The sequence below is a fragment of the Cupressus sempervirens genome, chromosome 8, assembly GCF_028749045.1.
Source record: "Cupressus sempervirens isolate cs-2001-9-10 chromosome 8, ASM2874904v1, whole genome shotgun sequence".
Lineage (NCBI taxonomy): Eukaryota > Viridiplantae > Streptophyta > Pinopsida > Cupressales > Cupressaceae > Cupressus > Cupressus sempervirens.
The window spans coordinates 124,735,187-124,807,275 of record NC_143125.1 but is presented as its reverse complement, the minus strand read 5'-3'; positions in this window follow the sequence as shown (position 1 = coordinate 124,807,275).

The window sequence follows — 72,089 nt, the reverse complement described above, 5'->3', positions numbered from 1 at the left end:
GTTTTTCCTGAGAGTAGTGCTCTATTTTCAGCTTGGATTTTGTGGCCTCTAATGTTTTTTCTTAAGGTTTTTGAGTTATTTCTATGTGTTCAAGTGTGGTCACAGAGGGTGTGTGTTGAGTGGCTCCTCTCCTCTCCCTTCATATTGCTCATTTTTTATCTTCGTATTTGGCCTTCAATGGTGTGTGAGGTTTTCTCTGGTCTTGCTATTTCTTTTGAGGTGGAGTTTTCTCTTCTTACCTCAATAAGGGTTGAAGTTAGTTTTGCTCTATTTTCATCATTCCTATTTCTTGTTGAGGTGGAAGCCCTTTTGACATGTAGGGTCAACTTTTAGAGGTGGTTGTGTTGGTTTGAAGTCATTGTCACTTGCAGGATGTCCTCTTCTTCTTTTGGTGGTAGGTTGGGAGGATAGACTAAGTCTCTCTTCTCTTGGGCTATTATGTTTTGACTTTGTTAGTTGGCTCACTTTTGTTATGTAGGGTTTGGTGTGTTTGGTTCCATCTTTCTTGATGTTGGAAGTTGTAGTGCTCACTCTACAAACTATGGTGTTGGTGTCATATTGGTTCCTCTATCTTCTCCCCAATACTTCGGCCTTTCATGTCTGGTGGATATGGTGCTAACTTTTTTGGCTTCTTTTTTCCTTCTTCTGCTTGGCTTTTGGTATGGCATTCATAGTTCCTTCATCTATTGTGCTATGTCTTTCTGTGCTTGGGGTTTTAGGGACTCTATTGTAGTTCTTTTGATTATTGTTTTTCAGCCATGTTGGTTCTCTGGTTCCTTCCCTTACTTGGTGTGAGGGTTTTTCTAGTACTATTTCTTTGTCTTCTTTAGTACTTCTAGCCTCTCATATTTTGTGGTGGTAAGTTCTTAGGTTGTTTGTGTTCTAGCTTGAGGTAGTTGGGTGCCTTCTCTCCCCAAGCATTGATTTTGTGGTTTGTATTGGTTCCTTCTTCCAATGCACCCACATCTTGGTGTTTGGTAGTTTTTAGTCTATTTTCTCCTTTTTTTTGTATCATATAGGTTGTGGCTCCATTCAAAATTCTTTTGAATTCACTTCTTGTGAATTCGTTCTTGCTTGTCATTTTCAATTGATATTACTTTTCTGCCCTAGTTCATTCTTTTTTTGTGGGTTCAAACTATTTCCCACTTTATCTTTTCATAAAAAGTGCCATATTAATGAAATCACAAGAAATTTAATGTCACCTTAAACTATACTAAAACAAGCTTCAAATATGTGATAATTGAGGAAGCAGATGGCCCCATCTTGAAAATATGGAGAATAATTGTAACATTCTTCATAAAAAATTCAAAAGTATTAATAGCCTAAAGTTATGCTTTGGTTAATGATCCTTTTATCTATAGACTAAATTGAAATATTCTTAATGAATCCATTAGAGTTATGGTCTAGATTTGGTTATGTAGTTCAATGTTTCTCTCTTGCATAATGTTTATTAAAAAAGTTAAAAATAACAGAACCACTGTTAATGATTTTTAATTTAATTAGTGAATGTTAAATAAACATAATCTCAAGTGGTATATAAGCCATGCTACTTGCCTAATATAAGACATGAATGTTGATGGAGTAATTTCTCTCACCTACTCCTCATTCTCAACCTATCAAAAGCAGAAGATAGTGCATCATTCATGAGCTACCCAACACTGTTCACAATTGTAGATAAACAACCACACATAGTTGTCCATAGCCGCTCCATACATTTACCATTTATTCACATATAACTTTGATCTATGAGATTTTTAGCATTTAATATGCATTTTCTTATAAATAGAAAAAGTTGGGTTTGTGATTAGTAGAGCCCATTTTGGGTTTCTCATATCTCTTATGGTTTCTTCTTCTCTTTCCACTGCTTTTTTAGTGTTTTGTTATATTTTTCATCATGGTATTAGAGCCAATGGCTAAACGATCTTGAAATTTTTTGAATAGATTGGTCAGAATGAAAAGTGCTAGCCATTAAGTATTTTTTTGTTAAGGCTAATGCAATGTAGCCTAGTAGGAAATAGAATTTGAAGCTATCCTTTGCATCATTAGATTTGCAAAGACAAAAGCTAGAAAGAGAGAAAGCACTACAAAAATTCATGCTAGTCATTGCATGGAGGATCTCAATTATGTGAAGATAGATCATTTCCAAGATAGAAAAAAGAGAAGACATTAAAAATGGATGATAAAGGTAAAGATGAAAGTTTATTTTACTATGATGAGAAGTTGTGTGTTATGTGAGTGTGTGTTTGTAGTGTTTAATGAAGATTGAAGTTTCTTTTTTATTTGTTAATGAAATGTGTAGAGGTTAGTATTGCTTTTTTTTAATTGAGGTTGAACTTTGTTTGGAAGATGTATAATGCTAGTCATGCTAGTGTAAATTGTCAAAGAAGGTGTTTTATAAGAAGATGTGTATGAGGAAGATCAAAGTTGGTGGTAGATTGAAATTGTGACAATTTTCTATCCTCAAGGACAATGTATTTTGGACAAAGTTGTGTGTGAGTTTCATTTGTTAAAAGAAAATTTAGACATTGAATTGTACCTAAGTTGTTGTAAGGGGTATATTATCAGTTGTATCTAACATCCTAGATTTTGGTTTGACATATTAATGAACCATGTATTTGAAAAGAATTCCTCTAGGACTAGTGAGTATAGTGGCTAGGTGCCCATGTATCTCGGTAGATGGATACCTTTCTATATGGAATCAATAATTAGTTTGATGTAGGTGAAGAAGGAGAAAAGCCAAAGTGATGACAGTTTTCCCATCATGTGAACTTTTGGTAATCTGATAACCATTTGTGGTGTTTCCACATCATGTGAGTTTGTGGTAATCTAAAACCATTAGTGATGTTTGGTGGTCTATTGTAACCACTATTATGTGAGGTGTGTGGTTAGCTAAAACCATTCAAATGCAAAGTTTTTGGTCAGCTAGAAACCATTTGTATTACATTTGTTAGGGGTATGTTGTAAAACCTAAAGTGATTATGATGAGGGAAAACAATATAAATTTAGTAGCATTACTAGAAGAAATTAAGGGGTAGTGTCAGTGGAGTAATTTCTCTCACCGACTTCTCATTCTCAACCTGCCAAAAGCAGAAGACAACATGTCATTCATGAGCCACCCAACACTATTCATAGTCGCAGATAAACAAAGACACATAGCCATCCATATCTGCTACATCCATTCACAATTTATTCACATCTAACTTTGGTCTGTGAGATTTTTTGCATTTAATATGCATTTTCTTATAAATAGAAAAAGTTGGGCCTATGTTTAGCAGAGCACATTTTGCCACCCAACACTATTCATAGCCATAGACAAAGAACCACACATAGCCATCCATAGGTGCTCCATCCATTCACCATTTATTCACCTCTAACTTTGGTCTGTGAGATTTGTAGCATTTAATATGCATTTTCTTATAAATAGAAAATTTTGGGCCTATGTTTAGCAAAGCCCATTTTGTGTTTCTCATATCTCTTATGGTTTCTCCTTCTCTTTTCTCTGCTTGTTCAATGTTTTTTTATATTTTTCATCAATATTAACGTAAAGAATACTTGCCTAATATAAGACTCCAACATTAAACTAAAGAATAAGACAGTAAGACTAAGATGGTGCCACAAGAAAATTTGGCAAAATGTAGATACTGCTTAACTCTAAACTACAAAAAGTTCAACTTAAAACTTACTCCCTTTTTATGAATGACTTAACCCAAAAAAGGTTAACTTTCTTGGTCAAGAGTTCTTTTTTTTAACAATGAGTGATTGACCGTTAAGGAATAAAATTATTCAATCTTGAAAAGGCGACTGAGAGAAATAGAACACTGCGCAAACATGGACTCATCAACCTAAATAAGATAGGTTTTGAAGGCATTAAGATGAAATATAAATCAATTGCACCACATATCCTCTTAATTTCATTGACTTTGACTCCAAAGCCAGCATATGTTGCAGGATGTATTCATTGGCAAGAGCAAGTCCATCTTCTACTTCATAACAATTGGGAAGATTCATTTCAATTCTATGGTTCCAATAAACACTCTATTGAGTTTACTAGTATTTGATGTTACTATCTCCACTGGTGCTAATGCTCCTGAAATTTTAGCTTTAATTAGTAACCTTCTTTCATAAGGAGGTTAAGAATCTATACCAATCCTATTATTCAATTGTGCATATTCTTTTGATAAATAAAAAATCAACTTAAACATCACACACTTGATTTCTATACTAGAAATAATAAATTATCAAAATTGGCTTGTTGATTTCAATCTTAGTTTTTTCCAAAAATTATGTATTGTTTAAGGATGACACTAGAAATGCACCAAGATGTTTTCTTTCCACATCTACTAATTGTAATGAAGGCATGAATGCCACAACAGCCATAGAAGCCTACTTTAAGTTGAAGAAATGTAAGTTAATTAATAATGCAAAAGAAAAGTATAGAACAACAAGATGCATAAACACAAATGTCTATCGTGGTTCACCATAAATCGTGGCTACGTCCACACCAAGAATAGAGAAATTATATTGATGAAAATACAATAACTTTACAATAGATGCCATCAACATTTATAGATCACAAATGATCACTTGAAGAGACACAATACAAGAGGAGGGAAAACAATCATGTGCTACTGGCCTTCAATATTCAACAATCTCCCACCTAAAGACAATAGATGTATCAGTTGATCACCCATTCCCCTACTCTACATGCTAGCCTACTTCTTTTTAACAAGGCCAAGAGAAGTCTTGGCACATTTGAACTTCTCGTTCACAACAACCTTCATCAACATGTCTGCCAAATTGATCTTTGTATCAATTTTGTCAACCTTTAGTTTCCCTTCTTCTACCACATAGTGAGCATTCTTGTTAATATGTTTGGAGCAATGCTAAGAGGAATGATTGTGAGCCATAAAAAATGCACTCTGACTATCAAAAAATAAAACATAATCATCTTGTTTCCAATGTAGATCGTTGAACAAGTGTTACATCCAAATCATCTCTCTAGCTCCTTCAGAAAGAGCCAAGTATTCGGCTTTAGTAGAAGAAAGTGAAACAAAATGTTGTAGCCTTGCGGCCCAACTAATGGCAATGCCAAAAAATATGAAAGCATAACCAATAGTAGACCTAAATTTTTCTCAATCTTTGGCAAGATTTGAATCACTGAATCCTTGCAGCTGATCATGATTTCTACCAAAACACAATGGATAACCATAAGTGCCCTTGAGATACCGTAATATCCACTGCACTACTTCCCAATGAGGCTTCTTGAGATTGCTCATGAATCTACTAACTACTCCCACCACATGAGTAATATTGGGATGTGTAGAAACCATAGCATACATTATTGTCATATCCCCATTTTAAGATATAATTTTAATAATTATTAGATAATACAATGTTATTAAATAAATAATAAAGTTATATTAAAACTAATAGTAAAATATAAAATAATATTTATTTAATCTGTATTATTAATAAAATAATATTTAGTATGATATGTTAAATAATTAAAAAATAATAAAATTTCAATGAGTAAAGAAATAAATAAAAATAAATATATAAGAGACAATATTGTAGAAAGTATGTTAACTTCTAATAATAAATAAAATAAATACAAATAAATAAGTAAATAAATAATATAACATAGAATAATATAAATTAATTAAATCTAATAAAAAGTCAAGAGATGTTTAGCAAATAGACATGACTCCTTAAAATTAAGATATAAAAGGGAGGACGGTTTATTTTAGAGAGTAGAAAAAGGAAGAGGAATGGAGCGGAGTTCAAAGAGGAAAAATGGAAGAGGAAAGTAATATGAAGAAAATAAGGAAGTGAATTTCTAAAGGGGTATAAATAGTATTGGAAGGATGTGAACATTTGAAAGGGTCATAATTTTTTTTTTGATGAATAGTCCTTTTCAATTAATAAAATTTACTAAGATTAAAATTCACAAAAAAGGAGCTGAGGGATACAGGATCACCCTGCAAATGAGTTCAAATGGTCAAAGCTGGAATAAACAACATGGCCTTAGCCAAAAACTATAAACTATTCATAAAAAAAAAAAACTTTTAACAACCTCAGGCTGCCAAGGCAGTACCAGCAGAGGGAGGAGGATCATCTTTATTAGGAAATTCCCACGCATCAGTGGGATTGTGAGGCGGACTGGGAATAGTCTAGCCGTTAGCAGCATCAGTAGGATCTGGGGTAGTCGTAGTCTTCACATCCTTCTTGTCTGGCCGCGAAGGAGAAATTGCCAAGGCCAGCTAAGGAAATTTTCTAGAGTGCGCTCGTCCAAGGGGAGGAGCCGGAGACTGGCCAGAAGCTCGCCCATGGGGGGAGCCGGGGACCAGCTAGAACCACCACACGGTGGGGAAGCAAAGCAGCACCTCCAGCTGCCATGACCACCACTTGGAGAGTGGTGGCGGGGACCATGGGAGCACAACATGTGTGAATAGTGGCCAGAGGATGAGGAGGCATCGGCCAAGGCATCCGGAGCCACTCTAGGAAGGGTGTAAGGAGCATTGCCCCAATGATTTAACAACTCCTATAAGTGTGCAACCTCCAAGGAAACTTTATTAGCTTGCACCTGTATGTGCATAATGACATTGTTACAAATGCATGCCTTAGTGTACATTGCAATGTTAACATCCAAAAAACTGTGAGTGAATAAAACTGCATTCCTATCTTTCCATAGAGAAAAAAAAAATTTCCATCCTTAAAGTATGCCAAATCTGGGAGAACTTCTAAGGAAATCTGGGGGAATCACCCAGCAGGATCATGTGCCATGAAAAAGGTTCGGGCCTAAAAGGCTTGAAAAAATCATGAATCCAGTGCCAATAATTTTGAGCACGCTTGCAAAACTAAAAAATATGCAAAAAGGACTTAGGTTGGCCATAGAATGGGCATCTGGGATCAAGAACCCCAATGTGCTTGAGCTGAGGCCCCAGGGGAAGACCTTGGAAGGCAAGGCACCAAGAGAAGTGTGTAATCTTAGGTTCTATAATGGCACTCCAAATGGTGTTGAACCATTTTCTCCATTGAGAAAGTGAAGAATGCAAATGCCACCATTGATTAAGCGTGTCCACCATTGGAAGGTGGGGTGAAAGCCATCTGTATCCCATATTGGGCTTATATTTGGTAAATGGAGTGGCAGGAAACCACTTCCAATCATACCACCAAGGACAAACAGACTGAATCCCCACTTTATGAAGTAAGTGCACAGGGATGGAAGACAACAGTGTTAGAGTAATTATTTGTTCTAACTTATTAATTAAATCACTTTGATTTAATTAATTAAGTTCCCTATTACTCTAGTTTTCTTAAGCTATCTTGTAGGTGCATATAATTAATATTTTATTAATTATATTGTGCAACCCTAGCTTTCTTAGGCTTTAGTTTCCCTTTTTGGGTTTTGTGATTCCTTTATAAGGATTCACCTCTTTGTATTTTATTCATTCACTTATTGGATTATATGAGATATTTCTCTTTGCATGTCCATAAGATGGATCTGGCTTTTTGGCCTCCTTGATTTTTCCTTGCCTTTGTTCTTTGCTTCATCCATGTGACAGGTTTATGCATCCAGGTGTTCTTGGGAGATTAGTTTTTCACCTAATCTCACATGGTATCAGAGCTTTTCTATGTGCAAGAGTAGATTTTAGTTTCTTTATTTGAGAGATTGGGGGGGGGGGGCAAATAAATTTTATTGTAATTTTTTGAAAAACGAAGTATGCTCTTCTCTTGCATCTTTGGATGATCCTGAGAATCAGAAAAGTTTTGACAAAAAACACTTTCTGGGTTTTGTTCGCAGCCCCGAAAAACCATCTGGGTATCTTTTAGATTTTGCATGCAAGCTGTATATTTTTGAGCATGCAAAGCTACGTCCATACCCCTCTCCGTTGGCGGTCGCAGATTTGAATACAATTTTTTTTCAAATCAAGGGATCAGCAAATTTTTAGAGCACTTTGGGCCCGAACGAACATCACCATTGGATTCGGAAGGCCGTTTGTAGTCAGGATTCATATAAAGCTTGTCGTTTTTGGACACAGGGCAATTTTGGGGATTTTTTGAAGCCTCCAAGGTCTGCTATACGGATCGTACGGACGAAGAAAAAATAAAAATAAATAAAAAATCGAAGCGCTGCCGCCGCGCCACCCACGCACAACCCGCAGCAGCCGCAGCAGGCAGCGCCGCCTGGTCTCCGCCGCCTCCCGACCGCCGCTCGACTGCCACATCCACCGGTGGTTCAACCTCCTTTCGCCGCCCTGCGACCACCTCCACTCAGCTCTAGCTCTTCCTATGATAGCTCAGCGCCCGCTGCTTCGCCGGGCATAGTAAGTAGGAGCCACGTCAGCGCCAGTCTTTGCGTGAGACGTGGCAAGTGTGCCACGTGATCTTCCATACCTGCCACGACATCTTCCCGCCATGTGGCGTCCATGTGGCACTGCCACGTTGCTGCCACGTGGCCTCTTTTTTGTTGCGACGGCTGACGGGCCATCAAATTTTTTCCCGTCAAATGCTGACGTCAACGGTGTGTCATCATCCTTGCTTGCACTCTCCTTCTATTTGGTTTTGGACCTACTTGTGGTTTTTTGGCCATAACTTTTGCATACGGAGGTATTTTTTCGATCTGAAAGAAGCGTCAAAAAGCTGGTTCCGAGATGGAGATGCTGGTATAAGTTTTTTTGAGTTTTGATTTAGTTTGGTTTCCTATTATGGTAGTTGAAGCTGGATGTTCTATTTTGCACTCCGGGAGGCGTATCTTGAGCTTTCGATCTCCAATTTTGGACTTCTTTATATCATTGGAAAGCTCTTTCTGTGCTTTCTAGTGATGCTGGTTATTTTTCTAGATTCTATTCCAGACACATCCTATTCAGTCTTTTGCATTTTAGCATTCTGGTGGATATTCTGTTTGTTTCAGCTCCGGAGATCGATTTTGTTGCTTCAGTTGCTTCGTTTTGGGCTTTACCTTCTGTTGTTTCAGCCTTATGTTTTTTTTGATCATTTTTGATATTCACTATAAGCATCTTTAAGCAACGCACTGAGATAAAGTGCCACTCTTGCGTTTCGGGATCCTTTTCATCATTGTGATTCATTGTACTCGCACTATTATATAAAGTGCCATGGGGAGATAGTTGTTTGCCGCTTATAGGCCCTCTTTCTCTAATTCCTCATGCAGTGTCGATGACACGTGCCTTTATTTGTGTTTGTACCTCACTCTCGATGTGTTTGGCTCCTGTGTTGTAGGAGATTTTTGGCCCATCTTTTCAGCTGCCTGTCACCTCACCTGCCTTAAGGGGAGGTTATATTGTTGTTCTATGCTTCTTTGGTTGATGGTTCGTGCCTTCTATTTCCATGGAGGTTCCTTTGGTTGATGGTTCATGCCTTCTATTTCCATGGAGGTTCTACAGATCAGCATTTTGACAGAGTTTTGCGGTTCTTCATGCTTCAATGATTCTCTTCTGATCTCTTTGTTCCTTCTTCTGGAACATTCTTTGCTATCTCTTTTTGGAGTAGGGTTTTTCCCATGTGGTTTTCTCTATTTCTCCTCTTTATAAAGATTTTGTTGTGATTGGGTACCTGATCTGGCCTTGTTGCCGGGACCCAATTCTCTTTCATAGCTGTGCTAGGTTAGCTTCCTCCCAAGCTTCGCTTAAGGGGGGGTGTTAGAGTAATTATTTGTTCTAAATTATTAATTAAATCAATTTGATTTAATTAATTAAGTTCCCTATTACTCTAGTTTTCTTAAGCTATCTTGTAGGTGCATATAATTAATATTTTATTAATTATATTGTGCAACCCTAGCTTTCTTAGGCTTTAGTTTCCCTTTTCGGGTTTTGTGATTCCTTTATAAGGATTCACCTCTTTGTATTTTATTCTAACAAACAGAAGGTCATAAGTCTGGCGATTGGCATGAACAAGGTGGTATTGAACTTGCATATCCTCCCATGACTTGAAATTCATGGTGACTCTTGAAAAAATGTCCTTGGTAGTGCGGATGCCACGTTTAAAGAAGCGTAGAGCAATGGCACCTTGAGTCTTGGCAAGAGGAGTACCCTGGAAGGCAAACAAGGGAGACCACCAAATGTTCTGTTGATTAAAGGACAACCCATTGTGAAACTCATCACCAGCCCAACGAAGCCAAGGTTTAACAACTTCCTAGGCTTTCCAGATGCTCTTTATAACAAAAGAGCCATGTATGACAACTAGTTCACGCATAGTGAGAAAGGTCTGAAAACCAATCCCCTTCCACGTCGGTCTGTTAGAAGGGAAGCCTGAAGAGATGCAATGCCTAACAAGAATTTTCCAGGCTTCATCTCTAGAAATAGCTCTGATAATCCATTTAGCACAAAGGGCAAGGCCCTACTTTCCAGTGGAAAGCAAGCCGAGACCCCCAGATTCCCTTGGGAGACAACAAAAATCCTAAGCAACTCTGTGAAAACCATGATGGTCAGAACTAGAGGCCCAAAGAAAATCTCTGAGAAAACGTTCTAATTTGAGATAGGAAGCTTTGGAGGAAGCCCAACAAGAAGAATAATAAACATGGGTGGCAGCCAAAATCTTAGAACAAATCTGGAATTTACCAGCAAGAGAAAACAGCTTAGTGATCCAATAATCAAGCTTTTTGTTAGTCTTTGTAAGCATAACATTCCAAAGTTCCATAGGGGAAGCCTACAAAGCAAAGGGAATGCTAAGAAATTGGAAGATTTCTCCATGAGTAACCCATTTCCATTGGAATTGGCTGAGCCAAGGTGGAGCTAGCAAAAAAGACTATCGGTAGCAGAGCGTTTTATGCCATTGAATGGCAGAGCCAGAGGCTTGACAAAAAGTGTCCAAACAATTTAAAGCATTTTTTATGTTTTCTTCATCTTCAAGAAGAGTAAGAAAAGAATCATCAGCAAAATGACCATTGACTAACTGGGAAGAAGAATCAGGCAAGGAAATGCCATGGACCAGTCCTGAAGACACAGAGTGAGCAAGTAAATAACCAAAACCTTCGACAGCAAGGACATAAAGCGCTAGAGCTAGCGGACAACATTTTCTAATGGAACAAAAAAGTCCAAAAGCTTTAGATTGTGAATTATTGATGGTGATGCAAGCATTAGCATCAACAAAGAGCATCTCCATGGACTGAAGGAAATTGGGACCAAAACCCAAAGCCTAAAGCATGGCCAAAATGAAAAGCCATTCAATGTGATAATAGGCTTTAGCAAAATCTATCTTTAAAAAGATAGCCTGCTAGTTGGACTTATGGGCCCATTCTATACCTTCCCAAATAGCAATGATGTTGTCAAGAATATACTTGGATTTGATGAAGCCAATTTGTTCAGGCCGCACAATTAGAGGAAGCATATGACAGATTTTGAGAGAAAGCGCCTTAGCAATGATCTTATAAGACACATTTAGGAGGGTGATGGGCCTCCAGTTGCACATGTCCTCAAGATCACCAGCTTTAGGTATGAATTTAATATTGCCTTTATTTATGATTGCTCCTAAGCTTTTAGAATGGTATGCTTTAAGATAGACTTTGTGTAGATCAAGACCAATTTGCTCCCAAAGATGTTTGTAAAATTCACAGGGAAATCCATCACACCCAAGGGATTTGTCATCCGCCATGGAGTAAATTGCCTCTTTAAGGTCTCAGAGGGAAAGAAGTTGCTTACAGAAAGCACATTGCTCAACTGTGAGGTGGTTTGGAGTAACAGTAATACACCTTCTAAGAGCCTCCTCCTGAGCAACCGAATGGCCCTACGAAGCAAAGACGTTCTCATAGTGAAGAACAAAAGCTTGCAAGATGTTAGGCAGACTGGAAAGAATATTAGTTCCCTATTTTATCTTTTTATGACGGGCTCGAAGAGCCTGGAAGAACTCCTTTGAGGCTTTGTCGCCAACCTCCAACTAGTGGAGATGGGCTTTGATTTGAGCTCCTCGTGCAACATAGTTATCAGCAATTTTCTTTTCATGGCGAAGCTTGGCAAGCTGAATTTGTAGATCCACATCAAAGGGGCTGAAGGTGAGTGCTTCAGAGGCTTTTTTGAGGGCAAGGGTGTTGGCTTCATAAGACCATTTTTTGAAAATTGCCAACTGACGCCAATAGATGCTCAAAAATTGAGCCATTTTGGTAATGGCATCATTCCACCATTGAATCCAACCTTGATGGGAATGTGGACATGATTCCAAATTCTAGACACGTTGTATGTGGAAGATGGTGGAAGCATGCAACAACACAGACCTATTGAGGAAGAATTGAGACTTGGCCACTTTGGGGATAGTTGTTTGCCAAAAAATGCCAAAATAAATGGGATAGTGGTCTAACAACATCACATCTATTAGGGGAATGACAGGTAGATCACGATCTTCAGAAAAGGAAAAAAACGGTTGTGCCGAGATCATAGCACGATCAAGACATTTCAATATGCGATCAGGACTGGCTCAAAAATTGGACCAAGTGTGCTAGGCCCCACTATCATGACGGTGACTAGCATTGGGATAAAAAAGGCCCAATTTATGATGCATGTAAACCCAGGCTTCTCTTTCCCCAGCTGTCCAACGAAAAGGCAGAATGCCATCTTTGTCAGAGGCCACTTCAACCATATTGAAGTTCCCACACAGGAACCAAATAGCTGGCGGCAAGTTGTCAGCAAGCCAAACCCACATTTGTGCCCTTTCCACAGCATCATTGGAGGCATAAACATTAATAGCTCCAAAAGAATGATTGTTAATGGAAAGAAAAAGCCAAATAATATGGTGTGTGGGGTCAGAACCGTGCAAGATAATAGCAGAATGAAGGCAAGGTTACAGGAGAGTAACTACACCACCTTGGCCAGCTTCATGCTGAGAAGAAAACATGATGCTATCCTGCCAAATGACGCGGCATGCAGCAAAAAGTATGAAACCATAAATCTTAACTTCTTGTAGGCAAAGAAAATCTAAATTCCAAAGTCTATGACGGGTATCCTGGACATAGAATTTTCTGGGGAGGTTTGTAAGACCTTGAACATTCCAAAAGAGTAAGTTCATGAGAACTCTTCCATATCATCCTCATCCTCCAAAGAGGAGTAACTATTCTACAAAAAGGTAGAAACTGGGTGAAAGTCAGATGGGAAATCCTTTGGACTTACAGCCTTCCATTTTACCTCTGATATCTCTACACATCCAGGAGGACTACGAGAATGCCTTGTTGCTGGTGGTACTATGGAAGAGACTGCAAGAGGAGAATGAGCCCTAGCCAAGGACGAGGCCCTGGTGGCTGCCTTAATCCCCTGTGAACCAGCAAGGTTTGAAACCTGTGAAACTAGAACAAGTGCAATGAAAGCCGATGGCGTCTCCATGGTAGCAGGCACTGACACTTTGGTGGAAGCAGGAGGAATCATGGTAACTACCAGATAGGATGGCTTGGGGGCCAAAGGATTCAAGGCAGGCTTGCCCTTGTGCCCAACAATAACCCATTTTTCTTTTTTTCCTTCGACCTATTTGGCAAGTGTCACTTTAGGTTGGGGTTTGACCCTAGGCGTAGCTAAAGGGCAATCCCTGATCTTGTGTTCCATAGTATGGCACCTATAATAGGTGTTAGGTAGGTTCAAGTAAACCACCTTTTGTGAGAAGGTTTGAGCACCAATTTGGATTTCCACATAATCCTTGAGATCATTAGAAAGATCAACTTCAATGCAAACACGCTGTTGAGGGTGAGCATTAAAAAATTTCTCTGGCTCCTTGGTAACAACTTTGCCAAGGGCTTGGGTAATAGACTCAATAAAAGGCCAACAGGGCAAGGGTAGACCTGGGAATTTGACCCAAATAGGAACCCTAAGCTTTTTATCATTCGAGACATAGAAGTCTCAGGACCATTTCTGAAAAACAAGCAGAGAGGAATGCACAGACCAAGGGTCATTGGTAAAAACTGCATCTTCTTGCGACGGGTTAGCAAAGAGAAATTTAAAAAAACCTTTGGTAAGGTTTTTCACAGTGTCAAGGAAGACTCCATGAGGAGTCAAGCTTTTTTTGACCCATTCTTTGAGCATAGCTTTAGGGGGAGTCCTACCATCAAAATATCCTATCAAGGTATGTTGTTCTAACCAGTCACATGCAGCATCAAATTCTTGCAAAGGAAGGACAATATCAGGATTACCTCATGGAAAACCTTCGGGGCAAACTTGCATGGGCATTTGTTTGGTGGTGGTGCCATGGCAGTCTGAAGCAACAGTGTGAACACCAGAAACAACTGGTTCACCGCTGGCCAGAGCCATTATAACTTAACCTAAAGCTCCTGCAGTAAATGTGGTATGACAAGTGTTGACAAAAGGGGAGTGCAGGTGAAGGGTTGTACGCAAAAAAAATTGAAAGTTTGCATGAAGCAAGAAAACCCTAGCAGAAGGGGTCATAATTATGAATAGTTGTGACTCTTCAAACATATTTTGATTATAAAGTATTCAGACTTTTCCAAAAGAATTTAATTATGAAGTATCGTGACTTTTCAAAAGGATTATAATTATAAAGTGTTGTGACTTTTAAAAGGATTTGTATTATGAAAAGCTATGACTCTTGGGAAAAGAGAAACAAAATAGTATATTTTGTCCTTTCCTTATAATTAGAAAATGAAGAATTTTGGAAAGTAAATATAGAGTTGAGATAATCTAGAAGGAATAATTCATTGAAGGGCCAACTAAGGATAGAGCCACATTGACCAAGAAAGGAAGAAGATAAGAAAGATATGTTGATGAATTATATTTGTTTAGTTATATTTATTAATTTATTTATATTACTAAATCATACTTGTGGATAATATTGCGTTAACCTATGACGTTAATATCATGGATAACAATGTTACTCATAACATGGAGCATGCAAGATATTTAAGATCTCCATCATCTGTAATGGTCGAGTGTCGATATCATAGCATGGAGCATGTGAGATATTTAAGATATCCATAGTCTACCATGGGCAATAATCAACATACCAAAATATTTTGAAGTTGTCAACATATGCATATGTGAGAATCCTTGGATAGAGGATGCCCATCCAAGAAGAATCTTAAGGGGTGTGCTCCTAGGAAGATGGCAAGGTAGCTATAAACTAGGAAGCCTAACTTGGAGAAATCCTTAAGTTTGGGGTTAAATTAGAGGGTAGAGTAATATAGTAAGTTTTGTTATTATTGTGATTCTAACATTTATTTTGCAGGTATTACTTGTCCCTAACTAACCCTATTAGTGGGGACATTACAGTGGTATTAGAACATGATCCCACCATCCTGTAGGGTTAAAGAGGATCTAGAAAAATAATTAATATGAAAGACTAATGTAGAAAGTTAATAACTATTAGCAATGCTTCAAACATATCCATGATAGCAACCTAATAATTTGGACTAAAAGAAATATATATTTTAACTCAACAAAAGAAATTATCTAATTTCTTAAAGACAAGCAATTTGAGGAAGAAGGGACTATCATATCCCCATTTTAAGATAGAATTTTAATAATTATTAGATAATAAATTGTTATTAAATAAATAATAAAGTTATATTAAAACTAATACTAAAATATAAAATAAGAAAATAATATTTATTTAATCTATATTATTACAAAAATAGTATTTAGTATGATATTTTAAATAATTAAAAAATAATAAAATTTCAACGTGTAAAGAAATAAATAAAATTAAATATAAGAGACAATATTGTAGAAAGTACGACAACTTTCTAAATAAAATTTACTAATAAAAAATAAAAATAATAATAAGTAAGTAAATAAATAATATAACATAGAATAATATAAATTAACTAAATCTAATAAAAAGTCAAGAGATGTTTAGCAAATAGACATGACTCGTTAAAATTAAGATATAAAAGGGAGGAGAGTTTATTTTAGAGAGTAGAAAAAAGGAAGAGAAGAGCAGAGGAGTTCAAAGAGGAAAAATGGAAGAGGAAAGTAATATGAAGAAAATAAGAAAGTGAATTTCTCAAGAGGTATCAATAGTATTGAAAGGATGTGAACCTTTGAAAGAGTCATAATTATGAATAGTTATGATGCTTAAAAAATATTTTGATTATAAAGAATTTGGAATTTTCCAAAGGATTTTAGTTAAGAAGTGTCATGACTTTTCAAAAGGATTATAATTATGAAGTGTTATGACTTTTCAAAGGTTTTTTATTATGAAAGGTTCTGACTCTTGGAAAAAGAGAAACAAAATAGTATATTTTGTCCTTTCTTTATAATTAGAAAATGAAGAATTTTGGAAAGTAAATATAGAGTTGAGATAATCTTGAAGGAATAATTCATTAAAGGGCCAATTAAGGATAGAGCCACATGGACCAAGAAAAGAAGAAGGTAAGAAAGGTATGTTTATGGATTACATTTGTTTAATTATATTGATGAATTTATTTATATTAATGAATCATACTTGTGGATAATATTGTGTTAACTTATGAGGTTAATATCATGGATACTAATGTTACTCATAGCATGGAGCATGTGAGATATTTAAGATCTCCATTGTTTGTCATGGCCAAGTGTCAATATTGAAGAATGGATCATATGAGATATTTAAGATCTCCATAGTCTGCCATAGCCAATAATTGACCTACCAAAATATTTTGAAGTTGTCAACATATGCATATGTGAGTAGCCTTGGATAGAGGATGTCTATCCAAGAATAATCTTAAGGAGTGCACTCTTGGGAATATAACAAGGTAGCTATAAGCTAGGAAGCCTAACTTGGAGACATCTTTAAGATTGGGGTTAAATTAGAGGGTACAATAATATAGTTAGTTTTGTTATTATTGTGATTCTAACATTTATTTTGTATGTATTACTTGTCCCTAACTAACCCTATTAGTGGGGAAATTACAATTATGCTACCAACCACTTATTTATAAGGAACATTGTGCATAAAATCCTTCTCTTCTTGTGTTTTGGGACACAAATAAGAACTTAGGTAGAAGTGGGGAGCAAGAGTAATAGGAACATTTTTAGCTTCAACCATACCAAATTACTCTACAACTTTGTCAATGTATGATTTTTGTGACAAAGTAAGCATCTTTTTCGTCTATCTCTAGTGATAGTCATTCCAAGAATCTTTTTGGCCAACTTTATATCTTTCATGGAAAATCAAGAAGCTAATTCTTTCTTTAGCTTGCTAACTATTTGAGGAGAAGTAACAACAACTAATGTGTCAACTACATAGAGTAGAAGAATAACAAACTCACCACAAAGAAGTCTTTTATAGTAGACTCACGAATCTAATTTGCATCAGGTGAAGTTGTGTTCAACCATGAACCAATCAAACTTAATGTACCACTGTCTTGGAGCTTGCTTAAGCCCATACAAAATTCACTTTTTCTAGCAATAGAGATGTTCTTTCCCCTTTTGAACAAAGCCTTCAGGGTGTTCCATGTACAATTCCTCATTGATTTCACTAGGTAGGAAAGTCATCTTGACATCAAGCTATTCGAGCTCAAGATCCCGAATGGCTACCAATCCCAAAAGTGCCCAAATTGTAGTCATCTATACAATTGGTGAGAAAATCTCTACAAAATCTAGTCCCTTTTTCTGAGCATACCCTTTGACAACTAGCCAGGCATGGTACCTCTTTCTACTACCATCTTCCTCTTTCACCTTATATACCCAATAGTTTTTTAGAGCTTTACAGTTGGGTGGAAGTAGAACTAAATCCCAAGTTTTATTGGTTTAAAGATAATTCATCTCTTCCTCTATCACAATCATCCACTAATTTTAATCAATACTTCTACAAGCATCTCTAAAATTAACTGGTTCTGCTTGATTAGAGATTAAAATCTAAGGCTCTACCTCCTTAGAGTAAAGTAACTCATAGTCTGAATACTTGGTAGGCATCCTCATCTACCTTGTAGATTGCCTTAAGTCTAGAATGTGTTCCTCATTCTGATGTTGGATTCGATGAGTAGAGATATCCATCAAACTAATGACATAATTTTGTGGGACCTATGATGAAATATTTGGATGTATATCTCAAATTGAAAAACCAATGTCATTATTCCTCCCATGCTCTTGAGTAGTCCATGTGCCATGTTCTTCACTGGCAGCATCACGATTGTAGGAATGTAGACAACATTCTAAGGCATGCATGTGCTTTTTTGCTACTTGGTGAGGAATGGTGTGAGGAAATTTAAAAACTAAATCTTGGAAAGGAGAAGCCCATGTTCTTTGTTGACCCCCACTGCTCCCTAGTTAATAGTTACTATCAAAACTAGTTTCCAACATTCTATTGCATAGAATAGACAAGGTAAAGAATTTTTGTTCTTTTTGATAGTTGCTTTCTCTTTATAACCTGCATCAAATTCTTGTCCTATTTGCCGTGTGGGTGAAAGATCTCCAATCTCATAGACACCCTGCTCATCATAATGGCTTTTTATATTGTGTGTGTGATGGAAGAAGTGTGTAAGGGCATTTAGAAGTAATCTGCCTTCATCCTCCAACGTATGATGACCACCATGAGTCTGAGCATCATTCCTCCTGCGTGGGTGAGTGGATTGCAACCCAACATGGGTTGTCATGTATGTGCCATCATCATTGATCTCTTCCTATCTTCTTACAATAGTAACATCACTAAAAATCTGTCCCAACTACCAAACATGGTCAATGTGAGTAAAAACTCCCCTTATTTTGTGCTCTATTTATTGTGGTGATGGAAAAGTTTCTATAAGAAATAGAGGGACTATGTTCCGATGCACTTCATCTCTAGTTTATGAGGTATCTTCAAATATTTCTTCATCAAACTACCCATGATTAACATGATAAAGATCCATGCTCGGGATGAAAAAAATGTAGGATTTGGAGCTAGCACATAGGTAGGAGTAGAAACCATAGGCTGAGATTGTGGGTTTAATGAAGCATTATTCTCATTAAACAAAGACATATGAATAAAATCTTTAATAACTCTTTCTTGTGGTGTTGATTGAAGAGTCAAAAAATTTGTCTTGTTAAATACCACATCTCTACTCCATATGATCTTCTTTGCAACACGATCCCATAATCAAAATCCAAACTGATCTTCACCATAGCCCATGAAGATACACTACTGTATTTTGAATCCAGCTTTCTCCTTTTTGCTTTAGGAACATGAACAAATGCTTGACACCTAAACACTCAAAGATGTGAGTAGGAAATCCTTCTACCCAACCATTCCTCTTCTAGAATTCCAAAGTCCAAACAAAATGAAGGACTTTGATTAATTAAGTACATTGTTTTATTGAAGGCCTCCACCTAGAATTCTTTGCCTAAACTGACATTAGATTGGAACTTTCTCAAGTATAGTTTGAGTTAGTCTTTCCGCTGCCCCATTTTCTTGAGGGGTGAATGGCACAACTTTCACCCATCGAATACCTTGATGTGCATAAAAGTTATCAAACTCCAACAAATAGAATTCACCTCTATTATCTAATTTTAAACATTTGATTTTGTATCCGCTTTGATTTTCAACAAAAGCTTTAAAAAATTTAGATTTTGAGAAAAATTAAGACTTTCTAGACATCATATAGATCAAACCTTTCTACTACAATCATCAATAAAGGAAACAAATAAATTTATGCCTCTATGAGAGGTTACCTCTATTAGACCAAAGACATCTGAGTGCACTAATTCCAATGGTTTTGCCTTCTTGTCATGACCATGCTTCAAAAAGCTAACACATTTTTTTTTCCCATGAAGAAAATGCTGACAAAATTCTAAATCTACTAATTGGAGACCTGGAAGTTGATCTCGATGAAGCATAACCTTTAGCCCCTTTTTGCTCATGTGGCATAATCTTTGATGCCAAAGTGTGACATTGCTGTCCACAATAGTTATTATATCTCCCACCTCATCATTAGTTTCTACAACAAATAGGCTACCAAATTTATCCCTTTTGGTGATAATCATGGAACCCTTGGTGATTTTCCATGTTTCTATGAGGAGTGTAAGAAAACCTTGAGCATATAACTAATTGAAGGAAATCAAATTTCTTTTCAATATGGGAACATGCCTAACATCCTGAAGCAGTAATTGAGCACCTCCTTCTATTGATAACAAAATATCACCCTTTCCTATAATTTCACAAGGTTTTTTATCACCCAAATAAACATTCCCAAACTTAGCTTGTAGTTTGTGAATGCTTTGTTGTAAGAGGATGCATGAGATGAAGCCAAGTTAATTACCCATGAATCTAAAGTTGTGTCACTTGTCACAAGAACCAAAACACCATCACCATGATCATGAATGATCTTTTTTCCACTATCCAAAACCTTTTCTTTAGCCCTTTTAAATGTTTTGCAGTCCTTTTTAATGTGACCATCCTTTCCACAAAACCAACAACCACTTTGCCTACCTCAGGACTGTGATCTTCTAGCTGATTGTGACCTTTGGTTGTTGTTATTTCTGCCTCTATGTTGAGTTCTTCCTCTATTTTTTGTACTAATCATCATTAGCACATTGCCAGATGAAGACTTTTTATTAGTTCTCCTCATGTCTTCACTAAGAAATGTAGAAGCTACCTCATCGTAGACCATCTTATTTTTGCTAGTAACAAAAGTGTTGACTACTATTACCACACCGTCCTAGTTGTCTCATAAGGAACATAATAAGATGGCTACCTTATTTTTACCATCTTAAGGCATACCAATGGAGTATTCTTGACATAAAAGATTATTTAACTCATTTATGTGATTCAAAATCATTTTTCCATCCTTCATCTTCAACTTGTAAAGATTCTTCATGATAAAATTTTTGTTTGCAGTAGATGTCATTTCATACATATTTTGAAGTTTATCCCATACCTCCTTTGTTGACTTTTCATTGTTCACATTGAACAACACATTTTTAGACAATGAGAGAAAAATCTCTGCCATTTCCTTTTCATTGATTTTATTCCAAGTCTCATCTATCGTGGAGGTTGGCTTCCTAACTTTACCTCCAATTGTAATTGTAAGATCATGCTTGACCAATAATGATCACATCTATACCTTCCACAAACTAAAATTCTTCCCCGAGAATTTTTGCACTCTTGATTCCTCCATGACTTCAAAATTTGATCACCAAAATGAATTGTAGGCTCTAATACCAATTGTAAAATAATTAAGAATGTAAAAGAAAAGTACAAAATAGAAAGATGCATAAATACAGATGTTTATCATGGTTCACCACAACTTGTGGCTATGTCGACACTGAGAGTAGAGGAATTATATTGATGAAAATAGAATAAGTTTACAATAGATACCATCAACATTTATAGATCACAAATGATTAGCTAAAGAGACACAATACAAGTGGAGGGATAACTCCCATGTGACTATTGGCCTTCAATATTCAATAAGATAGCGGTCATGGTGTATGAAGATGATGAGTTCTAGTTAAATGGTGTTTACCAATTGACCAAGGCACTATAGGAGTTTTAGGAGAACTTGGGAAACAAAAAAATGACAATTTTAAGGATAGTGGCACTTTCTTCTATTTCAATTCAGGACCATATTAGGGAAACTTAGTGTAATTTAATAACACAAGTGGCACAAGGTTTTTCATTCTCCACAAGAATGTGCACCTAGCTATCAACATATTTTTCTTAGCATGAGGAATAAAAGCCATGTTTGCATTGTCATGGACTTTGATCCTTCCTCATTTGATTCTCTGTCTTCTACTTCTATCCAAATAGCTAGGTTTGGGAGAAATCACATGGGACACCTTCAATCTTAATGCAAAGAGGAAAAAAAGATGGAGCTATTATCTGGCTGGGTGATAGCACACAAGCTCACAATGACTATATTTTTTTGTGTAAATGTGAAAGTCTACATAGGCTAATTTCAAATACTTATAGATTGGGCTATGATGATTTTCATGTACAATTTTGTATATAAGTAAATTACTTAAAGTTAAAGTTTAAATAGCTTTTGGATATTCGAGGGTCTCTTTATAGAGACTATTGAACATAGAGTGGTAGAAAAAGATCTTTTAAAAGTGTCATTTGATCCTTTCTATGTTCTTACACTAATAGCAATTCACTCAAAAATGTCAATACTTGTAGCTAAGTTCCAAAAAATGGTGCACAAATGGGTTAATCATTGACCAAAGAACCTAAAATTGTGATCAACTATTAGTACATGTGTGATAAGCTATTAGTACACATGTATTATTACCTTTAGAACTCATTTACTAGTAGTATTAGGAGGTCAACATGAAAACAAAGCCAAGTTTATTAGATCATGTCAATACTCATGACTAAATTCCCAAAAGTGGTGCCTAAATGGACCAATCACTGACCAAAGAAGCTAAAAGGTTATCAACTATTAGTACATGTTTTATTCTTTTTAGAGCTCCTTTACTAGTAGTAATTAAGAGGTCAACATGACAAAAAACCTAAGGTTTCTAGACCATGTCATAGTGATGACTAAAATCTAAAATTGGAACACAAATGGGCCAGTCACCAACCATAGAAGATAAAAAAAGATCAATTATTAGCAGTTGTGTGATACATGTTAGTATTTTTAGAGCTCCTTTACTAGTACTAATTAGGAGGTCAATGTGAAAAAAAAATTCAAGGTTATTAGACCCCCTAATGGTTATTGGATCAGTGAATATAGTGGTTGGATCTTAGGGTACATGAATGACACGTTTCAAGTTGTCATCGACACACTTCATTATAATTTTTCTTTTATTGACCATGAATTTGAGAACAACTCAAATCTCTCTAACTAGGATGCATTGGTAATCAAGTTAGTCGACAAAAAAGTAATTTTCAGCAATCCCTCTCTTCCTGTTATTGAATAGGGTTTCTTAAATTATGTGATAGAAGCTAAATTTAAGTGTAAATGTTTAATTGTACAACCATTTGAATTTTTATTTTAGGATCATCTATGCAAATGTAAAATCGTAGCCATTGTTATTGATGATGACCAAATGTAGGTTTTGGTCTCATATAAATAAGAGCGGAGGATACATGTCTATATGGTGTAATCATCATTTAAATTATATTATATTTACATGAATAATAATAATATGTATAACAATATATATATATACATACATATATATATGTATGTATATGTATATATATATGTATGTATATGTATATATATATGTATGTATATATATGTATGTATGTATATATATATATATATATATATATACACACACACACACATTAGTACATAATATACATATATACATACTTACACATACATATATATGTATATGTATATATATACATATACATATACATATACATATACATATACATATACATATACATATACATATACATATACATATACATATACATATACATACATACATACATATATATATATATATATATATATATATATATATATATATATATATATAGGAAATGATGATTACCAATAAGAATAATGTATATCGGATCAAATAAATCTGGCTAAAGCTACAATTTTAACACTCCCTCGTAGTTAGGGAGGATTGATATAGAACACATTATGCTGTCAAGTATATGATGGAATATCATCTCACCTTTTATAACACACAATTGAACTAAATTTCATAACTTTAATATAAGCTTAAACACCACCTTAAGTGTGATGGGTAAAAGTATAAAGTTGTGTCACCTTTTAGGCTAACTTATCAAATAAACTAAATTTGAGTATTTCTCTCTGAAATTATTATTTTTCAACCATATGATCTAGATAAATTCATTTTAGCTAAGTTATATATGTTCTCACACTTTTACAATTGGAAATGTCTATTAAATGCATGTTTTATATTAGTTTCTATCCAATTACTAAAGAAATGAAATTATTTCAAAAAAGTGGTGTTTCAATATCTCGTACTATTTTTTATGATTTTTTTTTAATTATAAACACCATTTTCTAGAGCTTAGTATTAAGATTATTCTCATATAGATTTTATAGTGTTTTAATTAGATATAGTATATTGTAGTTAAAAAATTCTACAAGCATGTATTTTAACACTAAAAGTTATGTTAGTTTTGAGAAAGAAAAAATATTAAATCATATTAAAAAAATTTAAAAACTATATGATGTTCTAAAGGAGAGAGTCATTTTCTAGAATGTATAATTTCTCTCCTAGTTAGAATAGATCTATTTTGTAAAATGTGGTGGGAGATTGAAACTACCAATTTCAGGTGAGTTGAAATTTGAATCATTATAAAAGTGAAAATGTAGGTCTAAATATAATTTTTACTTTTGATTGTTCTAGCTATATATGTTTTATATAACATATTCTGAGATCAAAGGGAAATAGGTTTATCTCCATATAGTTTCTTGGTGGGAACTAGACCCCTAATTTTCAAAAAAAATTCAGAAGCTAAAAAGTCAACTATAAAAATTTGGAAAATATATCAATTCTTATTCCATATAATTATTAAAAATTATAATCCTAAAATTCATCTGTTTCTACATATTTCATTAGTTTACTTCATTTTCAAATTCAGAATAATGATACCAATTTTATGTCATTGTAGGTGAATAGTTATACTTTTGTTAGTCTTTTGGTTTACAAAAGAGTGACACACGTTTGTGCTTTTACCTTGGTCTATAATAGTAACTATGTCATCGTGCTCGACAAGATTCATCCCAAAGAACCATAACAAGTTGGTTATCATTACCTGTCCAAAAAAATCTAGCCCAAAGAACCATGACAATAGGTCTACCATTTATAAGACAGCCACCTTAAAATGGTTACCTTCTATCTTTTTGTTATCATGACTTTCAAGTTTCTAGGATAACAATTTAATGATGTCTATCATTATAATAGGTCTACCATTTATAAGATTGTCATGTTACAATGATTACCATATATATATATATATATATATATATATATGTCAATAAAATATTGTCACCTTTCATTACATATCTTATGTGAAATAGTAACCACCATGAACCTAGTCAGAGGGTGGTACAAAGGCTTTCACCTTAATTTTCTCTCACAAAATAGAATGCATTACAAGGAGTTTCACTTAGAACTTCTCCTCATAGAGAAGATAACATTCACAAAGAATTCCAAATCAAAAAATTATCCCTCTAAAAAATGATCCTAAGAAGTCAGGTGTAATAGTTACTCCCTTAGAGACTCTCTTCCCCAAGATTCTTGTTAGACTCACTCTAAATATTATATGTAATTTTTTGGTGATAAGTCATCACTTCCTCATGATATACATAGGAGTGGGCCCATCAAAATCATGGAGTTTACACACATCTATTTATAGACTCCCTTTGAGTATCAATTTTCTAAGCTCCTTTGTTGCCTTAGAAGAAGTGTCATTCTCCCTCTTAATGTAGAAGAGTCATAATCTCAATAATCAAAGATGGTTGCTTCAAGAGCCTCACTTTATTCATCTTGATCATTGGGGTTTGTCGAGCTACTATCATTCAATTGAGTCTGGACAATATTTGGTAGCATATGTAAAGTTTCAACCTTGTGTTCCTGTAAGAATGTCCTCAAACATAAAGGAAAAAATCAAGGAAAATAACCCTTATAGCATGTATAGAGTTACAAATAAGAGATAGACTACAAAGAATAGAAAAATGTAAATGATAACAATACTTATCTATACATAAAGATTCAAAATTTATCTTATTATATTATTTGAGAATTGAATGTATCCCCTCTAAATAAGGTTCAAGTGGGAATGGAAAATTGACTTAATCCCCCCCAAAATGTAAAATTTCCACTCATTCTTATATTGTTGAATAATTTTGTATCAAATATGACTATTCCTTTCTAAGTATCAACTTTTTCTTTTCATCCATTGAAGTTCCAAATATTTTTTTAGTTGAGTAGTAGAAGTGAACATGACCTTCTATTTTGTCAAATGTGATACCCCCAACCAATACCCAACTAAAGAACAACCATAAAGAGAAAAAACATAACATACTAATAAGATTATCACCCGAATATTTTTTTTTTTTATAACAATTTCCAATACAATTTAACCTTTGTACAACAGGTTCAATAAAATACTCATAATAAGCAAAGTAACGTTTCTAGATTATTACATCCGAGAAAATGACCTATCCTTACTCAATACTAAAAGTACAATAGAAGCAACTAAAGTACATTCAAACTAATCACTGAATCTAAATGTTAAGAAGCTGACTTTCTTCTAGTTCCGTATTCAAATATAACTCAAACCTGAAATCAAATCAGCACAACCACAAAACACCAAGCAGGGCTTAGTAAAAAAATTAAACTGATATAACCTCCAAAAGATGCATGTTAGATTTAATAAAAAAACTATCATTATTAAATCCAATTATCAGAAGTATTGAAAATACCATTTTCTTTTCACAATAAAACTGTAACGCAAGAAAATTATTTCTCACACGTAAATATGCAGAAATAAACTCACATAGAATATGACAAGGTAATGATCCAGTAGTCCATGTGTGTCAACATAAGAATCTACATTTAGCCACTCGTAGAACTCACTATGTCAGGTGAAACCATAATGTTCTTATCTTATTATATGATTCCCATCTCATGAAATTTTAAATGTTACCACTTCTTTAACTAACTATCATAAACTTTCCCATAAGGATCCAGACTTGTGTCAGAGGGCATCCAACAATGTACTTCTATCACCACAAGTTACTCACTTTATGACAGCCGCCCAACCTAAAGGATCACACTTGCATAATCTAACATACACATAGTTTTAGTTATATTAATTGGAAGATAAACTTAGACTAATTTCCAATTTCAACTAATACACTTATTTCTTTTGCCTCAATAAAGCAATTGCACTAGCAAACAGAAACATCATTTGAATCCATTTCAATCTTTCAAGTACCATTTGAAACCATAATCATAACCACATTTATCATTCATTTGACAACTATATTCTAATTTAATAATAAGAAATTGAATTTTTCTAAGATCCTCTATACTTACATTCAATTTAAAAATAATATTAATAAAACTATCCACATATATTAACATATAAAATTAATCAAATTGCATTACTAAAAAAAAATAGTAATCTCTATAATTTCCAGATTATATATCTATGGTAAAACTAACAGTGCAATTCATAAGGATATACATACACATTGATACATATAAGTAAATACTTATACATATATGTATGCACAACACTTATACATATAAGTACAAGCACTTAATTACATATATCAAAATATACGTAAAACCTTATTAATTTATATACAGCTATAAAATAGAAAATAATCTTTTCCACTATACCTTTTATAACCAGTTGGTACCAGATAAACAATTTTTCACTGCTTAATGAAGTAATTGTGTTGACAATATATCAATATCAAATTGTTTATTTTTGTTTCAATATTCTTGTTCCAATACAAATGAAACATAATTTTCCAAACTTTCTAAATCTGATACAGTCAATAAAATGATCTTGTTTGCATTCGATGCTTCAGACCAAACATAAGACAATAGCCACAATAAACTTCACTATACTATGAATTTAACCCAACAAACACAACCCACCTATACTACAGTAAAAACTCAAATATTTGCTTATAGAACAATCTCTGAATTCGCAAAATGATTTAGCAATACAAATGACAGGATTCAAAACCATTTTGAAATGTTAATCTCAAAATTATATATATATATATATATAAACTTATGCTTATTACACTAAATTTTGAAACCCATAATCGCAGACAACGTAACAACTATGAAACTATATCTTCATACCCGAAAACACATTAATATAGACAATAGACAGCATCCGGATATCATTTCATGCAAACGTTTTATTTCCTATTTATTGTCTAAACCCATCACCTAAGAAAAGACTACAACATTGCAGAATGTATAACAACAACGATTTGACAAAAAGGAAACCAATCCTCCACTCGAAGTCTATACCTACGATTTACAATCAAGTCTTGAAATCAATGCAAAATTCATGATCGAAAGAGAATATCTCCACAAACTCAAACTCATGGCTGAGTCACATAAGTAACAAAATCTTAACCACAAAACAGAGTACTCACAGAGCTCGGCTCAAATAATAGCCTACACTTTATGCTATCACAAAATTTACAACTACAACATACACATAAAATCACAAAACCCATATACATCCATGTTACCTGAGCGATATCTCCATACCCACATCTGAATACGGTATGTACAGAACAAAACGCCGCACAACAACCATACTCTACATTTTACATGGTGGAGTGAAACCACATACTATCTTAAACTGAAAGAACTTAATACACTCATGCATTTCAAACTTTCGAAAGAAATAATTACAGAAATACAAAGCCAAAAATTTAATCTTACACCCGACTCTGGGTTTACACTAAAGTAAGCTTTGAAAACCCCATACTCTGCAAACACCTAAAGATGGATAGTGAATTTTCAAACACAATGTCTATTTAATAATCAATAATCACCATTACACACTGAAAGTAATACAGATAAGAGAGTAAAGTTTTGAGAAAAAGCCCCCTGCCTGGAAAAACCCTCTGCTTCCAAATTCGCAACCCTCTAATCCTTGCCACAATGAAAATAGAGAAAACCTTTTAAGAGATGATACTAAGAGATATGCAGAAACAAAACAACAAAACCACAATAAACGAAATTGTAAACCTTCAAAATGCTAAAAGGAAATGATTTCCTCCATAGCTTCCATCAATTTCCCTATGAAAATGCAAAAGAAATCGCTCAACAGAGCATCCATAACCCCAACTTCAACCAACAATGGCAGTCTGAGCTTGACAATGTGAGAGATCAATGCTCATAACAGTGTACCAACTTACCAATCAAGAAGCCTGCTCTTCATAAAAACCCACTAACTTGCCACCATAAGCCAAAACCCAAAACCCCCATGCCAAGCTTTAGTTTAGGCATTGATTAGCTTAGGCTTAGTTTAGGTACTAAATCACATACTAACATAGCATTAAATACTAACATCAATATCCATATTAATATCAATGTTAATATTGATATTAATTTTGATTTTGATATTCATGTATAATATACTAATTTAATATTCATATCAATGTTAATATTAATATTAATATCCTAGTTTAATATTAATGTTATTTACTAATTAATTAGTATACGTATATGTATACATAATATTCATAACCTGTATAAATATAAATACCAGCACACAAATACATACAATTACATATATATATATATATATATATATATATATATATATATATATATATATATATAATAAACTAGTATACATATATATATACATATATAATATAAATACTAATGTACTCGTACTTATATTCGTAAATGTATAATTGTACACGTTATAAATTTACATATACATATATGTATATACTTATAAACTGGCAAACAACAAACACCAGGTACAGAAAATATTTTAAAATCAGCTTAAATTCAAATTTGAAAATACGTATCAGACGAAGATAAAACTGAGACCATAATAACATCATTAATAAAATTTGATTTCTGAATCCTAATTGATTCAAATAATGAGATTCTGAATATAACACAAAACTGACAACATAAAATCTCTTTTCAGAGAATCAGATTTGAGTATTTTCCGAATTCTCGAAAAGTTCAACATAAAAATACTAGAATAAAGTAACTTAACAAGTTCCAAACTATCCAATCAAAGTTAACTAATTCCTAGATTCCAAAGTGTAAGATGAAGACGGTCAGGGCCATGACACCCTTCCCCACCAACTTAGGCTTACTCCTGGAAGCCTAAAAATACATAAGGATGAGAAACTTTCATTGCCCCTATATCTTCCCAAGTTGCAGAGGTATCATCATTGTGATCCCATAATACCTTTACCTATTCCACCTTGCGACCTCTGAGATTTAGCTATCTTTGCTGAATAATTCGCACTGGTTCCAACATCAATTGGCCATCCATTACCTGTAATGCATTCTAATTCATAACATGAGTGATATCAGGTATGTATTTCCTCAAAATAGACACATGAAAGGCATCATGGATTTGAGATAGATTGGGAGGCAAAGCAATTCTGTAGGCAACTGGACCAACACATTCCTGAATTTCAAACGGTCCCACAAAATGTGGAGACAATTTGGAACCTTTACCATATCTAACTGGACTTTTTCTAGGTCTAACCTACAGAAAAACTTTGTCCCCAACCACAAATAGACACTCAATCCTATGCAAATCTGCATACTTTTTCTATCTATCCTGTACTGTAACAAGGTGTTCCCTGATTCATTTCACTTGCTGCTCCATATCTTGAAGCATTTCAAGACCTAGAAGAATTCTATCTTCCAAATTATCCTAGCTCAAATGTGTTCTACAAGGTCGTCCATACAAAGCTTGAAATGGAGCCATACCTATAGAGCTGTGATAATCGTTATTATAAGAAAACTCAACTAAATGCAAGAATTCTTCCCATTTGTTCTGCCTATCCATGACGTACATCCTGAGCATGTCTTCCAAAATCTGATTTACATGCTTAGTTTTCCTATCAGTCTGAGGATGATATGCAAAACTGAAGTTCAACTAAGTATCAAGTTCACAGTACAAAGACCTCCAAAGTGAAGGTGTGAAAATTGGGTCCCTATCAGATATGATCTTCTTTGGAATCCCATGCAATTTTACTATCTGTTCCATATAAATATGTGCTACAGACGCAGAATTATGTGAAGATCTCACTGGAATAAAATGTGCAACTTTGATTAACTTGTCCACTACAACCATGATTGAATCATGCCACCTAAAAGATAAAGGTAATCCCACTATGAAATCAATGGAGATAGTATCCCATTTCCATCCAGGCACACTGTGAGATTGAAGTAAACCAACAGGATGCTGATGTTCAGTTTTCACCCTTTGACATTCTAGGCATCTAGCAACAAAATTTGCAATATCCCTCTTCATACCTAGCCAATAGTAATGTTGTTTAAGATCAACGTTCATTTTCTTAACACCAGGATGTGCTGAATAGGGAGCTTTATGAGCTTCAGACATAACCAAATTCCACAACTCTCCAACCTTAGGAACATAAATGCTACCTTTGTAGATCAGCAACCCATCAGTGCTGATAGAATACCCCTCAAACCTACCTTCTAATGCATTGCCACTATCTAAAACAACCTTAACATCCAAAAACCATGGATCAAAAATTAGACTACGCAATACTTTCTCCTTCAAATCCATTGTGACAGTTAAAGAAGAAAGCTTGTGATATCTTCTACTAAGAGCATTAGCCACCTTGTTCTCTTTACCTTGCATATATATAACTTCAAAGTTATATTCACACAAAAATTCCATCCATCTACACTACCTTGCATTTAGATTTGGTTGTGTGAAAATATATTGAAGGCTTCTATGATCAGTGCATAACTCAAAATGCTATCCAAGGAGAAAATGTCACCATTTGGTCAACGCATGCATTACTGCAACAAGCTCCAAATCATGAGTTGGATAGTTTATCTCATGATCCTTGAGTTTCCTAGATTTGTAAGCAATCATCCTACCATCTTGCATTAAAACTGCTCCTAATCCATCCAAAGATGCATCCGTGCAAACTACAAATTCTTTACAAGGATTAGGTATAGCCAATACAGGTGCACTAGTCAAAAGTTCCTCAAGATGTTGAAAAGCCTCTTGACACTTATCTAGCTAGATAAATTTATTACCTTTTCTCTGAAGAGAAGTGATAGGATGAGCTATTTTTGAGAAATTAGCCACAAACCTTCAGTAATAACTAGCTAAACCCATAAAACTTCTCACTTCAGACACGTTTGTAGGTGTTGGCCACTCTACAATAGCTCTAATCTTAGCTGGATCCATAGCTATACCATCTCCCATGATAATGTGTCCAATGTAACTAATTTCAGATTTGAAAAATTCACACTTATCAGGATTAGCATACAACTTATTCCTTTGGAGGCATTCAAATACTTGTCTCAAATGTCATTCATGCTCTTCCAAGGAGTTAGAATAAACCAGAATGTCATCCAGAAAGACTACTACAAACTTATCAAGGAAGGTTCTAAACACTCCCTGCATCAGACTCATAAATAATGGTGGCACATTTGTTAAACCAAAAGGTACAACAGTAAATTCATAATGCCCATACCTAGTTCGAAATGCTATTTTATGCATATTGGCTTCTTGAATTCTAAGCTGATGGTACCTAGATTTAAGATCAATTTTAGAGAATATTTTAGCACCCTTCACTTGATCAAATAAGTCATCAATTCTAGGCAATGGATACCTATTCTTGATAGTAACTTTATTCAATTGTCTATAATTGATACATAATCTGAGAGATCCATCTCTCTTCTTAACGAAGATAACAGGTGCACCCCAAGGTGAGACACTTGGTCTAATCAGCCCTTTCTCAAGAAGTTCTTCAAGTTGAAACTTGAGTTCTACCAATTCTTGTGCTATCATACAGTAAGGATTTTTATTAATTGGTTCAGTTCCAGGCACAAGATCAGTCCCAAAGTCTATCTCTCTCTTGGGTGGACTACCCAGAATCTCTGTCACAAACATATCAGAAAATTCCTTTAGCAAAGGTTGGTCTAGACTAGTTTGTTGTGCCTTAGGTTCAAAAAAATCTTTGACAGAAATAGAAAATAGCTTACAGCCTTTCCGTAAACACCTTTGAAGTTGTTTAGTAGAAATAGTTCTAATAGAAATAGGCCTCTTAATTCCTGAAATGACTTTACTTGCCCCAAAATCATCATTACATTCAATAGTCTTCTCACTGCAATCAATTACAGCCTGATGCTGATCCAACCAATCCATCCCTAAAATTACATTATAGGTTCCTAAAGGAATAACTCTGAGGTTTTCTATAGTGGTAAATGCCTTAAGATGAATTTCACAAGTTATCGCAATCAGCCCAGTTTCTACCTTACATCCAGAAGCCAACTCAGCTTGCCATGCCATCTCAGCCTTTCTCATAGGAATATTACAAAATTTAACCAAATTGGCAGAAATGAAAGAATCAATGGCACTTGAATCAAATAAAATGAAAATTTTCGTACCTTGAAAAGTACCTTTAGCCTCAATCACCGTGTTCTGATGTTTTGCTTGATTATGATCCACAGTAGCAAAAATACGGTGGTTCTTTCTAGAGTCACCGATAGTAGCTTCAGAACCCGATGCCCTTGGCCTTCCTTGATTATTTCCTTTAAGAGGATAATTCCATTGTAAGTGACCCAACTACCCACAATGCCAACATTCTGGTCCTCTTTTGGTACTCTTATCCTGCAAGGAATTTTCTTGTGGCAACGTAAAACTCTATTTCACACTTTCAATAGGCTTAATGGATTTTGGTAGTTTAGGGACCTTAAACCCCTTGTCTAATTTGGTAAATTTGCTGAACTTCCACTTTTGAGATTTACTACCATAGCCACTAGGCACTGCCTTAGAATCATCTTTGAAGGATTTTTGAGTTTTACTGCTGCTAGGAATACGTGAAATAACAACACTTTTGGTTGAAAAACCAGATTTCATCTCAGCAAGCTTAGCCTGATCAGCTACTTCCTTAACAGTTTTTGGTTTGAAAGTTCTCACTTCCTCACCAATCCTAGGATTTAAACCCTTGATAAAGTGCTGCACCAAAGGTTTGTCACCCTCATTCCAACCAGAATACTTAAGCTAAAAGAATTTTATTTCGTACATTTCCATGGTTGAATTCTCTTGAGAAATGTTAAAGAATTCCTCAGATCTGGTTTGCTGCCAATACTCAGACATAAACCTTTCCTGAAACCTTTCAATAAACAATTCCCAAGTAACTTGAGAAATGTGAAGACCAAGATGCTCTAATTCCATATTCCACCAAATTGATGCAAAAGACCTTAACTACATTGCAGTCCAACGTACTTTCACATTAGTGTGATAAGCATGCAGCATAAAACATCTTTCGATGTTTAGAAGCCAAGCTTCAGCTTCATTACTAGCTTCAGTACCATTAAAATATGGTCCTTTGAGCTTAGAAATCTCTTTCAGCTACGTTCTAATAACAAGATCTTCTATAATAGCTTGATTGGCATTAGGAATCTACAAATTCTGAACATTTGCTCCCCCACCAGGACCGTTATTCCTAGCTTCAATCCCATCTAGCTAACCAAGAATCTGCTGAAGAATCTTAGCTTGAAATCCCCCTTGTTCCTCATCATGAGGAATTTCATCATCAAGCCTATCTTGACGATCTTGACCACCAATGCCATGACCTCTACCTAGGCCTCAACCATGATCTCTATGTCCACCTCTGCCTCTGCCTACTTCGACATCAGCATTAGGGATACCTCATCCCCATGCTCCTCGTGTAACAAGAGGCATACTAGAATTCTTGTAAAAGAGATTTAGTTAAAATCTCGTAGGAAGCATAATGAAACCCCTAATAAACCTATAGAGTCCCGAGTGTTTAAACCTTGCTCTGATACCAAATGTGATACCCCCAACCAATAACCAACTAAAGAACAACCATAAAGCAAAAAACATAACATACTAATAAGATTATCACCTGAATAATTTTTTTTTAATCTGAGAAAATGACCTATCGTTACTCAATACTAAAAGCACAACAACAAGAACTAAAGTACATTCAAACTAATCACTGAATCTAAATGTTAAGAAGTCGACTTTCTTCTAGTTCCATATTCAAATATAACTCGAACCTGAAATCAAATCAGCACAACCACAAAACACCAAGCAGGGCTTAGTACAAAAATTAAACTGATATAACCTCCAAAACTTGCATGTTAGATTTAATAACAAAACTATCATTATTAAATCCAATTATCAGAAGTACTGAAAATACCATTTTCTTTTCACAATAAAACTGTAATGCAAGAAAATGATTTCTCACACGTAAATATGTAGAAACAAACTCGCATAGAATATGACAAGGTAATTATCCAGTAGTCCATGGGTGTCAACATAAGAATCTACGTTTAGCCGCTCATAGAACTCACTATGTCAGGTGAAACCATAATGTTCTTATCTTATTATATGATTCCCATCCCATGAAATTTTAAATGTTACCACTTGTTTAACTAACTGTCATAAACTTTCCCAGAAGGATCCAGACTTGTGTCGGAGGGCATCCAACAACGTATTTCTATCACCACAAGTTACTTGCTTTATGACAGCCACCCAACCTAAAGGATCACACTTGCATAATCTAACATACACATACTTTTAGTTATATTAATTGGAAGAAAAACTTAGACTAATTTCCAATTCTAACAAATACACTTCTTTTGCCTCAATAAAGCAATTGCACTAGGAAACAAAAACATCATTTGAATCCATTTCAATCTTTCAAGTACCATTTGAAACCATAATTATAAAAACATTTTTCAATCATTTAACAACTATATTCTAATTTAATAATAAGAAATTGAATTTTTCTAAGATCTTCTATACTTACATTCCATTTAAAAATAATATTAATAAAACTATCCACATATATTAACATATAAAATTAATCAAATTCCATTACCAAAAAAAAATAGTAATCTCTATTATTTCCAAATTATATATCTATGGTAAAACTAACAGTGCAATTCATAAGGATATACATACACATTGATACATATAAGTAAATACTTATACATATATGTATGCATAGCACTTATACATACACGTACAAGCACTTACTTACATATATAAAAATATACGTAAAATCTTATTAATTTATATTCAGGTCTAAAATAGAAAATAATCTTTTCCACTGTACATTTTATAACTAGTTTCTACCAGATAAACAATTTTTCACTCCTTAATGAAGTAATTGTGTTGACAATATATCGATATCAAATTGTTCATTTTTGTTTCAGTATTCTTGTTCCAATACAAATGAAACATAATTTTCCAAACTTTTTAAATCTGATATAGTCAATAAAATGATCTTGTTTGCATTTGATGCTTCAGACTAAACATAAGACAATAGCCACAATAAACTTCACTATACTATGAATTTAACCAACCAACCACAACCCGCCTATACTACAGTAAAAACTCAAATATTTTCTTATAGAACAATCTCTGAATTCGTAAAATGATTTAGCAATACAAATGACAGGAATCAAAACCATTTTGAAATGTTAATCTCAAAATTATATATATATATATATATATATATATATATATATATATATATATATAAAAACTTATGCATATTACGTAGAATTTTGAAACCCATAATCGCAGGCAACGTAAAAACTATGAAACTATATCTTCATACCCAAAAACACATTAATATAGGCAATAGACAGCATCCAGGTATCATTTCTTGCAAACGTTTTATTTCCTATTTATTGTCTAAACCCATCACCTAAGCAAATACTATAACATTGCAGAATGTATAACAACAACGATTTGACAAAAAGGAAACCAATCCTCCACTCCAAGTCTATACCTACAATTTATAGTCAAGTTGCAAAATCAATGCAAAATTTGCGACCGAAAGTGAATATCTCCACAAACTCAAACTCATGGTTGAGTCACATAAGTAACAAAATCTTAACCACAAAACAGAGTACCCATAGAGCTCGGCTCAAATAATAGCAACATTTTATGCTATCACAAAATTTACAACTACAACATACACATAAAATCACAAAACCCATATACATCCATGTTACCCAAGCGATATCTCCATAGCCACATCCGAATATGGTATGTGCAGAACAAAACGCCATACAACAACCATACTCTGCATTTTCCATACTAGAGTGAAACCACATACTATCTTAAACTAAAAGAACTTAATACACTCATGCATTTTGAACTTTCGAAAGAAATAATTATAGAAATACAGAGCCAAAAATCTAATCATACACTCGACTCTGGGTTTACACTAAATTAAGCTATGAAAACCCCATACTCTACAAACACCTAAAGATGGATAATGAATTTTCAAACACAATGTCTATTTAATAATCAATAATCACCATTACACACTGAAAGTAATATAGATAAGAGAGTAGAGTTTTGAGAAAAAGCCCCCTGCCTGTGAAAATGTGAAATGACACAAGAATAATGCCTAGAAAAACCCTCTACTTCCAAATTTGCAACCCTCTAATCCTTGCCACAATGAAAATAGAGAAAACCTTTTAAGAGATGATACTAAGAGATATGCAGCAACAAAACAACAAAACCACAATAAACGAAATTATGAACCTTCAAAATGCTGAAAAGAAACAATTTCCTCCATAGCTTCCATCAATTCCCCTACGAAAACAGAAAAGAAATTGCTCAACAAAGCATCCATAACCCCAACTGCAACGAACAATGGCGGTCCAAGCTTGACAATGTGAGAAATCAATGCTCATAATAGTGTACCAACTCACCAATCGAGAAGCTTGCTCTTCATAAAAAGCCACTAACTTGCCGCCATAAGCCAAAACCCAAAACCCCCATTCCAAGCTTTGGTTTAGGCATCGATTAGCTTAGGCTTAGTTTAGGTACTAACTCACATACTAACATAGCATTAAATACTAACATCAATATCCATATTAATATCAATGTTAATATTGATATTAATTTTGATTTTGATATTCATATAATATAATAATTAAATATTCATATCAATATTAATATTTTTATTTTTATTAATATTAATATCCTAGTTTAATATTATTGTTATTTAGTAATTAATAAGTATAAGTATATGTATACACAATATTCATAACCTATATAAATATAAATACCAGCACACGAATAAATACAATTACATATATATATATACATACATACATGTATATATATATATATATATATACATACATATATATATATATATAATAATAAACTAATATATATATATATATACACACATATATATAATATAAATACTAATGTACTTGTACTTATTAATATTAATATCCTAGTTTAATATTATTGTTATTTACTAATTAATAAGTATACATATATGTATACATAATATTCATAACCTATATAAATATAAATACCAGCACACGAATAAATACAATTACATATATATATATATACATACATACATGTATATATATATATATATACATACATATATATATATATACATACATATATATATATATATATATACATACATATATATATATACATACATATATATATATATACATATACATACATATATATATATATAATAATAATAAACTAATATATATATATATATACACACATATATTATATTATATATATGTGTGTGTGTATATATATATATATTAGTTTTTTATTATTATTATATATATATATATATATATGTATATCTTTATATATTTGTATGTATATATATATATATGTATGTATATATATATGTATGTATATATATATATATGTAATTGTATTTATTCGTGTTCTGGTATTTATATTTATATAGGTTATGAATATTATGTATACATATACGTATACTTATTAATTAGTAAATAACAATAATATTAAACTAGGATATTAATATTAATACGAAAACATAGAAGAAATCGCTCAACAAAGCATCCATAACCCCAATTGCAACGAACAATGGCAGTCCAAGCTTGACAATGTGAGAAATCAATGCTCATAACAGTGTACCAACTCGCCAATCGAGAAGCTTGCTCTTCATAAAAACCCACTAACTTGCCGCCATAAGCCAAAACCCAAAACCCCCATTCCAAGCTTTAGTTTAGGCATCGATTAGCTTAGGCTTAGTTTAGGTACTAACTCACATACTAACATAGCATTAAATACTAACATCAATATCCATATTAATATCAATGTTAATATTGATATTAATTTTGATTTTGATATTCATATAATATAATAATTTAATATTCATATCAATATTAATATTAATATTTTTATTAATATTAATATCCTAGTTTAATATTATTGTTATTTACTAATTAATAAGTATACGTATATGTATACATAATATTCATAACCTATATAAATATAAATACCAGCACACGAATAAATACAATTACATATATATATATATACATACATATATATATATATATACATACATATATATATATATATACATATATATATATATATATATATATAATAATAAACTAATATATATATATATATATATATATATATATATATATATATATACACACACATATATATAATATAAATACTAATGTACTTGTACTTATATACGTATATGTATAATTGTAGATGTTATAAATTTACATATACATATATGTATATACTTATAAATTGGCAAACAACAAACACCAGGTACAGAAAATATTTTAAAATCAGCTTAAATTCAAATCTAAAAATACGTATCAGATGAAGATAAAACTAAGACCATAATAACATCATTAATAAAATTTGATTTCTGAATCCTAACTGATTTAGATAATAAGATTCTGAATATAACACAAAACTTACAACATAAAAATATTCGTTTAGAGAATCAGATTTGATTATTCTCCAAATTCTCGAAAAGTTCAACATAAAAATACTAGAATAAAGTAACTTAACAAGTTCCAAACTATCCAATCAAAGTTAACTAATTCCCAAATTCCAAAGTGTCAGATGAAGACGGTCAGGGCCATGACATTAAACTCGTCCACAATACACCAATATTTTGATTACGTATGATTGTGCCACATGAATGACTCTACAACTCATACATCAAGTTTTATTCATCAAGGAGAGAATTTTAGATGGTTCAAATGAATTCTTAAAAATCTCATTAATGTCTCATAACAACTCAAATTTCCTTAGAATAAGCTTTACAAATACAAGTGACATCATTTAGAAGTCATCACTTCCTCAGGTGGACCCATTAAAATCACATGGTCACAATGTATAAATCACAGTCCTCTTGACAATGACCATTAATTGATTACTAGAGAAATCTATCTCAACATTATTTACTCCCTCTAAATCAATAAGACCTAGATCATGGAAGGTTAACTAAATAACACCTCATTCTTCTACATTTCTTTGAAGGTTGCCTCTACTAACATGCTAGACTCTGTTTGAATCTCAATTTTCATTTTCCTACAATAACATTCTCGGAGGAAAAAATTCAAGGCATTTAGCTCTTATAGTATATATTGAAATGCAAGTAAAAGAGAGACTAATATAATTCTCAAAATAAGCTCTTTCCAACAAAATATAGATAAAATCTATAATTTGAACATATATACATATATTTCATTGAAATAGATTATTAAAATAATGTTTTCAATAATAACTTTAAAATTTCCTTTGATTACATGAATTATCCTTAAAAAATGTGTAACCATAATGAGAAATAATATTATTAATTATTAATCATTGATGACTTTAAATTAATCCATATCTCAAGTGTGTGTGCGCGTTTACACACACACACACACTACAATAACTTCAAATAAAAACAAGAATTTTAAATATATATCATACCTTGTTTACCTTACCAATCTCATTTTCTAATATTCCAATTACTTCTTAAGAGATGGTTCCATCACCAATATCCAAATGGTGGCGAGGGCTCACTTTTCACTTTGATAGGGACCAAGAGCAAAACTTATCTTTTAAGATAGAAATTAGTATCTCTTTCTTTGTAAATCATATTCATTCATAAATTTCACTTCTTCATTCATCTGGTTATCTTAATTTTGATTAGGTGATGTCGTCTATGCCTATCCTTGGAATTAACATTTGAGGATAGGTTTGTATGCATCCATGATCTTTGTAATATAGTCTCCAAATAAGTTTAAATCATCTTACATATATTTATTTCATGTCCACTCCTGTGGGGGTTAGTTCATAGTGTAAACTTTAATCAATCTTGTAAGTATCATTCACTAAAATCTATAGTAATTCTAGATCACATCTATATTCCCCATTGTTTATTATTCATTATAATTATAAAGTATATTGCTCTTACTAATAGTACAATGTACCTATTTACAATAACACATAATCACAATAAATATGGTAATGATAATATTTCATTGAGTAACACCACTTACCTTCTCACCTTCTATTTTGGGGGTTCATGACTTTGTCAAAAACTTGTCATTGGTCATTTTCATCATTATTATCTTTGGTTTGTGACTTGTGAAAGTATAATCTCTACTTAATACTTATCTTGTTATCATTCTCTTTATTCTCTACTATCAATATTGAATAATGACTTGGGATTACATGTTGTTCATGAATTTCAAATATAACTTTTTCTGAGATGATATATGCCTCTTCTATATATATTTTTCTTATCAATTATCCAATTTTCTCACACTTGGTCATTCTTTATCTTCTATTTTATAAACTATCAATGATAAGTGTATATATATACCACTTCAAGGGTTACGTATACTCTTTGATATATTTCTTTGGTTTACAACCTTGATACATTAATCTCCTCCCCTCGATGATGGAGAAGGATATTCACTTGTCTTTGACATTGTTTGTTGATAGATCATATTGCTTGTGCCAAGTCAAATGTGCCTTCTATATGTGGATAGTAGAAAGTCTAATGGAGAATGCGTGATTAGGCACTAAAAAATTATTAGGCGTAAGAATTTTGTATATAGATGAGAACAATACACTATTTCTAACAATGTCCTTGTTAATTGTCTGAATTAACCTCTTTATTTCTCTGAGTAATTCCTATATCATTTAAAATATTTTGGAACATGATTCTAACGCTCTATTTTCTTATCATCGTATGTGCTCCGCTTCAAATTTAATATTTCACAAACTATGATTACAATGAAATATAGGCATTGATATACTTTTGGCATGGAAATTTGTTGGGATATGAATTAACTTATTATCTCCTCATACTTATCTCATCAAATACCCTAAGCTCATGGTTTAATCATCAACATTTGTCATTCTTTAATAAAATCCTCTACAATATCACGTGTACAACTTGCTAGTAGTCTGTCCTAGTGCGAATTTTTGATGTTTTTTTTAAATGCTCCTGATGCAGGAGCATCTTGCATGGGCAAATTAAATTATTAGAAAAAAAAAGGAAAAAAAAAAAAAAAAATTGTGGAGGAGAGAGAAAGTGACAAAAATGGAAGGAAAATAATATTAAAAATAGAAAAATAGGAAAAATGGAGAAAAGAGGAATTTCTATTTTCAAGGTGCATGGGTGGCATAAATAGAAAATAATAAAAATAGTTGTCATTCCATTAATCGAGGTATGTAGGTGGCATTTTAGAAGTTTGTGGAAAGATCCTTAAATCATGTATTTAATATTTGTTGGGTGCTTAGTTGTGTTTGGGTGGGAATTTAATATTTATTTAAAGGTAGTTGTATTTACCTTTTATCCCACATTGGTTGTGTTTGTAATGTCTTGGGTTAGAAGTGCCTATTTAAGCAAGGCTTATTATCATTTGTAATCAAGTTGAAGTGAAGCTCTTCAAATAGAAGCTCTTTGTATGTAATCTCTTGTAAGGAAGTTCGAAAAATGGAAGCTCTTCTAATGGAAGTTCGAGAAATAGAAGTTCTTGCGTTGTAAGCTCTTCAAACATAATCTCTTCTAATGGATTTCAAGTATTAATGGATGCTTTATGAAGCATTTTTGTCATCTCTCTATCTCCATATTGTTGCATTTTTTGTTATGAGTTGGTACAGGTGGTGTGGCCCATCATTAGTGGTATCAGAGCATACATTTGTCAGTGGTAGCAGAGCGTACCATCATCAGTGGTATCAGAGTAGGAGTTCCTGAGCGTGCGAACAGATTGCTGAACGTGAGGCAGTTTGCACCAGGACCGACTGTGAGGTGGTTTGCACAAGGTTCTTGTGTTGCATGAAATTTTTCTTCTAAAGACTTGATTATGGAGAAGAGAAAGAAGAAGATGACTTTTGTGATTGGATGGATTCTAAGGATTCCTCGACTTGAGAAATTTACATCAAGAAATCAACAATCATTGCTAGTTGATTTGCAGAAGCAAGTGAATGAATTAGAAGTTGAGTTGCGGAAACAAAGAACATGTCACCAGAAAAGAGATGTTGATAATTCCTTGGATGTGGAAAAGGAAGATGATCCAGTGGAAGAGCAAGCGGATGAAGAGAAAATTATTTGCGAACCAGAAGTTGAAGAAGATGAAAGAGAAGAGGAAGAGCATGAAGATAGCCAGATTTGTATGCCAAAAGTAGATGAAGGTGATTGGAAGACTAAAACAATGGAGGAAGAGTATAGTGCCTTAGTTGGAGATCAAGCAAGTGGAGTAGTTACGTACATTGTTGATGACATAAAAGAGGCAAGCAAAGATGAAGATGTCAAATAGGTAAATTCTTATGAATCATGGGATGTTGTCTTTGATATGGGTTTAAAAGATATTGATGATTTTTTTGCATGAGGATCTTGTTAGTCATGTGTGGTATGCAAAAGAAGATTGGTATGGTGTTGCTAGATTTATTACAGGTGTGATTAATTCAACAAGATTGGATGAGGATGAGATTTATACTTGGATAGAGTTCATTGCAAAGGAGAAATTTCAGCATCGGATACTTGTTCTAGCTATGTGTTGGAGGAAGAGGAAAAAAATTATGTCAACAATGGCTACTTCATTTTGTGACTCCATATTCACAAAAAAAATTTCTACCATGGGATTCGGATGCAGGAGCATCATGCATCAGCAAAAAAAAAATGTGGAAGATTTGTATGTTGGTTTTCTTGTCCATATTGAGGTGGAAGCTTGTGGTGAAGATGAAGATGGTTCTATATCTTTCTTTTGACATCAAAGTCTGGGACACACTTTTCTATCTACCAAGGGAGTCTGATGCAGGAGCATCTTGCGTGGGAAAATTAAATTATTAGAAAAAAAAAGGAAAAAAAGAAAAAAATTGTGGAGGAGAGAGAAAGTGACAAAAATGGAAGGAAAATAATAAAAAAATAGAAAAATAGGAAAAATGGAGAAAAGAGGAATTTCTATTTTCAAGGTGCATGGGTGGCATAAATAGAAAATAATAAAAATAGTTGTCATTCCATTAATCGAGGTGTGTAGGTGGCATTTTAGATGTTTGTGGAAAGATCCTTAAATCATGTATTTAATATTCGTTGGGTGCTTAGTTGTATTTGGGTGGGAATTTAATATTTATTTAAAGGTAGTTGTATTTACCTTTTATCCCACATTGGTTGTGTTTGTAATGTCTTGGGTTAGAAGTGCCTATTTAAGCAAGGCTTATTATCATTTGTAATCAAGTTGAAGTGAAGCTCTTCAAATAGAAGCTCTTTATATGTAATCTCTTGTAAGGAAGTTCAAAAAATGGAAGCTCTTCTAATGGAAGTTCGAGAAATAGAAGTTCTTGCATTTTAAGCTCTTCAAACATAATCTCTTCTAATGGATTTCAAGTATTAATGGATGCTTTATGAAGCATTTTTGTCATCTCTCTATCTCCATATTGTTGCATTTTTGGTTATGAGTTGGTACAGGTGGTGTGGCCCATCATCAGTGGTATCAGAGCATACATTTGTCAGTGGTAGTAGAGCGTACCATCATCATATAGGTGGGTGCTCAATCACATTCACCTAATTATATGGTACCTCCATGTGGGATCAATAGCTAGAAATAATCTCTCTTACATATTTTTTTATCTGCATAATTCTATAATAAAATAGAGTCTCTAAGGACTATGTGAAGTATTGCAGTCTTTTTGTTTTCTTTTGTTATCAAATCAAGGTATTTAGTCTCTTTTACTTCAATGAATCCATTTATATTATACATGTTTGTTGGAAATGATAATGGGAAAGTTGAATCAACACTTCAAAACTTTAACCATAAATCATTCACCAGAAAACCATATCATAATTTAGCATGTAATCTAAAATAGCTAGCTACACATTTGAATTCATAGAATGAACCAAATAACACATGACACAATAAATTTGCTACCTACAAACCCTCCAACAACAAGGTAAAATTGGGGTGGGGATGACACCCATAAATCTTCTCTATTCGAGTTGTAAAGTGTAGCCAATTATGGTTACAATGATTTTGACCATAAACTATGATCTACTCTATGAGGCATGTGCCCAATTAAAGGCTTACAAATACTATCAAGTCTAAACTTGTTAAAGGATTTCAACAGCCTCTAAAAGTGTGCCTTGTAAGAGGACCTAAAGTTAAAATAAAGCAAGCACTTGGCTAAGAGATATACACAAGTCTGTTAAGACTACTCTCTTAGGATATTTTCTATGCATCACCAAATAAAATGATTTAGCACCACATGATCCTTTGGTAATCATACTATTGTTAGATGTCAGATCTTTTCTTTGCTAATAAAACCTTGATCCTTCTAATTAGATATGTCTCCTCTATCCTATCTCTTTTTTCCTCTATTCTCTCTAACTAATTCTATAATTCAAATCATTGTTTTAACCTCCATAGCCACCTTGAATTCTCTCTCTGCACCTAGGATTCATCTCCTTTTGCACACACAAACTCTTTAGGATTTTCCTTATTAAATAAACATAGGTAGAATGGGTTAGGTAAGAATCAATGGCTGAGGTAAGAATAAATAGTTTACATAAAATTTTGTGTCATTAAAAACAACTATGTCCAAAATTATTCACTCAACATCTAAAGGGTCTAATGCTTGACCATCACTACATTGTCATTGTTGAAACTTAGCTTTTGAATGACTCATGATACACTATTTACTCAGCTTCTGAATTACTTGACATGTATAGACTACTCGACACTTGAGTGACTTAGCACATACTAGGTATATTGGTTAGCATGTATTATCTAGTAAACGGTGCTTGGCATGCTTTGATCACTCGACTTGTACTGATTTCTTAACTCACTTTGATCACTTAGCTTGTGTTGTAATACAAATAGGTAATGACTAAGTGGTTTTTCATTTCCTTGTAAAACCAATCTAAGATTAACAATCTCCCACTTTGACGTGAGTGGAAAAAATAATTTTTCATGCAAATACAATCCTTATTATGAGCATAACTCAAACAATATGTATACACTACTTGGCTCTCATACAAAATTTCAAAATTTGCAAAATTGCAAAACTTATGACTAACTATCATACCTTATTTCTCCATTACTCCCCTGAGTAAATATTTCCTTTGTAGATCTGAATCTGAAACTCCTACTAAGTAGATTTTTTGTCCCTTATTTATGCCTTATTACTCCCTCTTTCTCAAAATTATATTATTTTTATTTCTCATTCCCTTTTACACCCATTTCCCCCTTTTTTGACACTTATGTCATGGGTGGTACACTAATATTGTATTTATCCAAAATTATTTATGGATCTTGATGATAATTTTTAACTTGACATCCCAATTGTTGCGTACTACCCCTAGAGATTGATATTGAATATCTAGTTAGGTAGCAAGGTCAACTAAGCCATCATGAGTTGAAAGTTGGTTATCTTTCTTCATCAATGCCTTAGCGTAGGCTAGTTCCTTATGCAACACTTCCATGTGTGGGGTCAACATGGATTGGATGCTTATCAAGGTAGCTCTAATAGTACATCTTGTGCTTGCAACACGGCAAGCCTACCTTGTGTGGACAGTAACCTGTGAAAATGAGATTGACTTTGACCACAAAATATTTGTAAGGTAGTACATATAAGCTATAGATCTTGTTGCAATTTGTCAATAGCCCTTTGAACTTCCTGTGTGAATATATTTATATCGCATAGCTTGGTATAGAGAGAGAAAATATTCTCTAACACCTTCTTCACACTCTCCACTTTGGTTGCTAGATCATCATGTCTAAGTGCAATAGCACTAGATATCTTTTAAAGTACCTTTGAATAAAATTTTCTTTTAGATCATTCTAAGAATTTCACATTAGAATCCAAGTCTTCATCCATGATCTTATAAAACATATCAACAAGTTTTTCAATCATAGATTTGGCTTCATGTGGCTTAGAAAGGATGAAAGCATCGCGAACTATATAGTTGTTGTCATGTAAAATGTGCTTTGTCTTTTTCTGCCTTGTCAGCAAGTCTTGCCTCTTCTTCCATTGTAGAACTTCCTTTAGAATGCCCATCTACTCTAAAGTAATATCCTCATATGATGTGTCATCTATGCTCCTTGATATACTAGCAATTGGCCTTGACATTTGCAAAGGTGTAACAAAAGCTGATAGGGTAACCAGAGTCTATATGGGAATTTTTTCTTCTTATGTAGTAGTCACCTTCAAGTCTTCAGTCTTATCATATTTACTCTCTTTCTATTGTGCTTCACCTTGTGTATGTAGAGAAGGTACAAGACTTGCTTCTTGACCTGTGTGAACTTCAGTTCCATCTTCCTCAACAATTAATATAGTTGGCATACCTAAATTTTTTAGGCTAGGCAATGATGTAGATGTTTGTTGTGGCTCTGCCTTTGCCTCTATTATCTACTGCAATTATAGGCATTACAGATTGTATCTTAGTTGTAACAACTTTTTGTTCTAGGTTTGCACTTTAATTTCTTTGTAGATCTCTTTTTCTTTCTCCTTTTCTTTTGTGGATTGAGGGAGAAAAATAGGTTTTTCTTTTGATTTCTCCCCTACTGATGCAACTTGTTCATTTTGGATCTCATGAGCTCTCACCAATATGGGATTTGAGCATAGTTGTGCTATTGTTTTGGATTCCTTCCTTCAATATCTTTTTTAAATCTTCTTTAGTCAATGGATTTCTGTTATGAGATGAATTATTAGGAACATCCTTTATTTTTACTAAGTCCTATTGACTGACTTGTTCTATATGTGGAGGACTAGTACTCGACACTTTTTCATCCTGAACATTTTGTTGCTCTTCATCACCTATGGCCTCCTCTGCTATTGTCTCCTTAGTGCCTTCCACATTACCATCATTGACTAGGACCTCTTTTACAATAGTTTCTACCTCTTTTTCACCTTTCTCAGGTTTGTTCATCTCTTCTTCTTCTTTCTTTTTTGTGGCCTTGGTGGATGACCCATAAATATCCTTCCAAAGAAATGTGCTTTGAGTTACCAATTCTTCTATTTTATTCCTCAAATTTTTGAAAGCTCAATTTTTGGGGGTAAATCTGCCCTTGTATTTTTTCATGGCTTTAGCCATCATCTTCTTGCCCAAAGCAGGCATAACATAGGCTAATTGAGCTCATCTAATTTGGCTTTTAGTGGTTAAACTACATTTCCACTTTTTTTCAACTCGGTTACATAGAATTTTAGGTAAAGAGTTGGTAATCTCTAGTGGATTAGATTTAAACATAGCCATCATATCATATATAGCATTTTCAACCTTATTTTTATCGACACTCCCTAGCTTATCAAAATCAACATGTGTGAAGCTTAAAAAATCTGCATTTGTAATAATATTTTCACACAAATTATCTATGTTAGTAGAGGGATTGTGGCTTACCACCTTGTATTGACTCAAGTCATCTGACTCAGTTTTCTCCTCATCAAAATCAGGTTGAGGAACTAACTTCTTCTTCAATCTTTTGTATGTTTTCTTAAAAGGCTCACTTGGCTCTATTCAGTTAGGTGTCCTCTTGCCCTTAGGCTTCACAACTTCTTTTTCTTGAGTGGTGGCTTCCCTTGTGCTAGACCTAGTAGTAGCTATTGCTAGCTTCTATTGTGATAGCTATTGCTAGCTTTTGTTGTGGTCAATTCACAAGCTTCTTTGTAGGTTTCTCTACTTCTGGCTTCTTAGTTGGTTAAGGTGCTTCCTTGGCTTCTTCTTCCTTGGCACTGTCTGCTTCTTCTCTTTGGTCTTCTCCCAAGCCTTGGACTTCTCCTCCTTCTCCTCCTTCCCCTCCTCCTTCTCCTTCTACTCCTACTCTTTCTCCTCCTCCTCCTCCTCCACCTCCACCTCCTCCTCCTCCTCCTTCTAATTCTTCTTCTGCTTCTTCTTCTCCTTCTCCTCCTTCTCCTCCTTCTCCTTTTCCTTCTCCTTCTCCTTCTTCTCCTTCTCCTTCTTCTCCTTCTTCTTCTACTCCTTCTTCTCCTTCTCCTTCTCCTTCTCCTTCTCCTTCTCCTCCTCCTCCTTCTTCTTCTTCTTCAACATTTTGTTCTCATTCTCCTTCTCCTTCTCCTTCTCATTCTTCTTCTTCTTCTTCTTCTTCTCCTTCTTCTCCTCCTTCTTCTTCTCATACTTATCCTTCTCATTCTTCTTCTTCTTCTCCTTCTCCTTCTTCTCCTTCTTCTTCTCCTTCACCTTCTTCTTCTCCTTCTTCTCCTTCTTCTCCTCCTTTTCATTCTCCTTCTCCTTCTCCTTCTTCTTCTCCTTCTTCTTCTTTTTCACCATTTTGTTATGATTTCTAAGAACTGTACCTATCTTTAGGTTTATTGTGATCCTTAATTTTTCTTCCTATAATTACCAAATCAGGTGACACTTTTATCAATATCTTCTACTAGTAAAGTTGTAATAGTTGCAAAGGCCTCATCGACATTTATCTCATATGGGAAGGGTCTTAGCCATCTAACTCTTGGTATTTCTCATTTCACATATGTATGGTCTACATCCACTAGGAAAAAAATATCATCGTAATGTTTTTCCACTAAGGATATAGGTATCCTCAACCTCTATTTCATGAATTTCTTAAAATCCTCAAAGTATCTAGTCATTGCTAACTCAAAGTTGTCTCCTAGCTATTGTATGAATTGTAAAATTTGTTGTGCAATTGGCCTATTGGTCTTCCAAGAAATTGTACCAAAGGTAGGGAAGGTGTTTTCCACATAAAAGAATGTACAAATAAGTAAAGAACCAAATTTTCGTGATGCACTTTTTTCTTTCTTGATGGCCTCCAACTTTTCTGATAGTTGATGTAGTTGCAACTCAACAAGGTTATATGAATGGTCCCTCTTTACTATCATTTAACCCAAATCCACAACCATACATGATACACTTTTTAGTTGGCTAGACTAAAAGAACTTGTGAGCAATCACTCTCTCTACAAATGCAATTAGGGGATCTAAAATTTTGTCAATAGACATCCTTCTTTTGTTCCATACTACACTTGTATTCTTTTCAATAGTTTCCTTCACATCACTTCACATGCTCTTAAGTTGTTCAAGGCTAGGGTACCCTAATAATCATTTTATGATCCTCTTAGTGAGATTAATTTTTCCACCTTCCAACAAAATATAGTTATCATGTATGCAAATTAGAACAGTTCTAATCCATTGAGTCTTAAACACTTGAGGAAAATCTAGGGCACAGTTTAACCCTTTTCGTTCAACAATTTTATATTCTTCCCTCAATATTCCATTATCACATAGTTTGTTGTAGGAATCTCTTATCTCCATATTACCTACTTCTCCAATCTTTCTCCTATAACAATATCTAACATCTTGTATGATCAATACTTTTGGTGGTATCATACATAATGCACTAGACAAGTCTCCTTTATATGCTATCTCAAGGATAGCTTGAAAATGGGGCTACCTAACATCATTACTTATCACTTGAACATTGAAGACATCCTTCTTCTCTTTCCTAACATTTTTATAAGAGCTAGATACCATTTCAAATATCTAGGGTTTGCAAAAATTCAAATATTGTAACTCAGGAATAGCCAAATACCTTTCAAATTCTATGATTGATGATGAGTAGTAGTTGAATCTAGTTCAAAAACACTTGAATATTCTTTCTCAATTCACCTTTGTACTCTTCATGCCTTTTATAAAATTTGGTAAGTGAAAATGAGTAAAATTTTTACTATATAACCCTTCATATTCAACAATAAATCTCAATTCTTACACAACTGTATGCTTAGCTATCATAGGACTTTCAACACACTTGGATAATAGATGATTTCCAATATGCTTAGCCATAACTATAATATCTCTCACACTCAACAAAAACTATAAAATTTTCCATGCTCAGCAACAACATAGAATATAATAAAACTAAAGATTTCTTCCAAGTTCTAATCACTGGATTGCATTTTGTGGGGACTAAGTTCCACTTTTAATAATACCATCAAGGAAAACAACATCATGTTGCACTAGTAGCAGCAGAGGGGGAGGTAGTTTAATATTCCACTAAAGATCTAGAGTGAGTAGAAGCACTACTCCTAGCATTTAGAAGAACTAGAATTTCCTCATGCATGTACACACCTCTTTTCTAATCTCTAGGGCCCCCTAAAATTCTATGGGTAACACCAAACTTACTCTAACCAAACATCAACTGAAGATAGATAGATAGGCAAAGCTAGCAACCGATCAAATCTTAATTCATGCATATATAATCTTTTTTGATCTTAGATTCTAGGAACTAGTGTATAATGTAACTTTTGAAATATCAGTCCCATACATACCTCTTGATTTCCTAGTTGGCGTGATGTGATCACCTAATCCACTGGATAAAGTGACCTTTTCTAAGCTTCATGTGATATAATCTTCATTCTTCTTCCATGTTTTTTTCATCTCTACCTTTACCTCCTCAACATTGACCTTTTCTTTTCATTTATTGTTTCTATTACTCAGCTTTGGTGACCTGGTTGGAGAGTTTCTACTGACATGACCAGTCTTGAGATAACTAAAGCATGTAGTCTCACTCATCCATATATTATAGTTGCCTCTAAATTTTTTTCTAATGCAATTCTTGGGAACATGTCCATATTCTTGACAATAGTGACAATTTTACCTTGTATTTTAATTCCAATCATAGGATTTTTCATTTTTTGTACCTTTGACTGCTTGTTTGGTGTCCACATGGCATTAGATTTTCATTAATGTGCTTTGTGTCCATACTTCTAACAGTTATTGTGGTATCCTTAAAATCTTTGAGTGCTCATGGTCTTGGTCTTGCATTCACGTGCTTGATGTCCTTGCTTGTACTTATGACAATAACCCTTGAATTTCTCCTTAAGGTTCTGATTTGTATTGTTTCTCCTGCAAACATTTATTGTATGACCCAACTTTCCACAATTATGAAAAGTGGCTTTTTATTTCTTACCATTTTTAGACAATTCTCCTTCATTAGTACTTGTGTATCTCAATTGAGCAATATCATTATTGGGTCTTGGAGATTTCATCAGTTTCTTAAAGTATTTGATGGCTCAACTAGGTTTATTGAAACTTCAAATGAATTTCTTTTCTTCTCTTGGTTCATTCCTCAGTTGATCATTCTGTAACTTCAAGGTTGTGATATCAATATTCTTTCTATAAAATTCATGGTTTACGACCATCAATTGATTCATTGTAGCTAGTTACATGTTAGCAAGCTTTTGCCCATTGAATGTCTTCTCTTCTAGTCTGTTAGTTAGTGTTATTTTTTCATCTTCAATCATGACTTTTTCTTCCTCAACTTTGTTTTTCTATGTGGCTACCTCACATAGCAATATGGATTGGATTTCCTATGACCTCTTCAGTTAGGCTATTGGTCTTTTTCATCAAATATGCAACTACTACATCAAACTCACTTGAGTTTCCATTCTCAAATAATACATTAATGTCTTCTTCTTGGTAATGAGTGTCATTTTTCTAAATAGCTAGCTCCTTTATTCTCTATAAGGAATGTTGTTGTTCATCTCTTTATTCCTTGAGTCGGTGTATGGAAAGATGTACTTCAATTTTCTAGTTCTCCATAGTCTTTCCCAACTTGTAGATTTCCATCTTCAAGATCTTACCTCCAAAACTATCAAACTTTCCCTTCTAGATAACCAATCTCTGATACCAATTTTTGGAAATAATAATGAGAAAATAAACTCTGAGAGGGGGAAGGGGGGTATGAATCAACACTTCAAAATTTTAACCATAAAACATTCACCACACATCCATCTCATAATTTAGCATGTAAACTGAAATAGCTAACTACATATTTGAATCCATAGCATTAAATAAATAATACATGGCACAATAAATTTGTTACCTAGAAACCCTTTAATGACAAGGTAAAACTGGGGTGGGGATGACACCCACAAATCTTCACTACTATAGTTGAAAAGTGTACCTAGTAATGGTTCCAACGAGTTTAACCATGAACTATGATATACCCTGTTAGTGGTCTACCATGTTAAAAATCCTTACAAAAATTGTTAGGTCTCACCTTGTTAAAAGTGTGCTTTTATAGAGGACTTAAGATTACAATAAAGAAAGAACTTGGTTAAGATATTTAGACAAGTATGTTAAGACTACTCTGCTAGGAGATTTTCTTTGCATCACCTGTTAAAATGATTTAGCACCACGATCCATTGGTTAGCACCCTCTTGCTATATGTTAGATCCTTTTTTCCCTAATAAAATGTTGATCCCTTTAATTAGACATGTCTCCTCTATCCTATCCATACTTTCCTCTGTTCTCTCAAACTAATTCTATAATTCAAATCATTCTCATAACCTCCATAGCCACCATGAATTATCTCTCTATACTTAGGATTTATCTCCTTCTACACATACAAACTCTTTAGGGTTTGCCTTGTTAAATAAACATAGATGGAATTGGTTAGGTCAGAATTAATTATTGAGGTTGATCCATATTTCCTCTTAATTCAGTCCTTAATTTAATTTTTTGCATGTATTGCATAGGGATTCAAAATATACCTCCATACATATCTTCAAGAATCATAAATAAATCATAATGTTGGCCCAAAAATGGTTTACATAGAAGTTTGTGCCATAACAAAAAATTATATCCAAAACTTTTCACTCAACATCTGGAGGCTCTAATGCTCGACCATCACACATTGTCAATGTTGTAACTTGGCTTCTAAATGGCTTGACATACACTTTCTACAAAACTTCTAAATCACTCGGCATGTATAGACTACTTAGCACTTGAGTGATTCAACACATACTAGGTATATTACTCAGTGTGTATTATCTGGCAATTGATGCTTGACATGCTTTGATCACTCAGCTTACACTAATTTCTTAGCTCACTCTAATCACTTGGCTTGCACTATAATACAAATAGATAATGACTAAGCGGTTTGTCACTACCTTGTCAAAACCAATATGAGATTAATAGGTTGGGTATTGTGTTGGGTTTGTGTTTACTTGGTACATCAATATCTATAGAACTGTATTGATAGTTTCCATTAAAAAATTCTTTAATTATTCATGATTGTAGTGATTCCTTCCTTGTCTAATGTGTCATCCAGATCCATTCCTTAGTTCTTAGGGGTACATCAAGAGTCTTCCTGATACACATATTTGAATAGAGTGATGACCTCTCATGCACGCTTCCTACTCTACTAATTTGAATAAATAGAGGGCTCTAACCAAAAATATTTTATAGAGGAAAATAAATGTAATGTCCAAATATCATTGGATTCTTGAGAAAATCACATGCCACTTTTAATTAAAGTGCAACTCTTTATCACATTTGTAGCCTTCTCTAATATCATGTTATTTTGGGTTCATTTCTACAAATGTAGAATCATAGCCATTATTTTTTATGATGTCCAAATGTAGATTTGGATCTCATATAAATATAAGAGGAGGAGACATGTCTCATGAAGTGACATGTTTTTATGGTATAATCATCATTTAAATAATATTACATTAACATTAATAATAATAATATTTATAATAGTATATATATAATATTATATATATTATATACAATAATATATATTATTAACATGGATAAGTATTTATAGGAAATGATGATTACCAATAACAATAATGTATATCAAATTGAATCAATCCAACTGAAGCTACAACTTTAACAAATGTGACATTATTGTGGAACATTTCCTTTTGATTTGATTTCACCCAACCATACACCCAAATAGGTTAGGTAGTTTGTAGAGATCATGAAATAAATAACTCTACTTTGTTCTAGATTTAGAATAGGAAAGTTTCTCTCAACCTTATTGATGGTTCCTTCAAGAAAGGTAAAGTGTTTCTTAGTCTCCAACACTTAAGAATAAAACAAATTTGGATTGTGAATCAATATTTCCTTAACATTGAATGGAATAATGTTAGAAAAATAAGAGATGGATGAAATTTAATGTCAATGGTTATTTTAAAGGAATGCAGGCATCTCGATAGCTAAGGGCATCATCAATGACTATAATGATACCTTATAGAGGGGTTTGGTAGGAACCTTGGAAGAGAGAAAAATGACTAGGTTGAAGATATTGTGGCTTGGTATGACATTAAACATACGAAGGATCTTAATTTTGATAATATTGAGTTTAAGTGGGACCGAAAGATGATTTTGGATCACCTTCAAAATAAATCTAGTTGTACTCTGTATATTTCTTATACAATGAATGAATGCAAGAGAATGTTGTCCTCTTTTACAAGTGTTACTCACTAATACACTTAGTTGCTGATTTTATGGTCAATAGAGAGATGAATGAATATGATTTGGGGAATATGAAATTTAAGGGGTGTCCCAAGGAGCTAAAATAAATTCTCTCTAATAAATAAAGAAAGAGTTAGGTCATTATGCATTTTGTGGTGCAATTTGAAGAATGTTTTATTTGGAAGACATAGTAATTTATTAGAAATAAGATGTTAGAATTATGAAGAGTATTAATGAGATGATTTTTTTTATCTCCCTTTGTCTTGTAAGATTTTTATGCGTAGATTTTATTTTATCAATGGTCATATTTTATGTAACTTTCTTACATGTGATAAGGGGGTATATTGACTTTGATTTTCATCCACCCTTGAATTTGTGATAGTGGACTCAAAGTGTACTCCTCATAAGGAAAGAGTCTCATCTTCATATTAGACAAATAAGAATACTAAAATGGAAACTATGATTATGATCCCTAATAATTTTGGCAAGTGGTCTATTTTAATGATGACACCTCATAATGTTTTCTTAATACAAATTGATCTTTCTATAAATTATAAGTACATTATATTTCATGTGATTAGATTTTCCACAAAACCTCATATGGGGGTATGTATAGGATCATGGTCAACCAAAATGGGTAAAAGTACAACGTTGTGTCACCTTTCGGGCTACATATCAAAATGATTGAATTTGAGTATTTCTATCTAATAATCATTTTTGTTCAAACATTTGATCTAGATAAATTAATTCTAGCTAAGTTATGGGTAAGTGCAACAAGTTGTGCCAAAAGGGGGGTATAAGTGGGCACCATTTTTCTAAAATAAAAAATTTATAACCTTCAACAACAATTTGAAGATAGTTATGCTCAAAATTTTAAGATATGATAAAACAAAAATAGTAGTCCTTTGAATCTAGTTTCTAAGCTATTAATTTTTTTTCAAAATGGTTTAGTTTTAGGTCCTCAAAAAAGGGGGCCACAGAAAGTGGTACTATTTATTCAAAAAAAAACATAACATAGTAAAAAGTGCGGCCACCCTAAAATTTTAACTTTTTTTTTGAAATTCTTTAATTTCTCTAGTCAAAAGTTATGTAACAGTGTATAGTTTATCCTTGATTTTTGGGTATTTTATAATGTGTATTTTTTTTAATGAATTTTTTAATTGGACACATCCCAAAAATGTGAAATATTTGTGTACTCCAATAAAAATGATTAAAAAATAATCTAAAATCAAAAAATCTTTTTTTCAAAGTGTGGAGAATGGAGTCTAGTTTCTAAAAAACTAAGTTGTGAAATTCGATGAGTGAGCTAAAATCTACAACCTAAATGGACATACATTCAAAAGAAATTATAGTTGAAAGGCTTGAAATAGTTGAAATAAAAAATAAATTATATGGTTATATAGCTAACACAGAGACCTAGAATGCCATGTAACCTAATTTTATTGATGCTCAACCATGAGGAAACTTGAAGGAGAGAACACAAGAAAAATCAATCATTTTTTGTATGTTTGTAGCAAAACAAATCTCAAACTAGTTGGATCCCCAAGGAAAAACCAATCCTTAGGCTTGGTAGAATGCAAAGCTTTGAATATTGTGTGCACACTATAGCATGCACATGCTATTTAAAGCTTTTTAAAAATTGGGTCTTACTAGCATGTACATGCTTTAGTGTGCATGTACTATTAAGACCTAAATTTCAATAGACAAGGAAGGAGAGAGGCAGAGAGCTTAGAGAATGAGAGAGATTAGAATATGGGAAGAGAGTGAGAGGTGGGATAGGGAGAGAGGGAGGGATCAAGAAATAGAGAGAGAGAGAGAGAGTAGGGGATCAAAGAACATGGGATATGGAGAGAGAGACAGAGAGAAAGAGAGAGTAATGTATGGGAGAGAAAGAGAGAGAGAGTAGGGGATGGGAGAGAAAGAGAGAGAGCGGGGGATGGAAGAGAAAGAGAGAGAGAGAGTAGGGAGATAGAGAGAGGGATGAGAGTGTTTGTGTGAGAGAGAGAGTAGGGGATGAGAGAGAGTGTGAGAGAGCAATAGGGATGGTAGAGAGAGTATGGGATGGGAGAGAGAAAGTGTGTGTGAGAGAGAGTAGGGCATGGGAGAGAGAGTGTGTGTGAGAGAGAAGTGGGTTGCAAAGAGAGAGTAGGGAATGGGAGAGAGATTAGGAGGTGGCAGAGAGAGAGTAGGGGATGGGAGGGAGGGAGAGAGAGAGAGAGAGAGAGAGAGAGAGAGGGAGAGGGAGAGGGAGAGGGAGAAAGTGAGAGAGAGTAGGGGGTGGAAGAGAGAGACTAAGGGATTGGGGAGAGAGAGAGAGGGGATGGGAGAGATAGATAAGGGGTGGGAGAGTGAGAGTGAGAGGGAGAGAGAGTAGGTAGTGGGAGAGGGAGAGTGAAAGAGAGAGGAGATGGGAGAGAGAGTGAGAGAGAGAGAGAGAGAGAGTAGGGGGTGGGGGAGAGAGAGAGTATGGGTGGGAGAATGAGAGAGAGAGTAGGGGATGGGGGAGTGAGAGTGAGAGAGAGTAGGTGGTGGGAGAGAAAGTGAGAGAGCGAGAGTGAGAGAGAGGGAGAGAGGGATGGAGAGAGAGAGAGAGTAGGGGATTGGAGAGGGGAGAGAGAGAGAGAGAGAGAGAGAGCAGGGGATGGGAGAGAGAGGAAGTGTGTGTGTGAGAGAGAGAGAGAGTAGGGGGTGGTAGAGAGAGTAGGGGATGGGAGAGAGAGAATAGAGAGGGAGAGAGAGTAGGAAGTGGGAGAGGGAGAGGGAGAGGGAGGGAGAGGGAGGGATGGAGAGAGAGAGAGAGAGAGAGAGAGAGAGAGAGAGAGAGAGAGAGTGGGGGGATATGAGTGTGTGTGTGTGTGTGTGTGTGTATGAGAGAAAGAGAGAGAAGGGAGATGAGTGTGTGTGTGTGAGAGAGAGAGAGAGAGAAGGGGATGGGAGAGAGGAGAGAGAGTAGGGGATGGGATAGAGAGTGTGAGACAGAGTAGGTAATAGGAGAGGGAGTGGGAGAGGGAGAGAGGGAGGGGGGATACAAGTGTGTGTAAGAGAGAGACAATAGGGGATGGGAGAGAGTATGAAAGTGTGAGAGAGAGTAGGGGATGGAAAAGAGAGTATGGGATGAGAGAGAGAGAGTGAGAGTAGGAGATGAGAGAGAGATAGTAGAGAGGGAGAGAGTGAGAGTGAGAGTGAGAGAGAGATTGAGAGAGAGAGAGTAGGGGATGGGAGAGAGAGAGTAGGTGATGGGAGAGGGAGTGAGAGAAGGAGGAGTGAGAGAGAGAGTAGGTAGTGAGAGAGTGAGTGGGAGAGGGAGAGCAAGAGAGAGAGTAGGGGATATGAGAGAGTGAGAGAGAGAGTGGTAGTGGCAGAGCAAGAGAGAGAGAAGGGGATGGGAGAGAGAGTGAGAGAGAGTAGGAAATAGGAGAGGAAGATAGATAAAGAGAGAGTAGCTTGAGAGAGAGAGTAGGGGATGGGAGAGGAGAGAGAGTGAGAGAGACAGTAGGGGATGGGAGAGGAGAGAGAGTGAGAGGGAGAGTAGGGGATGGGAGAGGAGAGAGAGAGACCAAGAGAGAGTAGCTTGAGAGAGAGATTAGGGGACGGGAGAGGTCCAAATAATGAGAGAGAGAGTAGGTGGTGGGAGATGAAGTGGGAGAGGGAGAATGAGAGAGAGTGAGAGAGAGAGAGTAGGGAATGGGAGAGGAGAGAGAGTAGCTCAAGAGAGAGAGAGTAGGGGATAGAGTGTGAGAGAGATTAGGTGGTGGGAGAGGGATTTGAAGAGGCAGAGAGGGAGAGAGAGATGGAGGGATGGGACTGTGTCTAAGAGAGAGAGTGTGTGTGAGAGAGAGTAGGGGATGGGAGAGAGAGAGTGAGAGAGAGTAGGTGGTGGAAGAGGGAGTGCCAGAGGGAGAGAGAGGGGGGGATTTTTAGTGTGTGTAAGAGAGAGAGAGAGAGAGTAGGGGATGGGAGAGAGTTTGAGAGAGTAGGGGGTGGTAAAGAGAGTACAAGATGGGAGAGAGAGAGTGAGAGTAGGGAATGGGTGAGAGAGAGACTGGAGAGGGAGAGAGTAAGAGTAAAAGATAGAGTGAGAGAGAGTGGGTGATGGGAGAGAGTGAGAGAGAGTAAATAGTGGGAGAGGGAGTGGGTGAGTGAGTGAGAGAGTAGGTGGTGGGAGAAGGAGTGGGAGAGGGAGAGCAAGAGAGTGAGAGTAGGGGATGCAAGAGAGAGTGAGAGAGAGAGACAGTATCAAGAGAGAGAGAGAGAGAGAGAGAGAGAGAGAGAGTAGGGGGTGGGAGAATGAGAGAGAGAATGGGATACAAGAGAGAGTGAGAGAGAGTAGGTGATGGGAGAGGGAGAGTGAGAGAGAGAGTAGGGGATGGGAGAGAGAGTGAGGGAAAGAGTAGGTGGTGGGAGAGGGAGTGGGAGAGGGAGAATGAGAGACAGTAGGGGATGGGAGAGTGAGAGTGAGAGAGATTAGGTGGTGGGAGAGGGAGTGGGACAGGGAGATAGATAGAGAGAGAGAGTAGAGGATGGGAGAGAGAGAGAGAGAGAGTAGGTAGTGGGAGAGGGAGATAGATAAAGAGAATCCAAAGAGAGAGGGAGAGTAGGGGATGGGAGAAGAGATAGAGTGAGAGAGAGTAGGGAGAGATACAGTAGGGGATGGGGGATGGTGGGAGGAGAGATTATCTTTCACATAGTGTGTATGCACTATATGAAAACAGAAAACATGAGTATCCATATTCTTCTTTTTTTCTATTGTGTATTTTGTTTTTCTAACAGAAAACATGAGCTTCATGTTGTTGAAGGTTAGCAAACACTATTTGAAGGCTTTTTGAACATTCTTTCATTCTATTTGAAGCTCACAATCACCAAATTCAATCATTAGATACATTATTTGAAGGCTTTTTGAATATTCTTTCGATAGAAAAGGTTAGTGCAGTCCATTTTAAATATTATTTATTATTATATAGAGACAAATTTCATTATAATTGGACATGTTTAATATATAGTGAATTCATTGAAATTTTTACGTTTGAATGAATTGTTATTTGGACATGGTTAGAAATTTTACAAGTTGTTTAATATATATTGTGTATTCATTGAAATAATTGTAATTTGTATATGTATTTGAATGATTTGTAATTTACAAATTGTAAGTAATTCAAATGTTTGAATAATTTGACATATAGAAATCATCATCATGCCAAGGAAGAAATGAAAATCTCTAACAATGGAATAGAGGGAGAGAGATTTGGTAATTAAAAGAGAAAAAATGAAACTACTACATGAACAAAGAAAATTGCAAAGCAATTGTTGGTGCTCAAAATTGCATTCCCATTTTGAGCCTCAAGAGGTGTTTAATGTTTCTAACACCCTGCATTCAGTGTGTCTAAGTGTTCTATGAAGTTAAACTGGCATTTCGAATCAATCTGTGAAGTCTTGTTTTGATTAATTGTCATTTGTACATTTTACCCAAAGAGTCAAACAATGATAGGAGGGCATGTTTGCAATCGAATATCTCACACCCAGAAATGTTTTGTGACATTTTGCTTTGGGAGTATCTAGTGTCCATACCCGAGAACCTATGTTTTATATTTCAAGTCATTTTGAGTTTGTTTGATTAGGTTTTTAATCCCTCAAACTTGGTCAGTTACTATTTTCATGCTTTTGCAGTTAATTCTGAATATTAGGAGGCCATGTTTGACGTGCTATAACTTTGACACAATGGACCAAAATGCTAAAATTCCTTTTATGTTGCATCATAGACATCAGAGACTTGTTATGTTTCAAGTTTCAGCTTATGAAGAATCCATTTGATATGTTTTCAAATGCAATTCCAAATGGAATTTTTATCATTTTACTGGTGTCAGCATTTGCAGATTTGTCAGGACCCTTGTTCATGATGTCATAATTCCTAATCCATTATAGGTGAGATCAAATGGATTGTACCAATGTGTTCACCTCTGAAAATACTACAAGTGTGTCAGTTTTTAAGTCTTGATGAATCCATTTGCTCACTTTTCCAAGCCAATTCCATTCGCAAAAATCACCTTTCTATCATTGTTTGTAGTCAGCAATTTTGAGTAGCTCACTTTGACCGCTTTCCATTTACACCCTATTATTTGTCACAAGCCCAAATTGCAAATTCATACCTCATGATAATGAACCAATCTCCTAGTTTTCATCCTCCCAAGTATCTGTCTACCCAATTTTTGAAGCCAAAACTGAACGCAATTTAGTGTTTTCTAACATGTTTGCTTGTAGGTAACTCTAAGAATGCAACTTTGATGGTGAATATCTTTTGATTGGAAATTCGTCATAAGAGGAGATCTGATAGGGTGAAATTATGTGGAACAAAGAGTCAGTGTGCCAGTTTTTAGAGCCTGGTCAAAGGTTTGGGTTAGTTTTTAAGGCCAGTCAAAGGACCTTATGGCACTAAAGTGATAGGTTGCAAGTGATAAAATGAATATTAAATGATCAAATTATGATCCAATTTGATTCCAGTCAGTATGAAAAGGTTAGTGGATAAGTTTAGCGAATCAGTTCTTCGGAAACAAAATTTTTTTTGCTGGACCCGCTTTGGGGTCCGACTAATTCCATCAAACTATTGAAAATATGTACAAATGAAAGATGTTTTCAAAAGGGGACATGGTAGTTTTTCAGTCACTATAAGTTTTCCTTTAAAACATATGCATGATATTACCTCCTACAAGTTGTAAAGGTTTTTAGTCCATTGTTTGATTCGCACAAATATTAATGGCAGATTACATGAGTGAATCCATAGGCACAATGAAGCCTCTTTGTGTGAGATATGAATGTTGAATTAAGGGAAAGATTGTATAAAGTTTACTATCTCCTAGGTTGTTGTATCAATATGGGAGTAACTGCATGTAAGAGGAGCATGGTCAGATACCAGTAAAATAAAGATGCCATAGTGAGTAAAGCCGTAGCTTGTAAAAGGAGAAACCACCACTCAAGCAATAAAAGAATAAAGCTGATGGCCAAGGATGAAGATCACAAGCATACAAATTTTCTCCTATGAATGAATGCATGTGCAGTAGGTAATCTTTCTACCATTGTTAATGGCAGAAAAGAGAAACCTACCACTTCTTGAAACCATTAGTTTTTTCCATCATTTATGCGGAAAGAGTTTAGAATCGCTATATAATAAACAACAAGGAGATAAGAACAATGATGAAATTTTTGATTGCCATATAATTTGGAGAACCGGCTTAAAAAAAAGGAGGAAGCTGCTACAAATAGAGTAGCCAGCCAAGACTTCCACATGAGGACCTAGCGCCAACACATGGGAAGAAACCATAGGGCAGTTTGGATTTTAGGGGGCAGCATTGATGCCATAGTCCACAAGGGCATTGTAAAAAAAAATGCAGGAGGTGTTATCCCACATCGATAGGGATTTGATATTTATAACATTTTAAATGCCCAAACACACAAAGAAAAGTTCTCTTCAAAAGGCACGACTTTTATAAGCTACAGGTATAAATGGTAGGGTCTGGTGGTCAACCTAAAGTGGATGCTAGCTGGGAGATGATGTCATAAATTTTAAACAAAAATACAAACTTGATGAGGTGGCACCTGAATAGATCAAATGCTAGATCATGACATGTGGATTGATCGGAGGGCTGGTGCATGCTCGCAAATTGAAGATACGAGGAAGATAAATAATGTAGGAATGCCCCTATTTGACATGTGGCGATGGGTCCCTATCAGAGTAAATAAAGAGTAGTTTGATAGGATGTGCCAGATCGTGACATGTGTCACAATTCGACTGTGGGCACATGCCTGCAAAACAGAGATGCAAGGAAGTTAGAAAATGTTGGCATGCAAAAATTTGACAAGTAGCAACGGGCCCGGGTCAGGAGATAACATGGTGAGGATGAAATGAGTGCACTAAGGTGGCGAGTTTAGACCAAGGGCTTAAGATGTTGCCATGTGGCAAGATCGTGCGGTGCGTGCATGCTCGCAATAACAAGTTGCTTGCCAGTTAAATATTGCAAGGATGCGGGATGCTGACATGTGTCAACAGGTCCCACAGATGATGGCATGGCATACCTGCATGCAGGGGATGACGGAGTAACTAGGTATCCAATCAAGGGCTACCCCATGGCACCTAGTCAAAGGATAGTTGACCTCGAATTGGAAGGATAAGGAAAAAATGAAAGTAATAAAAAATAATAATAATATTTTATTATTTTCTCAAAAAGCATGTTACGTGAATATTTTAAATTTGAAAGGCATTAAATATAAAGTTTGAACTTTAGATAGTTAAAAAATTTTCAAATTTTAAATTTAAAAAGCTGTAGACCTATTTTTTCTAGCAGAGGGACTATTTGTCAGATGGACTTTTAGGGGGTTTCTTAGAGGTAAAATAGGCAATGTTATATATCACCGAAATCTAGGGAACCTAAATTTCCTGATTCTAAGGTCAACTTTTGCATAGAATGCCACTGGTTTAGGCTATAGGAGGTTTTCTTTCAAATTCCTATCTTGCAACCGAATTCAGGCATCAAATTTCAAAACTAATTTTTGGTAACATAATTACCTAAATATGAGCAAAAGGTGTTGAAAATGTAGTTTGGATAAAATTCTAATCAGATTCACTCAGTAAAACTCAATTTCACTAGCATTTTCATGAAGTTATCAGATATTTTGATAACTCAAGGGATTTCATCATTCAATAGAAGATATTTTGCAAATTAGTTATAGTGTAATGATGAAACAAAATTAGATCAGATGGGTAGAGAGAGAAAAGGGGTTTTGCAATGAAACAAGATGGGATTCCAAGTGGACACTTGTCATCTTCAGAATATATCCAAGAATTCTTTCTTGTCTATGTCTTTCTATGTTTCATCCATTGAGAGGGTTCCAGTCTTTGGAGAAAAACCAGTCACTACTGAGATACCAAGTTTTGGATCCAGTTTTGATGTGTTCCCATACTGCAAAACCACATTCTTTCAACACTTTCTCTGTTGTATGAACAACAATAGGAAGGTTAATATAGATAGTTTAGATCTATTAGGTTTTTTTTTGTTTTCATTTCATGCATATGATTGTATAATTTCAAGTAAATAATAAAAAGAGCAGCAAATGATTGAATTTTAGTTGAATCTTGTCTCCATTCTCAGTGAGTTGTAATGTTTTATGACCTTTGAACAAAGAGCCTAGGTCATAGTAGTAGTCTTTTAAGGCTATATGTTGTTTCATTGTTGCTAATAATTCAAGGAATTGTGTAAATGCTTCATAGAAATCAATAGCGTTATAGATTTATTGAGGAGGATATCAGGTAAGAATGAGATTTAAATTGAATATAGATGTCTATTTACAAGTTGAATAGATAGATCAAATATCTGAAGATACATATATGTCTCAGATATTCATATGTATGTTTGTGATTCATGGATTTGCCCAATGGTTAAGGCACTAATTGATTACAGGATCACTAGGTCTTACTGCTGCATATTTAAGGTTTTGCCAAATTCAACATTATTAATTAAACATTCTTTCCCTTTCATGTTGAAGGACCTAAATGTTTAACCCTCACTCAGCTTATGAGAATCATAGATCTGCATTTAGCTACTATAGATTGATGTTATTTCATGAGTTATTAGGAGATATAAGGGTTTTAATCCAATTAAGAGATTCAGGGATATGTTTTTTGCACTAGTACAGTATCATTTGAATTTGAATTCTACCCACCTAGGTTTAGCAGAGCTTGAAGTAGAAGAAGGGTCATGCCTTATAGTTGGCCTATTGTTAGAAATGGCATGTTTAAAATGGGAGTTAGCTGCCCCTAGATATGTCAGTTTCTCAATGGGATAATTGAAACCCCTCTAGCATTTTGAAACACCAACAAGATGGCGACTCTACTGAGGAGTCTATAAAGAAATTCATTGTTAGAATTACTGGAATCTCTGGTATAAATAGCAAGGTCATGAAGTGTTTTCCATTTCTTTGTTGAAGATTCATGTCTCCGAGTAAGGTTTTATCCATATGTAGTAGTGTGTTGTGAGAATTGAATGTAAATTTTGTTCTATGACTATTATAAGTCTATCTTCAATCAGTTCAGTCTTTGCAAGTGCTGTTGAGAAAGTTTCAGAGTTAAGAATTGATTTATAAAGTGTAATTTTTTTTCAAGATGATAATGATCTGCAAGTTTCTCTTACATTGAAAGTCTAGTTTAGATTTGTCAAGTGACAAAATATGTTTTATTTCTCACAAACTATGAGTGGTGACTCTCAAATCTCTGTACAAGTTTGTTCCTAGTTGATTTCATTGGAAAATTTTGAAGGATTTTTAGTTGTATGGGTAGATCTGATGCTTTTGGTAGTCTCTTGAAAAGGGAGTTTGAATTCTTGATAAGTTTTTAAGTGCTATTTGCAATCTGTTGTTATAAGAAATTAAAGTGTAAAAAGTGAATCACAGTAGTGATTATTATATTCCACTTGCAAAGAGGTGGTAGCTCTATAAAGTTTGATCAGTGGTGTAAAGGAATTTCAGTCTTGCACGTGTGCCAACCAGTAGATCAATGTTTTTAGTAGCAACACTTTAGGTATTTTACAATTTCATGTGATTTTGTTTCCATGAAAGTAAGCTCTACATATGTATTCTCCGTCAAGTGAGTTTCAACACTAAGAAGAGGAGAATAGTCTAAAAAGTTTCATACACTTCATTGATTAAGTTTTAGCTTGTTGTTTTAAAGTTGTGAAATGTATTTGAAGTGTTCGTTTGGTAGAGGGTTGTATAGATCTCTTGCAAGTTGTAAATCAGAATTTATTATCGATGAATGAGTTTCATATTTTGGAAAGAATGTTGAGTTTTATTTCACCTAGTATGCAGCCGGTCAATGAAAGGCCTATATCCATTTCTACCAAGAGATATATTCCAATAAATTTCAATGGTACTCATGGTTTCCCAAATTTCATTCCTAATGACATCTGAAATAAATTGCCTAAGTTTAGTGGGAACCATACTATTTTAGCTAGTCATCATGTTGAATTGTTTAGTGATTTGATGGGTGACTATGAGATTTCTCATGAAGACGTTCACATGAAGTTATTTGTTCAAACCTTGGAAGGAGATGCTAGAGACTGGTTTTCATTTTTACCAGCACTTTCTATTTCATCCTGGAGTGAGTTTCATTCTTCCTTCATGGAGCAATTTGGAGAATGGGTAAGCATATCCAATTCCTATGATAAGTTCTTGAAGATTCACATTGAGTGTGATGAACTTGTGCCTCAATTCAACATCAGATTTGCAAGAGTTTTGAATGAAATCCCTAAGAGTTATAGACCCGATGATCAAATGTTTTCAGTAGTTTACTTCGATGCATTTGACAAGAAAATGAACTATCTACTAAGGGATAAAGAACCATAGAAATAATACTAGGCCTTTATGACTGCTAGAGATATTGAGAATAATTTGAAGTATGGATTGAATAGAGGTCATTTTGCCTTGAATGATTGTTGGTATAATGTGTTTGAAAGAAAGGATAAACATAGTGTTGATGTTTCAGTTTCAAATCATAATGTCAACACCCCTACTATAATGTATGATCAAATTGAAAATTTGGATCATAATATGTGTGTAGAGAAGAGTGAGTTTATTGCAAATAGAGACACATATGTTCCTAATACTACAACAGTACGATATATCTCAGATTTTGATAGGGTTCAGCATTATGTTGATTTGATGAATCAAGGTTTAGTTATAGTAGTAAGTCCTTCTCATGATAATTATATGTATGATGATGTAACTAACATTTCAAAATTTGAAGTTGTTGAACCTAGATCTCAGTCTTGTGCAAGTAAGGAGGCTAAAAGGCATCTCTCTGATCATGAACTTAATGTGGCTGATTCAACATGTTATGGAGAGATAACATAGGATGAATAATGTAAGTTACACGTATCCCTATCATAGCCAGAAGCACTAATCTCACATGTTTCTGATGTTTCAGCAGTAAAGGGCAAGATGTATTTTCTTAATCAACAAGATAGGCAGGAAATGAATTATGTTATTGAGAGATTACATCATGTTGAAAGTGTTATTAAATTTAAATTTGAAAGACAGTTATCTCAATGTGAGTATGAAGAAGCTAAAAGTCATGTTTCAAATGATAACAATAAAGTTGTTGATCCAATGGATTATCAAGAGGCGTCATATGAAGGAGATGATGAGAGTGGTTACTCGAATCACAGTGGGAAAATGACACAATATATTCACCTTTATATGAATCTAATGCTGATTGGGAAGAAGAAAGAAATGATGATAGTGAAGATTCATTTGAAAGTGAAGGTATAAATTCTTTTTCTAAATCTGAAAAGGAAAGTGCATCTCAGTTTTTGTGTTATACAAATCAGTTAGTCAACGAAAAATTTGAAAGTGATTTGTCCACAAAGTATGAAGATAAAGAGATGGTGAAGTCAGTTGATACTAATGAGTTTGAATATGAAGATTTCAGTGAAGAGTTGTCAAGTTTTCTTACATTAGATAGTAAAGATTCAACATATGGTGAGATGTTTAGGAATGAATCAGGGTCTATTCATAATGGTTATCCTAAACAAGATAATGAAAAGGATGTTATTATGAACACTATATGTCTGGTAGAAGAAATAGCGAGTCTTGATATAATTCTAACTTTTCTTTATATGCTGAAAGTCTCCATGAAGACAGTAGTGTGAGAAGTGGTTTTAAAGTATATACTAACACTTTGTATGATGAATATCCTGATGATGATCAACTTATGTTTTGTCAAGATGTTCGAGAAGGATCATTACATGGAGTTATTAACCCACTGTTTGAGGAGAACTGCGAGCTTTTAGATTCAGTTGAACTGGATATAAGTGATGATGAATTATCATACTACTGTAAGAAATCAGTTTACTCTTCTTCTAGATGTGATAGTGAATGTACCAATCATCATTTCAATTATGATTACGAGAATAAGGTGTTTGATGAGAGTGTTATTGAAAATTAGCGTGCACCTTTAAAGATTTTTATGATGAACTTTTTGATGTGAAGATTAATCTATTTGCTGATTGTGAAGAACCATTTGAAGACTATGGATTAGTTTTAGATTATGATATTGAGGACTTGTGTGAATACCAGTCAGATTGTTCATTTGAGCCTCCTCTGGTTATACAAAAGGATATACAACTTGAAGGTATGAGTGATCCCTTTCTACATGTTGAATATGATGCATTCATATTCGAGACTAATAGCATATATGAGTCATTAAATGAAGAAGAGTTTTACTTTCACTTTGATATTTTTAAGCATGCTGATCAGAACTTTCATAATGAGCAACTTGTAGAAGATGAATCTAGTTTTTACATGCATTATGAAAATGAAGGTGTTGATTTCATTTTGCCAAGTGATTTGTCTCATGATGTTAATCTGATTGGTGAAATTGGTAGGAGAAATAATTTTAGTGTACCTCATGCAAGTTCAGATGAGACTCATGTTTTTGATAGAGGTAAGAAGTTTTGTTGAAGTTTGGTGGCCTGGGGTCATCATATGTATATAGTAGTTTTAGTTGTTTCCCTGCTTTCAATAAAGTTGTTCGAGAGAAGTTTTGAAATTTTTGGGAATGGTCTTCTTCTACCAAAGATCTGAAATATTTCCATGCCCACAAGGGACATGCATCCCAAGACAGAGCCACTGTTGGCGCTCAAAATTGTGTTCCCTTTTTTAGCGTCTAATTGAAATTTTAAGTCAAATCAAGCCCCATAAATGCATACATACCCGACTATACCTCTGAGCCCCATGAGGTGTTTAATGTTTCTAACACCTTGCATTCAGTGCGTCTAAGTGTTCTATGAAGTTAAACTGACATTTTAAATCAATCCGTGAAGTCCCATTTTGATTAATTGTCATTTCTGCATTTTACCCAAAGAGTCAAATAGTGACAGGAGGGCATGCTTGCAATCAAATATCTCACACCCAAAAATGTTTTGTGCCTTTCTGCTTTGGGAGTGTCTAGTGTCCATACCCAAGAACCTATGTTTCAAATTTTGAGTCATTTTGACTTTGTTTGATTAGTTTTTGAATCCCTCAAAGTTGGTCAATTACTATTTTCATGCTTTTGCAATTAATTTTGAATTCTGGGAGGCCCTGTTTGACATGCTATAACTTTGACCCAGTTCACCAAAATGCTGAAATTCTTTTTGTGTTGCATTGTAGACATTAGAGACTTGTTATGTTTCAAGTTTCAGCTTATGATGAATCTATTTGATATGTTTTCAAATGCGATTCCAAATCAAATTTTTATCCTTTTACTAGTGTCAGCATTTGTAGATTTTTCAAGACCCGTGTTTGTGATGTCATAATTCCTAATCCATGATAGGTGAGATCAAATGGATTGTACCACTATGTTCACCGCTAAAAATACTCCAAGTGTATCAATTTTAGAGTCTTGACAAATCAATTTACACACTTTTCCAAGCCAATTCCATTTGCAAAAATCACCTTTTTGTTATTGTTTGTAGTTAGCAATTTCGAGTAACTCACTTTGACCGCTTACCATTTGTGCCCTGTTATTTGTCATGAGCCCAAATTGTAGATTCATACTCTCCTCATGATAGTGAACCAACGTCCTAGTTTTCATCCTCCCAAGTATCTATCTACCCAGTTTTTGAAGCCAAAACTAAATGCAATTTAGTGTTTTCTGACATGTTTGCTTGCAGGTAACTCTGAGAAGGAAACTTTGATGGTGAATATCTTTTGACTGGGAATTTGTCATAAGATGAGATCTAACAGGGTGAAAGTATGTGGAACAAAGAGTCAGTGTGCCAGTTTTCAAAGCCTGGTCAGAGGTTTGGGTCAATTTTTAAGGCTAGTCAAAGGACCGTTTAGCAGTAAAGTGATAGGTTGCAAGTGATAAAATGAATTTTAAATGATCAAATTGTGATCCAATTTGATTCCAGTCAGTATGAAAAGGTCGATGGATCAGTTTACAGAACCAATTGTTTGAAAACAATATTTTTTTTGCCGAACCCACTTTGGGGTCTGACTAATTCCATCAGACTATTGAAAATATGTACAAATGAAAGATGTTTTCAGAAGGGGACTTGGTAGTTTTTCAATCACTATAAGTTTTCCTTTATAACATATGCATGATATTACCTCCTACAAGTTGTAAATGTTTTTATTCCATCATTTGATTCACACAAATATTAATTCAAGTTTTGAAAAAATTGAAATGACTAGCAGATGACATGAGTGAATCCACAGGCATACTGAAGCCTCTTTGTGTGAGATATGAATGTTGAATTAAGGGAAAGACTGCATAAAGTTTTCTATCTCCTAGGTTGTTGTATCAATATGGGAGTAACTACATGTAAGAGGTGTATATGAGCAATGTTAGTATGCTAATAGAAACCAAATTTAAATAAAGCTTCTACAAACTAAACAAAATTCATAAACTTCAAGATAGACTAAGATGAGCTCTCAATAGAGAATATGAGCCATTAATGGGCTCTCTCAATGAGAAGCTCTCTTTTTGAGTAGCTTTGTCTAAATAGATAGGATGTATGCTCAAGCTTATGCTTCAAAAAGGGCTTCAAATGGAGTTGGAATTTGGTTGTGAGTGTATGGTTTTGATGTAAAATGGCTTCTCAAAATGGCATTATGACTTTACTTCATGGATTGTGTTATTTTTCAAAGGGGAAGGATCCAATTTATAGGCAAGAGGCTTGAGGGATTGAGGGCTAAGATGCAAGGATGGGAAAAAGCTCATGGAGGGCTCAGATTGCATGAGAGGAGAGCACATGGATTGTGCTTCCTTACATCCAATCAAGGAGTGACACATGTCACATGGTGAGAGGATGGAGGAAAGGGGAAGGATGAGTCAAGAAAGGAGGCTCAAGGGATAAAATCTTCATAAAGACCCTCATAATGGCTTGTAAGAGCAATAAAAGGGCTTGGAAGAGTCATTTATGGCCTAGTGGACTTCATAAAGTTTTATGGCTGAGATATTTTGAGGGAGATGAGAGAAATTTCAACTTGGGCTTGATTAGGAGGGTTTTAAGCTTGCTTAGGATTGTGCAAATGATTAGAGGATGGATTAGGATGGTTTAGGATTAGCTTAGGGATAGGCAAGTGGATGGCATTTAATGAGGGTGGGTGAAGGAGGAGATATTTGTTAACTTTGGCTTGGGTTAGTAAGTCTTAACCCATTTTTAAGGAATGTGACAAGGTTAGTAGGGGATTAGGATTAGGTTTAAAGACATCTTCTAGAAGAGTCTAGACTTTGGATGAGGATAAAGACTTTCTAGAATAGTCTAGAATTTCCTAGGATGAGGATGAAGACTTTCTAGAAGAGTCTAGAACTTCTTAGGATGAGGATAAATTAGATTTTTAGGAAATAAATAAAGTTTTATTTATTTCAAGGGTTTGGGTTGAGGAGATATTTATTAAAACTTTTTTAATAAACATGAGGATTAATATTTAATCTTAATTAAATATTTTGAGTTGAGATTAGGGGTAGGAAATGATGGGATTAGCCTTTAATCAAAATTAAAGAAGGATTAGAAGATTTTGGAAGAGGTTAGTGGTCTTAAGGAAATTGGCTAAGTTTTGGGCAAAAAATAAATTTTTTATTTATTTTGGGTCTTTTGGTCAATTTATTAATTAAGAACTCACACAAATAGAAAGGGAAAATTTCAAACAAAAATAAGCCCAAACTGTAAGTAAATAGGAACAGATGCAACACATGGGAGAAAATCGAGGAAAATAGCACACAAGTTGTAGGCAAGTTTGGAAGTTGTGACATTGGAGGAGTCACATTTTTACAAAAGCAATCAGCATATGAGTGATGGAATCCCATGCTATAAAGGAAAAAATTGCACTTTGAAAGGGGAGAGACCATAAAAAATTTGGCAATAGATTGAGAAAAAACAAAAGAGACTCATGCCCTGAAGGAAGGCATTTAGAGTTCGGAGAATCGGCTTTAAAAAAGGAGGAAGCTACTACAAACAAAGTAGCTGGCCAAGACTTCC